This window comes from Pseudochaenichthys georgianus, chromosome 5 (genome assembly GCF_902827115.2).
Source record: "Pseudochaenichthys georgianus chromosome 5, fPseGeo1.2, whole genome shotgun sequence".
Taxonomy (NCBI): Eukaryota; Metazoa; Chordata; class Actinopteri; order Perciformes; family Channichthyidae; genus Pseudochaenichthys; species Pseudochaenichthys georgianus.
Genome location: NC_047507.1, coordinates 21,129,288 through 21,190,235, shown reverse-complemented (window position 1 = coordinate 21,190,235; position 60,948 = coordinate 21,129,288). Strand labels below are relative to the sequence as shown.

At 40.5% G+C, this 60,948-nt stretch overlaps 2 protein-coding genes across 4 annotated transcripts in view; both read right to left on the bottom strand.

Annotated features, from left to right (window-relative positions):
* Positions 1-218: 218 nt before the first annotated feature.
* Positions 219-42,467, bottom strand: LOC117447118 (sodium-coupled neutral amino acid transporter 3-like). 2 transcript variants are annotated; one of them, XM_034083741.2, is made up of 17 exons: positions 41,932-42,467; positions 19,183-19,416; positions 18,441-18,473; positions 18,178-18,271; positions 17,953-18,068; positions 13,657-13,730; positions 10,876-10,968; positions 10,667-10,748; positions 7,007-7,089; positions 5,655-5,713; positions 5,124-5,270; positions 4,227-4,306; positions 3,696-3,796; positions 2,986-3,110; positions 2,742-2,886; positions 1,664-1,767; positions 219-1,032 (listed from the first exon to the last, which is right to left on the bottom strand). In XM_034083741.2, exons 2-17 carry the CDS (start codon positions 19,311-19,313, stop codon positions 928-930), a joined length of 1,572 nt encoding a protein of 523 aa, XP_033939632.1. In that variant the 5' UTR covers positions 19,314-19,416; positions 41,932-42,467; the 3' UTR covers positions 219-927. The 2 variants fall into 2 exon arrangements, with proteins under 2 accessions (XP_033939632.1, XP_033939633.1); XM_034083742.2 differs by lacking the exon at positions 18,441-18,473 and having other exon boundaries at positions 41,932-42,466.
* Positions 42,468-59,709: 17,242 nt separating this feature from the next.
* The window catches only part of LOC117447424 (RNA-binding protein 5-like), a 9,143-nt gene continuing 7,904 nt past the window's right edge, over positions 59,710-60,948 (bottom strand). The window contains exons 22-24 of one of the 2 annotated variants that reach the window (XM_034084160.2): positions 60,903-60,948; positions 60,688-60,817; positions 59,710-60,515 (exon numbers count right to left, since the gene is read on the bottom strand). The exon at positions 60,903-60,948 is cut by the window's right edge and continues 67 nt beyond it. In XM_034084160.2, the coding sequence (XP_033940051.1) occupies positions 60,396-60,515; positions 60,688-60,817; positions 60,903-60,948 (296 nt within the window). In that variant the 3' untranslated portion in view covers positions 59,710-60,395. The remainder of the gene's footprint in view (positions 60,516-60,687; positions 60,818-60,902) is intronic. The other variant, XM_034084161.2, reaches the window with a different exon arrangement.

Here is a 60,948-nt window from a genome sequence, read left to right as displayed (position 1 = left end):
CATCAAGTGCTTTATAATAATAAGAAAATATACATCTTGATCATATTGTGTAGGAATGTTAGAATAAATGTGCTATATACCACATACTTTCAGTGGTTGTACACCCTGCTCTGTCAGAGGTGGTAATGATAACACCTCCAAACCTTAAAATAACCACCAGCAGCACAACTTAGTGAAGTAAGCTAAAGGCTGCACACTTAAAAGAAGCAGCTCAATACTTTCCAGTATTTATGCTAAGCTAAGCAGCTAGTGTTAAGAATTTTCTTTGCAAGAAAAGTATTCACCAATCTGTGAAATAAATGTTGACTTTTCTCTGCAGTTGCAGTGTGGCAAATATGTAGATGTTGAAATAACTTAATAATAATAATAATAGACATCATAGATAATTAAACATCATAAAATAATTGTCTATCAGTCAATAGATTTTTGTCAATCTACAGTTAAAATGAGGGGCCTCAGGTTGTGTATTATGTTTAATAGCCGTTTTCAGATCAGAGATCATGTTAGAGACAACACAGAGTTGGTAAAAGGCGGCATATGCTCACAACCAACATCACATGGGAAGGCATATAAAGACAGCAGCTTTGTAAAGTGTTGCTTTATATTCTCTTACATCCACCTATCAAGGCACAGCCTCCAAATGTCAACAACCTATTATCAACTTTCCAGGAAAGTCTACTGGAGTGGATCGGCAGTCACTGTTTGGCAGGATGTACAGTACAGTGTAATGTCATTAGGGTGAGAGCTTTTGTGGAGAAATTGAGAGCCTTCCTGAACTCTAGACTCCTTCTCTGTGGCCGAAATTCTCTAATGGAGGAGATAGGGCATCTTCAACGTTCAACATCATTCAAAGTAAAAACTGTAACATTACAACATAGATCTAAATCAACAATAAAGAACCTGAAAGAAAAACATGGAGAGTGGTGCCTAGTGACCACTGCTGGTATTGCTGGAGCCAGATGTCCAATCCATGATGATAAAGCTCAGGCTCATGATCATAAACAGGACGCCTATCGTAGCGAAACAGACGGCCTAGCAGAGAGGAAGAGGGATTGAGTTAAAGATAGGGACAACAGGATGGAGAGATCATTAAGTACACCGGATGCATCCTTTTCCTAATATAACAATATTTACAGTGACGTCCATAGTAAACCATCGAATACCTGTGTAGCTTCAAACATACATACTGTATGTGTAAGCATTTGAATACAATCTTACATTATTAAATAGATATACCGTGTTTAACATATCATTACAATATCATTACAACTGTAAGCATGTTGTACTATATACTGTCTTATAGGCTTAAATTATATAAATAAATGGCATTTTCTGTTATTTTAGATACTATACATTTTTTATATTTATGTATATCTGTAAATAGCAGTTATAGTTACATGTTTTTTTAATATATGTGTATTTCTGTGTATATGCATTGAGACTAATGCTAAACTGTTAAATTCCTTGTATGTTTACAAATACTTTGCCACTAAAGCTGATTCTGATCATTCAGCACATTACATGTCTGTTAAAGCTTTCTGTTCTCTATTTTGTTCCCATTCACTGCAGAGCATCTTAAACATAGCATCTACAGAATACTGAAGCTAACCCTAAAATAAATACAACTGAACTTAATTTCCTGGCATTTTAAAGATATGCTTACCATGACTTTGGGAAATGAGGTCATTGGCTCCTCTTCTTTGGGTACGATACGAAGGTAGAAGACAGCAGGGAATATGAAGATGAGACAAGGGGCAGATGTGGCACCTGGAAAATCGACAAAAAGCCCAAGATTATTCATGAAACTCATTCTCAATAAATTCTCTGTCCATTCAGTTCTCATTAATTGCTGCTGCAAGTCCAACAGCACTGTGTGATGATATGGAAATTAGTATGAAGGGGGAATGAAATGTGTTTATTTGCATGCAACTCTTGTGGAAGCATTCTGCTCTTTGAGTTGGAAATTATGAGCAAAACATTAAAAACAGACTGTTTCTGGAACATACAGAAAGAGGTTTGATATTTATGTGAAAATATAAAGGAGAATGTAAATCTGATCTATGTTGTCATTGTCAATAGGGTCTCTAAATCAAAACAACCGCTCCTATGAGCTTGACAATACAGTCAGCCTTCTTCCAATTAAGATTACTCTAGTGTTCATCATTCAGGATAGTTTTACTGGGAGTCTAATTTTCTGCATGGAATTGTTTCTTATCAAAAACATGAGAACCCACTTAGTGAAACTGGTCGAACCACTGAATAAATCACTTCTAAAATCAGTGTTTCTCCCAAGCTCTTTGGCTGCTTTTGCTCGCCCCTGTTTCTCTCATAACTAAAGATCCAGACATCCCATGACTATATAGTTAAAATCAACATAAATAAAAAATATACTATAAAAATGTGACTAAAAACTGGATAGAAAGTAGATGTATGACAGCTTCTGGCAGACAACCAGAATGCTAACGTAACGGCATTCGAGGCCACCAACTGAAATGAACAGTTATCTTGTTTAAAATGAGTAACTTCTCTAGGTTTGTAAGAAACATTTGTGATAATGAAAGTACCCAACTTCACAAAAATATATAGGATAGTTTAGTTATTTGTAGATATTTTAATGCAGATATGTTCCATAATATATCTTTAGAGATCACTGGGCACCCTCTACTAGTAACTTGGTCTCTCTAAATGTTTGTGTTTTAATGCATCAAAACCACCCATCTCCCAGGGTTCGTCTAACCTACCGATGATCCCAAAGATGCCCAAGATGTTGGGGGCAAAGATGACCAGCAGGTTGATGAAAGTGAGCAGAACAACTGCAATGGCAATGTGACGTGGCCAGTTGAAGGTTTTGTTGGGAAACGCCATTTGATTTATTGCTCTCCGTACCTTGTGAAAACAAAAAAAGGCAATTGTCATTGGATGAGGAAAAAATAACTGCTTTAAGGTTTTTCCAAAAGTGAGTGTGAACGCTGAAGCTGTACTTACAGGAAAGAGCACAATGGGCACAGTGAGTGTGACAGCGGTGAGCACAGCCACACGCACGCATAAAATCAAACTGTCATACGGATCGATACGACTGTAGGTGTGAAGCAGCTCTGCTTCCACTTCACCTGAAATAGATCAGAGAGGAGGAACATAGAATAGGTTCTTCTAAGACCAGCTGGTAAAACATCATTTGTACTGAATACATATTAATTCATAAAGATATATAAGTATGTAAGTATAATATGAATATTAACTGGTATGTTTAAATCTGTATAGCAATAAGAACAATGTAGAACTTGGACTTTAATCACATCAAAAATAAAGGTTAAAATAAACTACTATTCTTATATATCAAATAAAACCTACATTGTTTCATGATGCATTTTCTTATGCAATAGATTACATTAAGATCTACCACATGACCACTAGAGGGGGTAGAGGCATCATGATGCTTTTCAGTCCTCAGGACTAATGTTCTGCAAGGACTTACTGTATCTTATCCTGTATCTTATCATATATATTTATATATATATATATATATATATATATATATTATATATTATAATAATGTGCTAATATCCTTTTATCCTCTTTTGAAAGCAAATCACAAGAATAAATAAATAAAAATCAGAAGCAAATGAGGATGTGTATAAGACTGATAGAGACAGAGAGACAGGATATTCTGCATTTGGAGGAGGACAAGGCCTCACCATAGAAAGTTAGGTATCCAAAAAGAGCAGCGAGGAAGTACATGCAGTACATGACTGCAATGGAGATGTTGGCCACATGCTGCATCTTTTTCTTGGTGGGACTGCAATCAGAAGATATTGCAATGTGATGTCACACACGCAAACATAAACCAACACACACACACACAAACCCACAAACACGCATTCACAGAAAAAATACTGTATATGCCCTTATAGAAAGCATTTAGCCGAGTTACTAATAAAATACCATCTTCAGCTGCAGGCTACATTAGATGCAGGAAAATTACTCAATAACACATCCCCTTAGGAAAACAAGCAACAGCGGTTCAAAGCAGGATGATACATTTGAAATTACGTTTAAAAAACATGCTACATTGTACAAGCAGTGCCAACACATTTCAAAGTTAAAGTAGTGCATGTGACTAGAATATGATCAGCCAAGGACAAAACAGAAACAGTGGCTTTCATCTTTGTTATGCAACTGATTTCTTGTCCAAATTATATCAGGGGTTTCCCATCATGAGAACATACTTGCGCAGCTCTGTGTAGATGGGCAGGACCTCGGGGTGGCACACAAAGGCGAATGCCAGGATGGGGATGGTGTAGGCCGTCTGAAAATGAACCCCAAAAGGTCACCATAGATACAGCAGCACCATCCCAGACGTCTTACCACCAACCTCGCGCTTTACAGCCCATTACTCCCTCGGACACATCACAGAGAGCTAATTGTTTCCCTGTGATTAACTTGGGCCTGGCTGAGGACCAACTTTAGCCTTTTTAAGAATGCCTTACTCGTAAGCTGCTAGGCAGCTGGGATTGGTCGCACTAGCCCGGGTTAAGTAAGCCTCACACATCTTTAAGGGATGCTAATAAAGACTTGATAGGAGCTATACGTTTTTGCTTATGCTCTGAAAAGTACAATAGTTTCAATTTAAGTAATGTTATGATACAATGGAATAAATGGAAGGATCTATCTATGAGAGACCTTCTACAGTCCACTCCTGTTGTGAAGGTAAGTGCTAAGTGTTACAATTAAGGGTACTAAGAGAAATGTCAAGTCATTCGCATTTCATTCATTACCCATCTTTATGGTCAACAAAGGGCAAACTTGATGAGCTCACTGTTAGTACAGAATGCCAAAGCAAATTGTATTCCTCTGCAGGAACAGACAGCTCAGGGGTCACCGTAAGTCTTTGAACCTTGCATTATTCACAGACTAATGTCGACCATTAACAGCTTGATAAAAGCCCCAATCTCCTCCTGAGTTCAACTGAGTGCTTCAAACCAGGTGCGATTTCCATGCTTGCATTGTGAACTGTCGCTGGCAACATGCTGAAGATGACTAAAACACAAGTTGGTGGCTGTCAGTGGTCATGGCAGTGGAGGTGGATTTGCACTTTCAGACTGAGTGACATGCGTTAAACCTACTTGTGAGTTGAGGTTGGTCATTTTTGGAATACAGGAAGGATCCGGATCCCCACCAGGATCCATGGCACTGACATTTAGCATACTGACAGTGCTATTGAATGCAAAGTCCGAAAATGGACACGGGGTATTGAACTTCTTGTAGATGACCTGTGCAAGGCAGACGAGAGGCGTTAAGAAGAAACAAAGGCTCTAAGACACGGCTAGCATAAAGACAGGCAGAAAATATGGCACAGAAAAAAAGAGAGAGGGGTTGGGGGAGAGAGAGAGATTCATGGATTACAGCCCACACAGCCAAATCTAGGTCAGAGAACCGACACAGGCTGGAACTGCAGCATGCAAACACTAGTCCATGGCAATGAGAGGAGCGGGGAATACTAAAGAGATGATGGGATGGTGAAAGAATTCTTGTTACAGACAGATCCCATTGCATCTGAATATTCTGCCTTGATGTGTCTGCCAACAGAATTGAAACAAGAAGAAAGACATCATGTCTAGTGAACATGCAGGTATACCAAGAGGCAGAGGACGTACCGAAATGAGGAAGAAAACCATGCAGCTCAGGGAGAAACCACTGGTGTATCCCAGGTATCCTAAAACACAAACGCTTCATTAGCATGTCTCTTTTTTAGGATAACATGGTTATGCTTATTCTCACATATATTACATAGAAAGCTTATATGAAGAAAATGAAGATGAACTCCGTTAACTAATCACCAGTGAGTTAAATATTTCTGCTGAACTATACCTCCTGCTGTATGTTCTTCAAGCCTTAAGGTGAGCTACACTGATGTACTGTTCTTGGTGTCAGAGCTCATAACTGGACACTAACTGCACCGACTGGCTGTTGTTCTTGATGTCTCGGCAGGAGACAGACTTCTTAAAAGAGGTCAGCCAATACGCCTTCTTATTCTCACTTCCAAACTGTCTCTCTCTGCTTTTCTTCCACTTTCCGTCTGTTTTGTCTCGTGTACTTGCTCATCTGAAGCGCTGTCACACAGACCAGTCACATGACACTCAACCAACCTCGCAAAAACACATTTCAGTGTGTCACAAGTGCAACACAGGCTTATTATTTTTAAGGGAGGAAATCCATGGCGGTCTAGCAGCTTGCTGCCAATTATCCGGCATGGCTACTCAATGAATTCAGGTGTGACTTAAAGAAGCAGGGGCATAAGCCATGTGCCAAGGGACATCTCAGGAGGACAACATTGGAATTGGTCACGGAAAGAAGAAGAGAGGGAGGGAGGAGAAAGACTCTTCCAGGAAAAATACATTAAATAAGGCAAAGTTTAGCTCTAACATGTAAATGAGCAAGCCCTTAAATAAAAAACTAACACATCCATGCGTGGTTCTAAATTGTTACTGAGAAGATCACTGAATAAACCTTTTCTGCATCAAGCCCTGCAGGATATTGGGAAAATTAATATCAGATACTACTCATATTTGTCCTCAAAAGTTTTGCTGCTTGCCTTTGGTGGCTAACGGTAAATGGACTGCATTTATATACCTCTTTTCCAGTCTTTATAACCCCTCAAAGCGCTTAACATATACAAGTCACAGGTGGCACCTTGCGTTGGGCCACCATGCAAGGTGTCACCTGCTCAAGGTAATACAAAAGCACACACATCCCTGCACTATTGGGTGTCAATATGGGGTTATGTATCCTTCCCAATGATACACCACCACACTACCTTATAGGTGCTACCTAAATAAACGTGCCTTGCCTTGTGCTGCTGTCATAATAGCTGAGCATTTTAGCTAAATGTTATATAGTAGTGCAAAATGTAACACAACACCAGATTTACAAGGAATCCCTGAGTGAAACACTACTGAGCATACTGAGCATCCCACTAAAGGAAGGATGTGATATTATATATACTCACCTAGCTGTTTCATGAGAGCCAGTGGAAATATTACTGCAACAGATACAATCATCACAAGGTAGTTCCCGTTCAGGTACCATTCACTGCAGAGACAGAAAGACACAAATAATACAACCCATCGATTAGGAAGTACTCCGCTTAAACACCCCTCTCAATCTTAATCCTCTTGAGCATTTGCATTGCATCAGATATTGATTTGGAAGACACGGGGGTAAAGTGGGTGAACAGCTAGAAAATCAGGTACACACAAATAAGGCACACTGTGTAAAAACAGATTTAATTAATGAGGTTTTTTGTTCTTTCCATCACCACCAATATGCCAAATCGAAGAGTTAGAGTAGAAAATAAGCCTCTTTGCTCCCCGTACCACTGGACACCGAGAACCCAGGGTGGAACACAGAGGTCATGTCCTGTGTTGTTTATGAGAGTGTTTGTAGTACAGGTTAATATCACACACAAATTACACATAGTATTTAGTGTTTAGACTGATTCTGGGATTATCTGGATTTAATATATTTTCCATTGACTACAAAAATGATTCAAACACAATAAGGAGGCCAAACATACGTCCACCAGAATAATGATCCTGTGTTGTGTGGAGAAGGCTTTGAAACAGTGTTTAAAGGTTCACATTTGAGATGTAAAAGTAATTATCAACATATTTACAATATCTTTTTTAGGGCTAATCAAAAATGGATTAGAGGTGTGGTGTTGTGATGGGGGATACCGACCTATGACCACCTCAGTGTGTTAAAAGTCTTAGATACAGCCCTGTTGAGAACTTAATTACACCATCACACTATGATTGAGTGGTTTCATAATGGCGAGGCTGGCTGACTGCGAGTGTATTATTATTTACTTATTAATTGCACTAGCCATACACAGTTTAACAGCATGATTAATACAGTATATCATTATGTGTTGCAAAGCAATCAATTTACTGAAGAACATCAAGAGAGAACCCATTAAACTTTAAAGGGAAATATTAACCAGAAAGGAATTCCAGGTTTTGGCTAAACCAAAGTAAATATCATTTACTACTATTTATGCCCCTTGAGGCTATTTTTTTTGGTTTCCACTGACTGACACAGAGTCAAGTGGATACTCACATTCGAAGTATAAACATTGTTACTAAGTGTAGGACATGAGTAATAGATGTTTGGCAAAAAAACATGACAAACAGACTCCAATGACACAACCTACCACATGTTACTGTCTCATGCACAGACACGCCTAAGTAATATACCTCTGTGAGCTATTTATAGACTGACACAGTAGGGGGGATTGATTTCATGATTTCTATCAGGTGGGAGGCTTAGCAGAGATGCTGTTGAACACACACACACACGCACACACACACATGTGCACATACACACGTGCACACACACATGTGCACACACACACATGTGCACACACACACACACACACGCAGAAAGAACAAGAGCACATCTATCCTGTAGTCGTCCTGCCCTCCGGCCATCTGGACCAGGGTCGCAGTCTCACCAACACTGATACACACATGCTCACAAACATATTTCACAAAAGCACAATCACTAATCATCACAAACAGTGAGTTGATAAGAAAATATAAATGTAGCAAATACCCTGATAAACTAGTTAAAACAACACACACACAAAGAGACAGCCTCAGGTGTTCATTGACCAGTGTCAGCAACGCACATGGAGAGTCAAATCCCTACACTGTAAATGTAGATAAAACAAAGAATGGAAATGCTTGCATGTGAAAAGATGGAAAAAATATATTTATAATTATTTCTTCAAAATGAACATTTTCAACCTTTAAAATAAACATTGGATAACTTGGATATTTGCATCTTACAAAAATGTAAATATTTATATAGTATTATTATCCATAGATGCAGTCGACTAAAACTGAAAATGCTAAATTGCAATTCTTGTTATAAGCGTTATCATTACAGTGTTATTCCGTTCTATTATAAAAGTAGTATTAGTTATAAAGCTATATAACTATATTGCATTGGCTTGTGAGGTGTTATTTATGTCCCCTGTACAGTTTAACAATATAATCACCCATAAAATGTCACTGGGTCTATCTAGTCTGTCATTTCAAATAAACTGTGATCGTTGACCATGACCCACAGCACTGCTTCACAAAGCAAGAGAGAAAACATGGAGGACATGTTGTCACAGTATATCACTTCTACAGTATGGTGAATGGTGACTAAATGTAGCGGGACACATTCATCTCAACATTTATAAGCAAAGCGTGTTGCAGAGCATCCATTTTTCTCAATAAAGGTGGAAACCAGCACAGCAGTAATATATACTAATAGTATAATAATAGTATACCCCTATAATAATAATAATTCCTTACATGTATTATAGCGCTTTTCCAGATGCTCAAAACGCTTTACAAATACACATTACACATATATGCAATGGTCATGTACTGTGGACAATACCCACAGGAGCAAGTTCAGGTGAAGTGACACAACAGCTTTACAGACGCAGCAGCGGCGGGTTTCACCCCTTGATCTGATGATCATTGCACAGCGCACTGCGCCACACCGTCCATCTTCACGCCTCAAAGTCATCGAGGCGCTTTTACAAGTACACATTGGTATCATACATGTACTGTGGACAATACCCACAGGAGCAAATCCGGGTGTCTTGCCCAAGGACACAACGGCCTGACTCAGTGGCGGCAGGAGCGGGTTTCGACCTGGAGTTCCCCAGCACCCCCCTTGATCTGATGATCAGATGCACAGACCACTGCGCCACCCGTCCCTATAACAAACATTTCTCAAACCCAAAGAATATGTGAGGAGAGGATCTAACTGGGGTAAGGGTTAAGGTGTAAGGGGGGGAACATCCCACTCCCAATTATTTGTTTCTGAGGCCACCTGCACCGGCCAGTGATATCCCATGGTTTACATTTTCATCCATGGAGTCTAGCTGTGTTTTGATGTGAGTGTTTCAAGGCGGCCGTGTTGCTCTCCTCCTCCAGGGTCACTATCACAGCTGTTCTCAGGCCAGCTGCTCAGCACATCCAGAGCAGCAGCAAGCCGCCAACTGGCACAGCCTGACACCTCTGCTCTGGGAAGAGCACGGCTGCATGAGGTCCCTCAGAGAAGTGACGAGATATCATACTACTTTCTGACATGAACAGGCACATTTGTTTACCTTTAGGAGGCATGGCAGTTTGTACAAATGTGTACAAGGGGTATTTCAACCTTATTACAAGTGTGTAGAATCACTTTTATTTAAATCAAGGTTCATCATGATTGAAGTGACTCCTTAAATTAAGTGTGTTTTACTGCCACAGAAACACCAGGTGCTCTTATGCTGTACTGTATGTCCAACAAAGTAGCTCTAGGAGTGATTGCTGTAGTATGAACTACACTTGTAATTAACAAGTGACCATGGGAGTTGCTAATCGCCTAGAAATGAAAGCCTATAACAACTTTAATCATGTTCTTTTGAGTGAAGTTAAGTGAAAAATACGAGTATTTGTAAATAAATATATAATCACTAAATTATAACATCTAGATTAAGCTTAATTTAAGTCATGTACTCCTTCCTATAAAACACAGCGTGTGTTCCCTGGACCTGAGGTCACTTGTGTTATTGCATTGTGTGAATTACAACTTTTACGTCATGCATGCAATGGCCACTCACCCTGCAGGTTTATCCACCCTCAGAAAGGCCTGGATGACCAAAGGAAACTCATACTTGACTATGTACAGGTAACTGGACATGGCTGTGGAAAGGAGATAGGAACACATACAGTGTTAATCCAAAACCCCAGAGTTTTATCCCAGAAACCTCTGGGAACATGAAAATGTGAGTATATGTAAGTGTGAGGACAGATGGCAGTGTCACCTCACCTCCAATGTTCTGCAGCGTGATGGCAATACCTGCCGCCATCTTCCCGGGGGTCCCAAAAGCCCTGTAGCCCAGCTGCTCATACGCACGAATACCTGGGCCACAAAAACAAAGTAAGAATATTTTTGAATCTATACTAACTAACAAAGAGACATTAGATCTAAATAAACTCAACTTGTTGTGTCGTAGTTATAGAGTACAATCTTACCATATCTGACATTAGAGGGTATTATATTGGTTTGGTTTATTTGCCCTGATTCTTTCACACACAGTGACGTCATGAGCTACCCACAATGCAACGCGCCATATATATATATATATATATATATATATAAATACGCCATTTTCCTGGAGGTGCTAATATCCTGGAGGTGCTAATATAAACAGCTAGCTAACAGAGCAGAGCAGAGCGCACTAGGTTTTTTTTCTGAATTAACGACCAAAGAAATCGCTGCATGTCTTCGGATTATATCTCTGGATTTGAGGGGTGTGCTCTAGGTCGTTACCAGCGTAAACTAGAGCTGTGTGGGTTGTCCGATTGTCCTTACAGACTGCCTGCAGATGTATGGAAAAACGAACCTTGAAAGTGGCCTTCGTCGATTTTGGCTGCATCTACGTCTATCTTCTGGAAACACCAGGTGAATACCCCACTTGTCACAATAATATTATCATGCCAATGCATATATGTGGTATTTTAGAGTTGACTAGATATTGATTAAGGCAATAGACTATGATATTCTGCTTGCACCTCGCGTGAAATGGCGGATACCGGAAGTACGGTGTCGCACTCGGCCCAATACCCGTATGTGTGTGTGAAAGAATAAAGGATGACTATAGGCGCATGCAATTAGGCGCGTTCACACCGCAGTACTTTTCCCACTTTAGTTCCGATATAGTTCCGAAATGTTGCGTTCACACCAAAAAGAGCCGGAACTAAAATTAGTTCATGAGAACCTTTTCACCCCCTTTTCCGTCCCTGCTAGAGAGCAGGGACTTTCGTGGGAGAAAAAGGTTCCTATGTCTGATTGGCTGGGCGGATTGCAAACCACGCCCCGTAAAACTCCCAAAAAGTTTTGTGAAGCTGCCATTTTATTATCCTCGCATTAGCATTATTAGCATTAGCCCAGCGCAGAAACGCAGAGAGACTAATTTATGGCAACACAAAATAAAACATGGGAGCGGTGGAGATGAGGAGGTGTCCCAGCAGCTTCTACTGAAGCCAGTCCCCAACTCCGGGGACTTCCGGCCGGGGACTTTGGGCGGCAGTATACGCCGTGAAGTGGTTTGCGGCCTGCCAGTAAACCCAAAGCAGAAAAAGAAGAAGTGACGTCAGCGGCTTCATTTGACTAACCCTCCCCCAGGGATTTATTCCGGTGTGAACGCGATCTGTACTTAGTTCATGAGATGAGAACTAAAGAGTTCTCATGAACTAAATTCTCATGAACCTTTGTGGGAAAAGTACTGCGGTATAAAGAACAGTCCTACAGGAGAGAGGTGAGAGATTCCCCTGTGGTGCACTGTGAAAAACCTTTTTGCCAATGTGTGCAAAACCAAGTGGCGATTATTGATTTGACAAAGAATAGGACCTCCGACACTAATGGTGTTTCTGTCTAGCATTGGATGTTTTTTAATTACTCAAGCATAAAGATTTTCTCACACTTTTAAATTGGTATTAGAACGCATACTGCATACTAAAATGTGCACATCCACAGGATAACGCTAACGTTTCTTAGATGTTCTTCAATGTATATCAGTGCACTATTGAAATTGATTAACAGGAAGTTTAATAGTGTTTAGTAACCTAACTGATATCTGACCTGAAGCGACTATCAAGCAATCAGCCATAGGTATGAGAGCAGGAGCAGGAACAGAAGATATCCCATTATCAGAGATAACTCTCATACATCACTTGTTTTCACTGATACCATTCTTTCACACACAGTGACGTCACGAGCTACCCACAATGCAACACGCGCCATATATATAAATACGCCATTTTCATGGAGGTGCAAATATCCTGGAAGTGCAAATATAAACAGCTCGCTAACGTAGCAAGGCAGAGCGCACTAGGTTTGTTTTCTGAATTAACGACCGAAGAAATCGCTGCATGTCTTCAGATTACATCTCTGGACTTGAAGGGTGTGCTTTAGGTCGTTACCAGCTTACACTAGAGCTGTGTGGGTTGTCGGATTGCCTTTACAGACTGCGTCGATTTTGGCTGCATCTACGTCTAATTTCTGGAAACACCAGGTGAATACCCCACTTGTCACAATAATATTATCATGCCATTGCATATATGTGGTATTTTAGAGTTGACTAGATATTGATTAAGGCAATAGACTATGATATTCAGTACAGGAAGCTTAGCAACACCTAGACGGTGTACGGCTAAACCCTTGGCCTGCTTGCACCTCGCGTAAAACGGCGGATACCGGAAGTACGGTGTCGCCCTCGGCCCAATACCCGTATGTGTGTGTGATAGAATCAGGTAAGCAATATTGTGGCATTGAGTTACACACCACTCATTTTTGAGGCAATATGATTGTTTCATTTTCTGCAAAACAAAGGGGCAGGTAGCCACTGACTCAATTTGTTGTCCCTCTTATACCTTCAAATCTACCTATTTTTCGCAGATTTGTTTTCACTGCAGGCTGTGTATATTTTTAACCTTACATAAAAGGTGTTAATGTATCGAAATATATTGGTGACCTTTGAATGCATATGAAATGAAATTCCATATGGTTTTGAATCAGAAGATGCATATTGTCAGGATACAAACATACCTACGATACCAGATAACTTCAGTAGTATATGGATGGAATAAGATGAGAGGACTGCCACCACTGTTAGAAGTACCCTGAAACAGACAAGCAAATACAGACATGAATATTTTTACAATTTTTAGCAGTACAATATCAATAATAAAAGTTCTCATTTTAAACAAAGTTATATGTTACAGTTGAACACTTTACATTTGGCTGTAGGCTATTTATACAGCTGCAACACAGGCATACATTGTCTGGATGCGGTTACATAGATTATTGTGGAAGAACAGAGTCCCTGTGGCTCTGCTTTACCCTGGATTGTAAGGAGGCTGCACAGTCAGCCCCTCTGCCCTCTGACACAGTAAGTAAGTAAGCACGCACGCACGCACGCACACACACACACACACGCACACACACACCAGATGGACAGTTTTAATAGAAAGCGTTTTCTACTGCTGAGACTGACAAAATGAGGAAAATCCTTTATAAAGATTAATCTTCTGCTTTTTGCTCCTTAGCAGTGAAATAACCCACTTCAGTCCCAACAACAGGCATCCTTTCCATATTCAGTAATACAGATGTCTCTTTGAGAAGGAATCGACTTTCTCCCATTCAATCATTAGATTTCTCTGTTTTGTTGATGGATGATTTTCAATGCTTTCCGAATACTCTATTTGGCTTTCATTAAAATCATGCCAGATGAAAGTCAGAGTGACATCGGATAAGAAACCTGGGGACATAAATGCACAAACATTCTAGAAAGGATCTGAGAACTCATTACATGGCCCAACATTTTCCGTAGTTTTCCTGAATGCACACACCAAAAAAAAAGGTATTATTATGGTTTCTGATACTGTCAGTAATATGCCTGTGTGACTGTCTGTTGTGCAACGTTGATTTCATATTTGAACACTTTGGCTCTCTTAATTTTAAAGTGTTTTGCAGAAAAACATGTTTATATAACTCAATGTGAGATATAAAGATATAGTTTTTATTTGAAGGAGATTGAAATGGCATTGAAATGACAGCGCTTTTCAAGACACTGACTAAATATGAGAGAACTACCAATTTAAAAAAAAACTACTACACTCAATAATATGTTTAATTTGCCTGCGAGACAAGACTTGTATTTTTTACTAATATTTAATAAATAAAGGAGATTTTTAAGAAACATGTTGCCTCTAAAACATTTGTCAAAATGCAAAGCATGAGGACGCTTTGTGAATGGGTCGCTGATCTATTGACTGACCCAATCATCCTCGTTCCAACTATTCCCTTTTTCTTCTCCTTTTATTGTTGCTTGTGGCGACATTAACTTTCTCTCTCACACACACTCTCTCCATTACTCTCACTGTTTGGAAAAGCCAGCCATCACGTCTTTCAACTGGTCTTCAACTCTTGGCCAGTTAACAGGTTTTTTCGTCGTTGTTGTTTTTTTTCGGACTAGGTGAAAGTATGCTTGGCTGACTTGCGGTGGAGGATTTGGGAAGTCCAGTTTGGTGGGAGGACCGATCTGCTGACAGTCAGACAGACTGACACACTTGGGTCCCTGTAGCTCTGCTCACAGCTTTCCCCCCCCCCCCGCTGCATTCCTCCCCGGCCGGGCCACTGACCTGCTGAAGCCTCTGCACCAGCCAACAAAAGTCTGTGTGATACATCAGACCATTAGGCAAAGTGAAACAAGGGACATTCTGAAACGATTATCTAGTTTAAGAGCATGAGTCAAATTGTGTTTCTTACTGTAATCCTAAACTTACATAAGAGATGTCCTCACAACTGCCTGAACCCGGCAACCTGAAATAGGATCAGATACAGGATGTACTGATTGACATTTAACCATAAATTGTTCAGCTCACGCCATATATACGCATTGTCCTAAGTGTTTTTGTTTTTTAGCTGTCCTAAGTGTTTTTGTTTTTTAGCTTTTAAGGTTATTTGTACATTTAAATTTGGTGTAAATACTTGTCTTTCGCATTCTTTAATGCTAAATTGTTTCTTAAAACTTGTTTTTTATTATCCTCATTTTTTTGTTGTAATTGTTTATGTTCGCACCACCAGATACCAAAGCAAATGTCTTATTTGTGTAAACGTACCTGGCAATAAACTTGACTGATAATAACCCAACGACTTCACTGTTGATATTCATAGTTATGTAGTTATCAATCAAAAGTCATCTGCAAGTATGCTCAAATGTTGGCAGATGTTTACATACTGTATGTGGAGTGTACTAATGTATCTGGCCTAACCACAGTGTTCAGGTTAAAGTGAATAATGAATTATTATCCTTCAAGGTTCAATGTATAAAAGATGTCTCCAGCAAGGGACCCAGTCAGAGAAGAAACATTAAAATGACCTATTAAACCAAAATAGCAACAAGTAGCATTTATTTTGCATTTGTTAATGTCTCTATGTTTGAGCATACATGGTTTTCTCATTGTGAGGTCTTCTGTCCCCTTAAGGAGCAGAACCAAGGTCCCAATGACACTGTGCTAAGATAAATGATTACAAAAAATGCAGGCGATCACCAGCCTGGAGTCAAATGGAAAAAAAAGAATGCCTGCATTTCTGTGCCAAATATGTCCCTGACCCTGCCTTTATTTTTCAGTAGCTCTTCTATTGTTCGTACAACATTTCTGTCACATACACTTAATTCACATGCAAATAGATATTTTCATAATATATAATAATATAATGGGCTAGAGTTGATTTCAGCTCCTTTCTATAGGTCTCAAATACATTGGTGTTCCTTGACAAAGGGTTCAGCCAGGCAAGACCTCAGACAGCTTGAAAAACCACAGTCACACAACTCAGCTCAAAATAAGAAGCTTTCTTTAACACGAGGAAAAAAATCCTCAAGACATTACTGCCTCGAAAATAACGTTGAATAATATTTGAGCAAGGCTTCAAATGTCTCCCTTATTAATTTGAATCTTGAAAGCTAACATTATGCTATTACCTTTCTGTTGTAGATGTGAAAAATGCATCTTGCCTACCAAGGGGAGAGAGAATCTAGTTTGTACACCATTGCACATCCACTTAAAACAAGCCAAGAGTTAAACAGACATATCAAACATTGCTTCATCTCTCACTGGAGCTCAGCATTGTCATTTCCATCCTGGAATGCTTAGTTAAACAGCACTGCTTGACATTTAAGAAACGTAATGGTGAGGGGCTTACATCAGGGCATGTTCACAGAAAAATACTTAACTCAGCCTGTTTCAACACCAGACACATCTAGCGCCATCTGGAAGAAGTGTCAAAACAGCCCACGGGGGGACAAGATGGGGAAAGTGTTGATTTCTTTCAGCGCTATCTGGTGAGATCACATTCTGGAAACACCACACTGATTACTTTTGAGAAGCATGCAACCAAACTGTTCAACCTTACAGCTGAAAACATCATGAAGGAAGGGGATAACACACATGTAAGACCTTGACATGAGCATGTTAAGCTTCAATAGCCCATCAGTCCAATATCATACAACCACTATGTATAAATTAGATTCCACCCTAGAGCTTCATGTTTGCATGTAAATGCAGAATCCAGCCACCGTAAATCCAACCAGCTGAAATGTTGGGGAGATACTTGAGTAATAGCTAGCAGAATAGATCTACTTTCCCACAAGAAAACTGATGATGTAATCCCTTGCCACACTGTATGACAAGCATGTAATGAAGTGGTGAATCCAGTCAAATTAGCTGAAAGCAAGCTACAAGCTAGTTGACAAGCATTAATGGCTATAGATATTTTAAAAATATGTATTGTCAATAAATACTGTAAAATAACAAAACAACTGTGAGCACTCACTTACAGCTCATAGGTCAGAAGACGTCCAGTGAATTTAAAAAAGGTAGAAAAGCATCTGCGTGAAAACATTAATATTCAACCTGAAAGCTGCAGTCGCCTCTGACGTCAATATCCTGACACACAATTCTCCAGAGGCTTATATATGTTAAGCCACATGCAGTATACACCCACTGGTTCATGGCAGAGAATCAACCACGCAGAAACAATGTGGTAATCTTCTTCACCCCTAATTAAAGTCATTTATGGAACAAGTAAATGGTTGCCAAAACACTATTAATCGGGGCCTTTATTTATCAAACAAATGTGCCCTGTGTCATATGCTTCAGCGACTGCTGCTCGGTTCAGAGAAGAGAATAACAAGTCGGTGCTATTTATGTGTGACGCAGATCTCCACTGGAAAGTGGGAAGAAAATGAGTCGGACAACATCTGTTAACCGTACGTCATTCTTCCAATCTCTAATCATAGAGTTACAAATGTAGTGTATCAAAAGCAGTTGAATATCTTACAGAAACAGGACGACCCCGGTGTTGGCCATGGCGTACGCCAGTCCCAGGATTCCACTTCCCATGATCGCATTGCCCAGGTTGAAGACGGACATCCCAAACGAGGTTTTCCCCTCAAACTATAACCCATGCAAGACAGATGGTAAGATCAAACATGCTAGATAATCTGATAGTAAATATATATAATGATACCATTGAGAACTGTTGATTGGAAGTGTTTGAACTTACATCTGTAAAGTGAGTGGTCTTCTTGTCGTCCACGCCTGATAAAAACTCCTGGTCCTCTGGGACGTTGGCCTCTGCATTCTCAGTTCTGTGGGGACTAAAGGAAAGAAATACTGTCAAAGAAAACACTCAAGATTCATCAGAAATGATACATGTTCTTTTTGTACCATGCTCTGGTTACATTACGTAGTTGCTTCTCTGCAAATTTCTATCACTAAATTCAGATAGCACACTGAATTCTTTGTTTCTTATCATACCATACATACCTAGCATTCTGTGTACTATTGGGTACAGTTTCCCTACAAGCAGTGTAGAGAGAGGCCATCCATCACCCAACGAGAGCACAAAGTGGAAACACAACACCCTCAGTTACAACATAATCAGTCAAAAAATGCGGCAGAACGGACCATTCATGGATCATCATCTGAGGGGGACATTTTAATTAAACTATTTATACAAAATGAGAGGGTATTAAAAAAATATTGCAAGACAAACAGTCATATAATACTGAGGCATTTAGCTCACTCCATTTTCCAGCACAAATGACAGTCCAATGAAGGAGCAAGTAGGAGGTAAATTACACCAGCGAATGTGCAATTTTGTATCTCCCCCATAACGTAATGTGAGCATTGAGGCCTTTCATTTGAGTAATACGTGTTCTAATGCCTCTGGCCAATTCATACAAATATTGCATGTCATTTCTTTCTCTCCAGGCGAGGGCAGGTCCTTCTTGTGCTGAAGTCACCCTGATGATGAGTCAATGAACAGGCACAGACAAATTACACCCGACACTTAATTATCTTGATGTTCTGCTATGAGAGAAGACATTTGAGACCTTCAGTAAGTGGCATGTTAAGCTGACGATTAAAAGCATCCTGTGACTTCAATCGCCTGCCGTAAATAGTGTTGACAGTAGAAAATCCTAGTTATTTATCTGTCAGCTGTGTTCAACTAAAAAGGTATTCCCAATATAACAAAGACATCTGTGTTAAGGAGGATTGCACTCACTTCCCTCCGCCCTCTGCAGGTGGTGTTTTGGCTGAGATCTCCTCCCCTGGATCATGGCCTTTCCCATTAGGAATTGTGTTCACCTCAGCCGGAGCAGTTTCCGCAGTATCGGCTGGTTTATCTTCACTCATATTTGCTCTGGTGCTTTATTTAGTATGCAACAACACGTCTGTTCAAACTTGTGAATGTTTGAAAAGTGCTTTGAGACTGAAGTGTCTATTTTCTTCCTGGGATCTGTAGGGGGGAAAAGATAGGGGCAATTAGCAACACAACCTGAAGATTCAAAATCACTGGATAACAATAATATACACTATACACTTAAATGTTCTATGAAGTGGTGAAGGCATATTGAATATATATTTTAAATTGATAACTTGTTAACAGACCATATCAGAACATTACAGGCCCTGTCAACCCACACAGGTGTTTATACTTATCATAATCGAAATTACGGCTCTAACACTTATTTGGGAAATTATTAATTTTTTATAAACAGAAGGATAAAAAAGATCCTTTATACATTGTTGTAATTGGACAGCAACAATATGTAACTGTTGCTTGATATTTGAGATAATGTGTTCTTTTCATGAACTATAATAGGAAGTCCAACTCAATTGAGAGTTGACATGGAGTGTATTGGCACTATCAATGCTTTCATTCCTAGTTTCCAGCAATAAGAGACACGTGGGAAGATAAAGGAGGCCACCCTGAGGGCATGTGAGTGAGTCTTCATCTTCCATAAGGGCCAACAGTGACAGGAATGAACTCCAAATCACTATTAGAGGATGACAAAGGTGATGTCAAGATGGAGCAATATCACAACATTTCATTCAGTCTTATTTAAATAAGCAACAGAATTTAATATTGTAGTTGTAGCTTAATGGGACTGGTGACGAATGAAGACTCTGATCAAATGTTCCCATTAAGAACACGCCACAACACATTGGAGATTTAGATTAAGATTCTAAAACTTCTAAAGATTCTGAAAATTGAAATGGATAAAAAAAAACAAGCTCAGAATTATAGTAAGGCTTAGAAACATTTTCACTTGTAACTTAAAGCAAAAACACATCCCTTTAACAGTGAGTTGACAATAAAGTGATGTTTTGGCAAATCCTGTGAATAATTGACACATCAACTGACATGCTCAGAGGAAACGGAGCTTTCAGTTAACTGTGACACACTGGGCTTTGCATCAGGCCTCTTTTTCCTGGATATCCCGTCGTGGTGTCTTAGGTGACCAGCTGGCTTGTGGGGCCCAGAAAGGCCCTCGTGACATGTATCTCCTGGATGCAGTTGACTAAAGGCCCCTATCTGGCCGGCCCTGAAAGATCTCCTTTGCTCTGCTGCATAGTGGAGGCGTTAATGGAGAGCACGTCAGGGGCCATAGAAGAGGAATACAAACGGTTGAATCCCCAGTATTAGATAAAAGGAGAGGAACCAGCTCGGACCAGCTACGAACCAGTTCTAGCCGTCTTTGTGCCACCATTTTTCTGCTTGTCACTTTTCTCTTGGTTTCCTCTTTTATTGAGCAGCGTTCAGCATAACAACAATGCTCAGGGCTGTCTGTACTACCATTCCTGGCAACCACTCAGCTGTCCTTTTCCCCTCAGGCCTCTTCCGCTTCACAGCTTGGCCTTTTAAATGTAGCTTTGTACAATATTATTTTAACAGATCAAACGCAGTACGAGGTGAATAAACCCTTCGTCTAGAAGTCTTCTGAACCTGTCTTACCAACCACGTTGCTGTGAGCTGCCCTGCACAGCCAGGACTCTCGGTGTCTCTGGCTAAAGCCGGGCAACGTGGTTGGGCAGCAAAGCACAGTGCACAATGGTACATGTTGTGCGGTTTCCTGGGAACGGGTTGGAGAACAGTGGAACTATTGTGCCAGGCATCATTATACTGCTGGGGCCCCCTTGGCCGTAGTTCGCCAGACCACTCGAGGGGCTGAAAAGGTATTTCACTGCGTTCTGGTTGAAAAGACGCCACCTTGGATTCAGCAAATGCCAGTATCCTGTATGCATGCACAGTTGTAGAAGAGTTGCTGACGGTAGCGATGGCAGAGGCAGGGCCCCTCTAGTGGGACAAATCACTGCACAGAACCACACTGCCACTCAGAAATTCTACAAATCACAAGGAGGTTGGGGGGAGCCATTCAAGGCCAATACATGATGGGTTGTCCGGCTACAAGGGTGCCTCTTCAATGGCCTCAAGCAGTGAAGCTTAATACAGAAGACCTGATGGCAGAGTTGTGGCTCTCGACGATCAATATGTTCAATGACAAAAGCAGTACATGACATCCTTGGAAGAAGCTGAGTGAAATCACGCTAAATAAGGCAGAGCTTTTATTTTTAGGAAGTTGGTCTCCAGTCCTCTCCAAGTTTAAAGCAAAGGAGGGTGAAAAGGAGGTAGCTGAATTGCTGTGGGGAAAAAAGTGTCCTTTACACGTAGGACAAGGTTTCTGACAAAAGAAATACTAATTCTGATATCATGTATTATGTGCAAAATAAATATACATTTGTAGACAGAAATTACAGATGCAGTTTGGGATAAGATTGCAATTAGATAAATCCTTAAATGAAAAATATTTAATCTAGACTTACATGTTTTTGCATTGCATAGTCACACTTGAATATAAATAATACATACAAAGCTGTGGTGTATAACATAAGGATTTATTTTGTGACAAGCCACCACTAAATATTAAAAAAAAAAAATTGAGAGAAATTAGTACCAGCACAAAGACAATTGAGTTGAGCCCCACATGCTAGAACACCAGTTACCATAGCACCATTGTGGTATGAAACAGAGAAGGGTTGTATGTCCACGAGGAAATGCTCACTGTAAGGCTCTGTAGTCTGCAGACTCTATGTCATCCAAGAACACATGCAGTTTAACCCCAAGCATGTCTTATCCAAAAGAAAAACAGACGCACAAGACATCTTAAGAGCTCCACATAAATAATGCTGGTTTATTTGATGTGCCCATTTTCCTAATTGCACCATGACACATTGCAGAACATAGAGACGCTGACAGGGTGATAATCTATCTTCTTAATTATCAGTTTGATTGTCACCGAAGCGCCCTCAAATAAACCACACGTCTTTCCAAATGCAAATGTATAACATCTAAAACTAAATTAGTTGTATAGGAGAAATAAGAATACGAATCAACAACAGAAGGACCGGAAGGAATAAAGATTATCATTAGAAATTCAATGCTCCCTCAATGATCCAAACCTCCGAATCCTTTGCTAGAGTTAATGCCACATTGTAATGCTTTTGGTGGGAGTAAGTGAGTCTTTTCACAGCAACAGCAGAGGCTATGTTTATTCAAGCCCTCATCCAAAACATCACTTCAGTGTGCCAACACACAGCGAGTGGCTCCGACGTAAGCAGCTCTGCTCAGAGACGTCATCGCACAGGGAGGCAAACGGAGCCAGGCGCTTCCACTCATTGTTATTCCTTCACTGATACCTGGACCAAATGACACACTGCAGGCTGATTCATCCTCACTACTTGCTTTTCATTTGTGTAGTTGTAATTCTAGGACTGATTACATGTGTGCGTGTACATTTTATGCAACGAGTAATCTCACAGTGTAATACTGTCACTACTTGATTCCCATAGTCATCTGGCCAAAAAGCTTTCTTAATTGAGTGTCCAATGTGTTTCTCGGAGACTCTTAATCTGCTCAAGTGCATATGGACAATCATGGACTGCTTTTTCCAATTTGTTCTCACAGCCAGGTCTATACATATGCTAATAGCAGAGCTGAACTGTTTTAAATGACTTTTGAAATAAATCAAAACTCTCTCATTGCAGCAATGAAATTAAAATTAAAAATAAAACTCATTTTCAGCAGGATTCTTCATGGTTCTATCATCTAAAGATAATTCCTCACCCTCCATTTCTGTCCATGAACAGGAAGAGATTTACAGTAGATTAAAAGATTACACATGGGAACAATTTCACTGATGAGCAGCTAATAGATCTATCGGGGAACATGTTATGGGAAAACAGTGAGTTTAAACTTGGAACCTCTGACAGCAGGATATTAGAGTTGATCAGATTAGGGTCCCTCTCTCTCTCTCAAGCAGGAAATCAGGATCAAACTGATCAGGTTACTCTATATATACTCCTGCATCTGTATAAACATAGCTCTAAAGGAGTGAATACCCTCACTGTAGCCCCTATGTCATGTCACACTTAAAGCTGTGTTGAACTGCATGTTCCACTGAGCACTGCAGCTGCCTGAAATAAACAGGAAACACATCCAACAACCATCTGCCTGTATTCTGGTTCTTCACACGAGAGTGAACATAAATACAAATGAAGCCAAACACACTTACAAAGACATATGCAGTGTAATTACAGAACAAGGGTATGCTGTTGTTGGATGGATGAAACACATGAAACAGCTACAGAACAGTGTAGAGTCACACATCTCTGTATTGTTTACCATATCTGAGATATCCTGCTTACCTACGACACTAAGGACATGCAACCTTTTATTTTACATGGTGCTAAAATCGGTTCAATTAGTGATTTGGGTGAAATGTAGGTAAATTGACTGCAGTGCAATGTTTTGCTCGCACCCAAACCAAACAGCTGAGCATTTGTGTCTAAAGCTCTGAGTTGCATCTTGGACAATCCTCTTTTCCAACGCAATGCAGATTCAGGTTTATGGGAAGCTTAGTATTTGTGATACCAAAAAATTAAAAGTGAATGTAGATTTGACATTTTCAAAACTGATGCCCACAATATATATATATATACATTTGTATCTGGCTAAACTTTAAAGGAGTTATTTTGTGTTGAGGAACTTTTAAGATAGTATTTAAGGCTATGCAGAACCACACCAGTGTTTTCAATCATTCTTGCTAAGTAGGGCTCTGCTCATCTGGCCAGAGCTATGATGGTATTTAGGTGAGAAATGTAAATGTCATAACATTCATCTGCTACTTAGTAATATCTATCTATTATCTAATATATCATTCCAATAACTTGTATATAGACTCCTATTGCGCTATTCCACTTTTTTTTTCTCACTTTATTTTAGAACTATTTTTCTTTTTGTATTATTTTAATATAATATACTTTAAAGGTGGGGTAGGTAAGTTTCAGAAACCGGCTCGAGATACACTTTTTGTTATATTCCATGGAATGCTCTTAACATCCCGATAGCAATGAATATCTTAAGTGCTTTGACAAAAAATCCATAAAAAAATTACCTACCTGCCTGTCAGCCTTCCATCGGGCCACAAACTGATCTCGTGCCCTCATTGGTCATGTGCGCGTTCGTGTGTGTTGGAGGAGGGGCTCTGTAAGGAAGTGGCAGATTTTCTCCGGTTGTGTATCTTCAAATTCTAGCGATCTCGAGCCGGTTTCTCAAATTTACCTACCCCACCTTTAATATTGCTTTAATATTGTCTGCTTATCTGTATTATTGTGTTGCATTGTTGGAGAAGCCTGTGACCTAAGATTTTCAACGACATAATTACTCTGTAGCTATGTTAGTTTGACAATAAAGAACCTTGAACCTTGAAAATAATGATACAAGCGGGAGCTCCCTGCTAACCTATAGGGATTTTAGGCATGCTTTTGTTGCTCGTCCTTTTCCCTGAAAAATGCCTCTCACAAAATCTATAAAAAAAAAGTCTACAAAGAATGTCTGAGAGTTTTACTTGACCTCCAGTAAGTAAATGAAAAAAAAATCATTAGATTCACCACAAATTGAGAAGGATTATATTGAAACTGCATGTTCCGAGTCTTTCATTAAACAGAACAAAGGCAGTGCCTTATGGCGTGTGTTCCCTCTGTTGATCGGCCATCTCTCTCCCTGCTACAGACCACTGTGATAAACCAACAGGGAGAATAGGAGATTAACGTCTGACTAAGAGATTTGTCCGTTTCTGGGATGCTCCTCATCATCAGGACTCTGTATACAGTGAGAAACACACGCCAGAGACTGTGAAAGGATGCAGGAAGTGGTCTCTGCTTGGCAGTGCATTTAAATATTCACTATCATGTGGAAGGTATTATCCCACAGTAAGTCAAGTGTTTCAGACAGAGCCTAATCGGGATTATTCTAAATTTTCAAAGCAGAGAGAATCATTTCTTGGCAATCATTTCCCCCTCAAATCTCCTTTTATGATTTAGTAACCCAGAATGACTTCATAAGGGATGGATGCTGACGTGTGTAAGTACTGTAAAGACCGGCATGGCATACATCAAAAAGTATATATGCACATAAAAACAAGGCTGTCATATTAATTAAAAACATCCAACATTTGCACAATTAAGATCTTTGTTGCAAAGGTTGGATTATTTACCTTTTCGGGGGGCAGTTCTATGTTCTTTAAAGGTGGGGTAGGTAAGTTTCAGAAACCGGCTCGAGATACACTTTTTGTTATATTCCATGGAATGCTCTTAACATCCCGATAGCAATGAATATCTTAAGTGCTTTGACAAAAAATCCATAAAAAAAATTCATCTGTAGAAGCCGTAATACTGTAAAAAGCACAACCAATCCATTTAGCCGGCCCGGCTAAACGGATTGGTTGGCCTACCTGCCTGTCAGCCTTCCATCGGGGCACAAACTTATCTCGTGCCCTCATTGGTCATGTGCGCGTTCGTGTGTGTTGGAGGAGGGGCTCTGTAAGGAAGTGGCAGATTTTCTCCGGTTGTGTATTTTCAAATTCTAGCGATCTCGAACCGGTTTCTCAAACTTACCTACCCCACCTTTAAGTTTGTTGGTGATATTTGTTCCACAAATGGCTGCGCACTTTTTTTTACCAAACATTTATTGGATTTTCTGTACTCCACATCCAATTCCTTATTTAAATTTAATATAGCTTTTAGTGTGTATGCAGAAAAAACATGTAAATCAGTTTTAACATCACAATCCGAGTGCCACTTCTTAACTAGTGTACATTGTTTTCACTTCTGTCTATCACCCTACGATCATCTTAGCTGTAGATATATTTCCTATTTTGTCTCTCTCTGCTGTCATTCCAGCCACTTGACCCTCCATCACCCCACCAGTGTCAACCGATCTGATTGGCTGCTATTTACAGAGCTCTATCACTCACTATCCAATAGCAGCCTGTCCTCCTACAAAAAACGACCATATAGGTTGATTGTTCAGCAGCTAAATACGACCCAGAGTCACGTTTTAAAGTGTAGCAACTCTAGTGGTCGTGTAAGAAACAACACGATTGTCGTTTGCAATCCTGTCGATTGCAAACACTCCGGAGGGTCGTTTATTCACAAATAACCCTCTCTGGAAAATCCTAAATTGTGGAATAGTTTGGCCATTAAAATGCTTTTTTATTAGATTTCTAGCGAGAAGTGTATATTGTACTTTTATAATCTACGTCCAGTGGCTGTGTAGGATCTACAGTTTGATAGATATACGAAGATGATTTGAGGTCTCGCCAGGAGAACGTGTACTGTATATGGGGCAACTTCCATGTAAAGTTAGCGTGGGTGAAAACAGTATTTCCGGTCTCGAAGTTTTCATAATAAAACCGGAAGTATTCCCCACACTGTCAAATGATTACACAGTGATATCTCCATTACTCATCCACTAAAAAACATCAGTTTATCCTTGTTAATTACACAATATTGATTGGTTTAAATTGTGTACAATGCTTTTGTGTTTTTAACCTTCGATTCGGAGAAACAAATTGTTTTTTCGGAGTTTAGACACTACAGAGTTTCCGAAGACACTACACTACCCAGAATCCCCAGCTATCGTTTGGGACTACAACATCCGCCTTGCTTTACAAACCCCGTGATTAGCCCTCAAGCTCTGTGATTGGATATTGCAGTGGCAGTGCGACAAGGTTACGCTGTCAAACAGCTCTTTGAAATGGAATGGAACCACGCCAGACTATCCAAAACTGGACTTGGACGGGTCCAGCCCGGCCCTCCCCCCCAGAATTACACTTGCTGGCTATTGTGTGTTTCACAACATGTTCTATGTCACGTCTCTACTGGGAAATGTAGTTTTAAAAGACGTTTTCGTATTTCCCACAATTAGAAGTTGCCCGTATTAAACTGTATACATCCCTGGAGGTTTAGGGGATACGAAACACATTGGTGTTATCAAATTTAAAACATATAATTAATACATGGGTGAAAATTGCTTGTGTCCATAATGGGAAGCATTAATACCACATGACAGCTGGTCTTATGTCTGTGACCCCTCCTGTTGTTAATTGATAGCCATCGATCATCTTAAGATAAGATACTTTATTGATCCCAAGTTGGGAAATGTTTTTGTTACAGCAGCATGTACTACTTTGTTCTACTCCACTACAATTCAGAGGTTAACCTGGTATTTTTACTCTACTACATTTATTTTTGTTACTTTGCAGATTCTGATTAATTATGTGAAATATAAACAACCCTTAAGTCAGACTTTAGTTACACCTGAGTAAAATTCAGCCTTATCAGTTTGTCTGTTTTGCACATCCTCCTGTTAATATCTTTGGACGTCCTGCACTAAACTGTTTTATTGTAGAGATCACTACAGTATCTTCTTGATATTTTCCATTCTATATTTCTATCATTGACCCCTATTTTGTATGTAGGCTACTCTTAATATTTAAATGTTTTCATCAAATATAACTTATTCAACAACTAAATTCAATAACGTGCTTTAACCACTAGGAGGTGCGGTTTAGACCAGTGGTCTAGTTAATAAAACATAATAATATCGTACATAATATGACTATTCACTTTATTGTGAAATTAAAACAGAACGGTAAAGGGAAATACAGTTTCAGTCTCTCGATGTGAAGCTTATGCATTGTACCATAAACCTGTATAGACCTGTAACAGTCAACTGCATGAGGAGTTGGAAAGGTAGTTCAGAAAATCAGTAATATCTTTAAAAACTACAAAAAAGTCCCTTTCTATCAGCTGTGCACCGTTATGGTGTAAATACAGACTATCTACTAATTGGATCAAATATAAAAGTCAGCCGAATTAGTGTTGATACTGCAAGGAGACGTATTGTGTGAAAAGAAATGGAAGATGTTGTTTAATTGTTGATATATTTATGGTCCACGTCACGTATTCAGTTTTGGCAGCATCTCTTCCAGTTTGTCAAAAGGTCTTCAGATCAGGGCTCTATAAATACATATCTAGGGCAGATCTGTAATATTTAATGCAGCCGAACCGTGTATTGCAATGCCGTTATGTGATGACTTCCAAAGAGAAAAGCAAGAACACTCGGAATAAAGTATTATTATTATTTTTTTTAATGTTTTCCGATTTCATATCACATAAACACCATATCCCGACGTGCATTGCGGCGTGATTTTAGCCTATCAAAACCTCTGAAAAAAGAAATGTGTCTCTCAGAATCGAAAGAGAAAAACCTATGGGAAAAACACAAAAGCATTGTACACAATTTAAACCAATTAATGTCGTATAATTAACTAGGATAAACTGATGTTTTTTAGTGGATGTGTAGTGCAGATATCACTGTTAAATCATTTGATCATTGGTTTTATTATGAAAATGTCGAGACCGGAAATACTGTTTTCAACCCGTAACTTTACATGGAAGCTTGCCGCATATACACGTTCTCCTGACGAAACCTCAAATCATCTTCGTAATATCTATCAAACTATAGATCCTACATATCGACTGGACGTGGATTCTAAAAGTACAATATATACTTCTCGCTAGAAATCTAATCATAAAGCGTTTTAATGGCAAAACTATCCTACAATTTAGGATTTTACAGAGAGGGTTATTTGTGAATAAACAACCCTCTGTAACATTTGCATCAACGGGAGCACTCGAGGCCGACAATTTTAAAACGTAATTATAGGTCGTATTAAGCGCTTGAACAAACGACATATTTGGTCGTAATAAGGGCTTAAACAATCGACCCATTTGGTCGTATGAGTTGGAGGACTTGTTGTCCAATAGTCAGGGGGGTCAACACATTCTTAATTATTCCAGTTAGAGGTCTGTTAACTCAAATGGTGCAATTTGAGCAAGTGGAAATCTGGTGTCATGACCCTCAATTTCTCCACCTTCCAAATAAGGTGATAAATAACAGTGATAAAAAGAGAAAGCTTTTTTTTTTTAAAGTAATTTGACAGGGAACATAAACAGCTGGAGTTCAGCACAGCAACATATGGTTTGTGTTCTGTTCTCAGTTTTAAACCCTGAAAATACAATATTTTATCAATTTGCCAGACTAATGCAAGGCATAGCTACACCCTGTTGTTATCCTTGTCCGTTGTATGAACTTGCAACAAATGACACACAAGGACACAGAACATTCTCATGGCCAAGGAGAGAAAGAAGCAAATTCCCTTCCAAGAAATATAGTTTCTGTTTTGCTCACTCACTCACTCACTCACTCACTCAAAGAGGCCAACGGTGTACTGTATTGTCTGCAGGTCTGACTGGCAGGCTGTAGTTGGAAGATGACAGGTGTTTGCGATACTACGTGGGTCTGGACCCCGAACAAGATGAGGGATTAGATGGAAAGTGAGGCGTGAGGCAGTAAGGATCATCTTTAGAACTCAGTGTGAATCTAGACCGGGTGACGACAATACCTATTGACGCAGCAACCACTGTAAGTTATATTCTTGTTTAATTAGACTTCTCTGTTTCTCTGTATAATTGTTCTGTAGTTATTGTAGCTAAAACGGCGCTTTTGAGAGATTTTAAATCTCAAATCTGCTCAACTGAACCTGTTACACAGGTCTCAGTGGGCACTCAAGCCTGCATTACAATATAGGCAGGGCCACTCTGCTGATTTCTTGAAGTACAACAGCGTGAATTAGTCATCTTCCAGCTAAAAAGCATTCAAATACCGCATTTAAAATCTGAAGAACTCAGTGTGCATCTAGACCGGGTGACGACAATACCTATTGACGCAGCAACCACTGTAAGTTATATTCTTGTTTAATTAGACTTCTCTGTTTCATTTATTCTACTCTGTATAATTGTTCTGTAGTTATTGTAGCTAAAACGGCGCTTTTGAGATATTTTAAATCTCAGATCTGCTCAACTGAACCTGTTACACAGGTCTCAGTGGGCACTCAAGCCTGCATTACAATATAGGCAGGGCCACTCTGCTGTCGCCCATCAGCTGTAGAGAGTTAACTAATTAGAGGGGCGTGGCCCCACAGCTGTGAAAACTCGGCAACCAGGCGTCCATTTTAGGTAGCTCTTTTCCTGGAGCGTCAGCTTCAGCGTCAGATAGCCGAAGACTGACAAAGACTTGGAGTCCTGCGGGAGTAAGACTGACAAAGACATTGGAGTCCTGCGGGAGTCACGAGGGTGGCAAATCCTAATCTGATTGAGCTAATTACAGCAGGTGTCTTATTTTCTTTTCTTTAGTTTTCTAGCCCCTTATGCTATAATCATGTGTATTTTCTAGGGCTTTCAAGTTAACGCAAAAAAAATTAACGCCTCTAATTATTTTAACGCGATTAACGCATGTGTATTTTTTTTCCTCGGCCGCCCCGTAGTTTCAGAGCGCATCGAGTTTAAAATACCATCTACAAGCTGATGCTGACAGCCCCGCTCCTGCCGCCCGCTTGTGGCAGACCACACTTCCACGCTCACCGGCAGGCACCGACTAGCCATCGGGAGGACCGGGAGGGTGTGTGTATGTGTGGCCCGAGCGAGCGAGAGAGAGACCTTACCTGCATTGTTGTTGTTAGCATCTGGTGCTAGCTAGCTGCGCTAACGGATATAAGGAGCTGTTTAAATGAAAACAGAGGAGCGACATTTCGCCACAACTGCGCAGAGCACTTGACTTTATGCAGGAAGCCAGACAGTGGGACATTGTAGGAGAAGTCAGCACACGGATAGTGCAACATGATTGCAGCGTCCAGGCAGCTCCTGTTCGAGCATAATATGCCTTGAGTTGCACATAGTTCCAACGATCCATCACACACACACACACACACACACACACACACACACACACACACACACACACACACACACACACACACACACACACCATTTGTATTGTATTATTGTATGAGAGGTTCCAGGTTGAATTGAGGCGAATATTTGTCATGTTCAGAGGTTGTTGTGTTTAATATTCATGAGAATATTTGTCATTGTTCAAATGATAATAAACATTAGCATAAAGCATATTTGTCCACTCATATGTTGATAAGAGTATTAAAAACTTGGAAAATATTCCTCTAAGGTACATTTAGAACAGATCAAAAATGTGCGATTAATTTGCGATTAATCGCGATTAACTATGGACAATCATGCGATTAATCGCGATTAAATATTTTAATCGACTGACAGCCCTAGTATTTTCTCCATTCCTGTTCATGTGTCTTCTCGCAATTATCACTGGCCCCGTGTATCTCCTAATCGCTATAACCGGCCTGCTCTCATCTATCCCACATGCTCCACTGAGATCCAACAGATCTATCTAGTTTCAGGTGGCCTGTGGAACTGCCAGTCAGCTGTTCCTAAGGCTGACTTCATCTCTGGCTACGCCTCCCTGCAGACCCTGGATTTCCTTGCTCTCACTGAGACCTGGATTACTCCATTCAACACATCCACCCCAGCAGCTCTCTCCACAGCATATTCCTTCTCCCATACACCCAGACCCACTGGCAGAGGAGGTGGCACTGGTCTCCTGCTCTCTCCCAAATGGAGCTTTTCCCTCTTCAAGCTACCTAACTTCACTCCTTCCACCTTTGAATTCCATGCCGTCACAGTAACCCATCCTATACAATTAACCATTGTTGTTCTCTACCGTCCACCAGGCACCTTGGGGGACTTCTTGGAGGAATTAGATAATCTCCTCTCACACATCCCTGAAACTGGCCCTCCCGCTGTACTTCTCGGAGACTTCAACCTCCAGACAGGGCAGATAGACGAACTAACATCTCTGTTAACCGCCTTTGCTTTCTCACTGTCTCCTTCCCCACCAACTCATAAAGCTGGCAATGTCCTTGATCTCATATTCTCAAGCAACTGCGCTACTTCTAACCTCTCTGTAAACCCGCTCCACACATCCGATCACTTCTTCATTTCATTCTCTCTACCCCTTTCCAAACATAACAAACTAATCTCTACTCATCCTGCACCTGTCCGCCGTAACCTTCGTTCCCTCTCCCCCTCTACCTTTGCCTCATCGTTGCTCTCAGCCCTCCCTTCCTCTGACTCGTTCCAACTCCTGCCTCCAAACTCTGCTGCAGAAACTCTCCTCTCTACTCTCTCATCCTCTCTGGACTCTCTCTGTCCTCTCACATCTCGGCAGGCTCGTCAGTCCCCTCCTGCTCCCTGGCTAAATGACGCACTGCGTGCTAATAGAACCGTCCTTAGGGCAGCAGAGCGGAAACGGTGGAAATCCAAACACCATGACGACCTCCTAACCTATCAGGCTCTCCTCTCCTCTTTCTCTGCTTCGATCTCTCAGGCAAAAAGCACTTTCTTTCAAGATAAGATCCAATCTTCCTATTCCAATCCCAAAAAACTACTTTCTATCTTCTCCACCCTCTTGGACCCTCCCTAAGCCCCTCCTCACTTCTGTCAAGCGACTTTGTTAACCACTTTGAAAAAAAGGTTGATGATATTCGCTCTTCTTTTTCTGACTCACCTTTATTCACCTTTACTCACCCTCCTTTCACCCACACACTGACCTCCTTTTCCCCTCTCTCTCCAAGTGAGGTTCTTGCCCGCCCTACCACCTGTCCTCTGGACCCTATCCCTTCAAACCTCCTTCAGACTATTGCTCCTGATATTCTACCATTTCTCTCCCATTTCATCAACACATCTCTAACTTCTGGTCACTTTCCAAACAGTCTCAAGGAGGCAAGAGTAAACCCTCTCCTAAAGAAACCCACTCTCAACCCGTCTGATGTTATAAACTACAGGCCTGTCTCTCTCCTCCCGTTCCTGTCTAAAACACTTGAACGCGCTGTCTTTAAACAACTCTCCTGTTATCTCCATCAGAACAACCTTCTGGATCCGCACCAGTCTGGTTTCAAGGCAGGTCACTCCACAGAAACTGCTCTCATTGCTGTCACTGAGGAACTGCACACTGCCAAAGCAGCATCCCTCTCCTCTGTCATCATCCTGTTGGACCTGTCTGCTGCATTCGACACGGTGAACCATCAGATCCTCCTTCACACTCTCCAAGAACTTGGAGTTTCAGGCTCTGCACTTTCCCTCCTCACCTCATACCTCAAAGACCGCACCTACAGGGTTACTTGGAGAGGGTCCGAGTCCGACCCTTGTCAATTAACTACAGGGGTCCCTCAGGGCTCTGTTCTTGGTCCCCTCCTCTTCTCCCTATACACAAACTCCCTCGGATCTGTCATTAGCCCGCATGGTTTTTCATACCACTGCTACGCTGACGACACCCAATTAATTCTTTCCTTTCCCCGCTCAGAGACCCAAGTCGTCGCACGCATCTCTGCTTGTCTAGCTGACATCTCTCAGTGGATGTCTGCTCATCACCTCAAGCTCAACCTTGACAAGACTGAACTGCTTTTCCTTCCGGGAAAAGATTGTCCCACTCTTGACCTGACAATCAACATCGGCACCTCTGTTGTTTCCCCGACTCAGACTGCAAGGAATCTGGGTGTGATCCTAGATAACAACCTGTCCTTCACTGCAAACATCGCTGCTACAACCCGTTACTGCAGATACACGCTTTACAACATCAGGAAGATACGTCCCCAGCTGACCCAGAAAGCCACGCAGGTTCTCGTCCAGGCTCTCGTCATCTCACGACTTGACTACTGCAACTCCCTCCTGGCTGGTCTACCTGCATGTGCCATCCGATCTCTGCAGCTCATCCAGAATGCAGCGGCTCGTCTGGTCTTCAACCCTCCTAAATTTTCCCACACCACTCCGCTCCTCCGCTCCCTTCACTGGCTTCCGGCTAGAATCCACTTCAAGACACTGGTACTTGCTTACCATGCTGCGAATGGATCTGGCCCTTCCTACATCCAAGACATGGTTAAACTGTACACCCCAGCGCGTGCACTACGCTCTGCATCAGCCAAACGACTCGCTGCACCCACGCTGCAAGGGGGACCCAAGTTGCCATCAGCAAAAACACGTGGGTTTGCTATCCTGGCTCCAAAATGGTGGAATGAGCTCCCCATTGACATCAGGACAGCAGAAAGCCTGCACATCTTCCAGTGCAGACTGAAAACTCATCTCTTTCGACTCCACCTTGAGCGATAGAATTACTAACTAAGAACTGCTAACAGAGCACTTATATACTAATAAAGGACTGGCTTATCTATAGCCAGTTGAGTAGCACTTGAAATGTTTGGCTCTATGAAACCTGATGTATTTATATGATTCTGTTTTCTTAAAGGTTGTGTCTTCCTGGTCGAATGTACTTATTGTAAGTCGCTTTGGATAAAAGCGTCAGCTAAATGCAATGTAATGTAGTGTCTTGTGACAACCCTGCATAGGAGCACCAGCCTGGTGACTCACTAAAATTGTGATTTATTTATAGAATCCAACAACACTTTCCGTCACTTTGGCTCAACTCTGACTCTGGAAACCCCACCGACAGCAGGAAGGGACAGTAGAGGAGCAATGTAACCCCACATACAAGTCCTGAGACTTCTTTTAAAGAGTGCAGACAGGACAGATTATGATACAAACAGCCTGGGATGTGCTTGGGGACAAAAGTAATATCCTGTAAGACAAGACAAAGGGGGACAGGTAACACGTAAGAACAAGTAGACTGTATGGGCTGGACTTATGTTCATTAATTAGGAGCTGAGCCTTATCAATAAAACATTGCATTCAGAGCATTAGCCAAGTGAAAGTTGTCTTTTTGTTTTGTGCTATTAAATAGTCAAATACAGGGTTTATATATTTTTACTGCCGTTTATTTCTGCATGTATTTATACGTTTACGTAGTTTCTTATATATTTCAGTTTCCAGTGCAATCTTTTGGAGATATTTTTTTTTTAACTGCTTCTTGCAAATTGTGTGAAGGTTATACAATACAGCAAAATCTGCATTAGCTTGAGATGACAATCAATCTGCAGCTCCATCCTGCTGTGCATGTTTGAGGCATTGTATAACACATACACTGTTCCAGGTGCAGAAGGCAGCTATAATTATGCACTGAAAGCAGTCAAATGAAATCCCTGTAAACTTAAGTTGGGTATGGCATCTAAAAGAAAATCAAAAAGCAGTAAAGTGTGTCTAAACAGAATGAGAAAACCCCAATCAAGATTGAAAAGGCAAGAAAGGGGATATCTTTCAACATATCACAAAAAAACAGTTTACAGCGAGGGTGTTTATGCCATGTTGCTCTTGAGGTGATCAGCTGCTTCAAAATAAATGATAGGTTATGCAGATTCTGTATAGTCCCACATCTGTTTCAACAACATGTGAATGTAGAACAAATGATTCACTTGACTGGAAAGTGATCTCAGCCCTGCAGCTCTCTGGCTGACGAGCTGCCATCATCTCCTCTGTACAAACACTATGCTGTGCAAAACTGCAAATAAACAAGTTAACAAGCACCTTTTGTCACATACAGTGCACTAAAACGTTTTTTATTACAAGATGCCAGATAGTGTGGTGCTTACATTTTGGGCAGTACTCATTGCAAAATGACAAAGTGATGTTGTGTTCACATTGTTTGCAGAAGGAACTATTGGGAATTGGGGGGGAAATGATACCCAAGATGGTGCATATTCAATGTTAGGTATTGATACATTTATACAAATGTATAAAAAAAGTGATGACATTGATGCAGAAAGCTTACACACCTTCCGGCGCAGACTGAAAACTCATCTCTTTCGACTCCACCTCGAGCGATAGAATTATTAACAAAGAACTGCTAACAGAGCACTTATATACTAATAAAGGACTGGCTTATCTATAGCCAGTTGAGTAGCACTTGAAATGTTTGGCTCTATGAAACCTGATGTACTTATATGATTCTGTTTTCTTCAAGGTTGTGTCTTCCTGGTCGAATGTACTTATTGTAAGTCGCTTTGGATAAAAGTGTCAGCTAAATGCAATGTAATGTAATGTAATGTAATGTAGTCATGTGATTAAATTAAAGCTTATTGCCAAAGCAGTAAATGACTGGGATCAAATGCTTTTTTGTTTTCTAAGAAAAAGAGAACATGTTTCAACACATGCACCCCATTCATTGTATCTGGGTGGTACAGTAAGGCTGGTAAGAACTGGCCTGAATAGTAACACAATGCTGACAGGGTTATGGCAAATCAAATGTGCCCAGTTCTCATCAGACAGCTGCCAAATACAGCCCTGAAAGCAAAGGCAAGTAAACTCACTGCCAGATGAATAAGACTGCAAGTCAGGGTAAACAAAATAGTAAAGATGTACTTCTTTAAAACAAGATGTTTTTAGTTTAGCGATATGAATATACTGTATATGAATAAGTTATCACAATGTTGCTGCATACTGCAGGTGTGTGCAAGCATTTTAAAAGTGTTAAAAGCTCGCCAGCAGACTACTGTGTTTTGCCTGCCAACCAGTTGCTGGATGACAATACCAAATCAGTTTAATTTGGAAAATCTTAGCAGCTGAACGGATATACTAATGTAGCTAATGTAGCTAATGTTTACTAAATATTTTGGTAGGAGTTGAAAAACTCCTATTTAACAGATAAAACACTTCCCTTAGATCTACTGTTGAGGTATCTTTAAAGAACAGTGGACAATAGAATTTTCTATACGTAAATTATCATGTATTTATATATGGTTTTAAATATTATTTCCTTTCTTTTTTATACAAATGTGACAATACATATACACCAAAAATATATATATATTTTTCACTAGTCTCAACAAACTATGAAATGGGGACTGTTTCTGTACTTCTTCTAGCTTTAGAAAGAGCCAGTTTATAGAGCTTTAATCAACAGTTATTTTGTATCTGTATCAATGAATTTTTCTCAATTCATGGGTTCATTGATCGGTCCCTTGAACATCAGAAACTCACATTATTTTATGGCACAAGTGGTGAGGTGATGAAATGTCTTGGTTTGTCCAACTAACAGTAAAAACAACAAATATTAAATAAACCATAATGCAAGACCTATAAAAGTAGCATATGCTGATTTGAAAAAAATCAATGAATATTCAAGAAATGTCATTTTATTTTGATCAATAAATCGACTAATTATTGCAGATCCGCCTGTTTAACCAGGCAATGTTGAATTGATATACAAGCAAATTACTTTTTTCTTCCTCAGATGGTCAGCTGTGATTTTGTTCGCACTGTGGCTTCACAGGCAGATTGACTAAGGAGGACCAAACATAAAGCTCAGCAGTGGCACAGTCAAGGACATCACCTCATTGAGGAAAGCGTATGCCAGTTGTGTATTGGTTAGAAACAATACAGCAGGATGCACTCAGCTAACCAGCCTTTCATTCAGACGTCCTCTGTCAACACCACACTTTTCAAAGCCAGCTCTGTCTTCCCTCAATCATGCGCCCTCAAACAAAGTACCATCTCTCCTGGCATCTGCCACTCGGCTCACTCCTGTTTCCTCCTGATCACATGGGAGGAGAGCAAAAGAAAGAGAGTACATCATGGGGGCGAATGCATTCATTGAGCTGGTAGTACAACTCACGCAGTGTTTGACCACCCTGCTGGATGTTGCACTGCTGACTCTGTCACATGCCGCAGCACCACGGACGTCCAAATTCCAATCAGAGCGGGCAACGACTGTAAGCAGATCAATGTAAGGCTTAAGCATCAAATCCCTTATAGAACTAGGTGCTGAGTACAATAAGCCAACGATGGATAATGAGCAAAAATACAAGTATAGCTGAGACTCAGAAGATTGTTTTCAGCTTTTGGGCAGTTTAATTTGACCCAATGGTAAGACTTAACACTTTCTGTCCTACTGAAGTGTCTTTGGCAAATAAATCGAGACCAACAAGAACCAAGACAGACTCACACCAACCAACCCTTTACTCTGACTTCCTTATGAGGAGAAGAAATGATAAAGAAATGCCCTATAAAAGTGGTTCACTGTTGTTAAGTATTGTGGCTGATCAATCAATCAAGCTAAACAATTACTATTCATTTAAACTGCTCACATCTCATAGACATGGACACTGAGGATCCATTTCTAAATTGTTTTGGCCATTATGCAGTTTCAATTACATGAAACAGTTGTTTCTGTAAGACGTTGATGTAAGACTCTGCTGTCCAGTTATCAGCAGTAGATTGAGCAAAGTGTTGAGGGTAAAATCCTTTTCTACGTATATGCCTACGTATATGCCAATGGTCAGATGAGCTCTAAGTGGTGTGACCTAATCCGGACTACAATTCTTCTTCAAAATGTAGTAATACTGTGAAATGACTTGAGCCAAAAGGATAGATTTACCTTACTGTAGGCCTAGACTTTCTAATCCATCCGCTTTACTGTGCCAATACAACTACAACTACTGCTTTTTGTAGCCAGTGAGAGGAGAGGGTTAAGGAATTTCTTCAGTTTGCTTTTATTAAATCCCTTTTGAAACCTCAACTCCAGACAGAAAAATCATGACCTTTCATAGATTAATACAATCAACAAAGTCACAGCAGGGTGTTCCTTTCTTCTCACAGTGAACTCAATGATTCAAAAATGCTGCAGCTCGTGTACTAACCAGAGTTAGGCAAAGGGACCACATTACTCCTGTTCTGGCTGCCTTACACTGGCTCCCTATAGAACACAGGATAGAATTTAAAATTCTTCTTTTCGCCTACAAAGCCCTTAATGGGCAGGCGCCATCTTACCTTAAAGAACTCATTATACCCTACTGTCCTACTAGGGCATTGCGTTCCAAGAATGCAGGGTTGTTGGTTGTTCCTTGAGTCTCTAAAAGTACAATGGGAGCCAGAGCCTTTTCTTATCAAGCTCCACATTTGTGGAATCAGCTTCCAGTTTGTGTTCGGGCGGCAGACAACCTATCCGTTTTTAAGAGTGCGCTTAAGACCTTCCTTTTTGATAAAGCTTATGGTTAGGGCTGATTAGATTCAGCCCCTAGTTTTGCTGATATAGGCTTAGTTTGTCGGGGGACATCTTACTTCTTTCTTCTCTCTGTCTATACCTGTGTACTCTCATGTTCCGATTAACCCAGCTTCTCCAAATTTCTTTCTTTTTGGTGTCTATATACGCTGGGATCCGGAGTCATGGATGATCCTGCAGTCCTGTGTCCTGCATCGCGAGCCCTGGATCTTGAGTTGTGGCTGTGGTCCTGGATCATCGGTCCTGGATGGATATCCTTGTGGATTCATCTTCCTATTATACACACATGCATTTCCAAACATTTGGACTACCTATGTTGCAAATGTATTATCTTTTCAATTTACACACGGCATCTATTGCACGTCTGTCCGTCCTGGGAGAGGGATCCCTCCTCTGTTGCTCTCCCTGAGGTTTCTCCCATTTTCCCCTTTAAACTGTGGGTTTTCTTCGGAAGTTTTTCCTTGTACGATGTGAGGGTCTAAGGACAGAGGGTGTCGTATTGTCATACTGATATTCTGTACAAACTGTGAAGACCACTGAGACAAATGTAACATTTGTGATATTGGGCTATACAAATACACATTGATTGATTGATTGATTGATTGATTGATTGATTGATTGATTGATTGATTGATTGATTGATTGATTGATTGATTGATTGAACTACATTGAACTCCATGGCTGAACAATCCCTTCATGTTTTCTTTTCATTCCTACAGATGTAAATCAATACAGAATCAGAATCAGAATACCTTTATTAGTCCCACGGAGGGGACATTTGTAGTTACAGCAGGGAAAAGAGCCACTGACAGCTTAATGTTACATATGTTAAATATGTGAGATGCATTTAAAAAAAAAGTACTAAATTATGATATAATAACTAAATATAATAAAAAATAAAGAGTTACATAATTTAAAAAAAATACACATCCCATAACAGTTCTTAGGATTTAGCAGCCAGGTAAATATTACACAGTTATTAACGGCATATTGCACATCTAGCACATATTGCACAGGTGGTTGGTATTTAACAGCAGCAAGTTACACAATTTACAAAATACAAAATACACACCTTGTAACAGTTCTAAGGATTTAGCAGCCAGGTATATATTACACAGTTATTAACGGCATGTATATATTGCACATATTGCCCATAGTGTATTGGTATTTAGCAGCAAGGGGTGATGATACTGCTACAGGCTATCTAAAATAGAAATAGGGCTTTGATCAAATCAAATAGGAACTTACTGAGTATCTCTGTCTGTGTCACATCTAATGGTGGATAAAAGGGAGTCAGCAGAAGGAGTCATGAACATTTCTCATCCACTAACTGCAGATTTAAAGAGAAGAAACAACTAAGGAAGATATTTGCTTATTCTCTGCTGGCCATGAACCACTATAGTAAATGTGAATGATGGCTATGACCTTTGTTGCAAAGTACTCACTACTAATTTATTGTCAATCGATACATTTTGTTATCAACCTGCCATAAGATGACATTTGTGAAACAACACCTTTCATTCTCCACTCAAATAACAGCTGTGTAGGCATGTGCCTGATCAAAAACATGTATTTGTTTCCCTCTCATACACGTGTGCAAGGATACAGTCTGAAACACACAAATGCAGGCGTTAATCTCACAGCAGATCAAATACTCAGCACGCCTCAAAACTGAGGCTGGATAAGTCTGTTACACTGTGATTTCGTTCTGGGATGGAGTTGGGAGAGAGGCAGCACACAGGCCAGCGATGAACAGAGAGGTGTGTCACTCAATTATAACGAAAGAGGCCATGTGGGCTTGACACGAGCTCTCACCAGCTCCAAACCGTCAAGTCTGCCATTGTCTCACCTGCTGCTCACAAGCCCTTGAGGTGACTCATCGTGGAGGAGTTAATAACTGGACCTTGCTGACTGAAAGTGTCTCCAGAAAGCATGCCGCTGTTAGGAGTTTTATCCAGTCTATGGCATGTTGTGCACAAAGCAGATGTATTTAATTTGAGCGCCTCTTTTGCATAGTTGGACATATCCTACCAAAAGCCTGATTTTATCCTTCAGACTTGATAGCACCTGTAGCCTAGCTGTGACGTGGTGTGAGCCAGCTGTGAATGCTTCAGCCAGGCACATCCTTAAAAACGCGAGAGACAATCCAAAAGTGAAGTGCAATGCAATGCGGGCACACGACGCCTCATGCTGTCATTATAGTATTGAGTGCCTTACATATACACCTGTTCAAATTACAAAGCCTAGTGGTCATTTGAAACACACATTTGATCACTGCTACTACTGGGTCATGGCAGTGAGAGGGAATGACTGTTCAAATCAGAGGATGCACTCTGGGCAGAGTGAACATATTTAGTTGTGTATCATTATTCCAGCTGATTCTAGGATAAGCCCGAATGAAGAAATAACTTACAAAGGAGGTATTTGGAGTGCAAAGGGAATCTCAAAAGACAAATGAAGATCAAGTGCGGCGAGCTTAGTAATATTGCATCTCTCTATGGATGGTTATCTGACGACGAAGGACATTGCCTGAATGAAACAACCCCAAACAACGTTATCTTGACCTTACTTTTACTCCCGTGTAGGCTAAATGTCACAGTCGGACTAAGCAAGCAGGCTGATGCTGCACGAAGGAACGTTTTTTCCTAATGTTCTTTATTTTAAGGTCCCTGTCTATGTGAAAAACATGCTCATTGATAAGTTGCAGACATTGTGGGTGCTATACTCGTCAACGAGCAGCATTCAGTGCCTTACCAGTGAAGTGCCAGTGTCCTCCTCCAACTCCAAATATCTCCACACAGATCTATCCTCTGCTCGCTAATGGGTCTGCCTCCTCCCGTGGCGTTTCGTCCTGCCTCTGTCCCGCTACGTCCGTCCACCTTCCCTCCAAACTGCGTAAATGTAATGTGTTTCCCACTACAATTGTCCTCGTAATCTTCTTAAAAGTGGGATGTGAAGAGTGCCCAGGTTCCGCCTACCGCACGCACAACGACTCCCCAATCAAATGATTGTTGTGCGTGTGCTGTTGCGAAGCCAGCGCACAGGGTCACGAGAGCCCTACTATTTGGCATGCGCCCGTTTAAATCCTTTGAAAATGATGACCCAAGCTGCGTTGATATCGTCGGTCGTTGAAAGGCTCGTGCCCGCTACTCTTAACATGTTATTTTTCACACGGTGAAGGGGGTCGTGTGCATTTCTTGTAGACAGGTTTATCGTCGTGCTTGAGCGCGCATTATGAGACATTTAGTGATCGCGAGGAGACCACACACTAGCATTTATTTCATCTACTCGAGTGTCTCCCGAAAAAAAACGTACCCGGGCTCTCTTGAAAAATCGATGTAATTTATATTTTTGGCAAGCATCAACGTCAACAACGTTAACAGCTGCCTGAACCATGTGCCACAAAAGCTCACTGTTTGCTTACGCACAAAGGATACGCACGCTCCATTTCTAGGTCATGAGCGGGAGCGCGTTTTGATGTCACTGTATACGCTCGGGATCTCTTTGCTCTCTCTTCTAGCCCACAATCACGAGAGGATGACACACACCTGCAGTAAAATACGAACAGGTCCCCTAATCCTGTGAACTTGTATTCAATGTATTCATAGGTGGGCAGATAGAGCCAATCAAATTTTCCATAAGAAAATGACTCATTTATATGGCATGAATTACTCAATCTGCACACAAACACACAAATAATACATCTACTTTTTTAAAACGTGCCTTATCTTTTTACGTCAATGATTGCTGATACATCCTGCACTTTCTCCCACAAATACCATACTGTCATCTCACCCCAGAATGACCCAGCAACCACCATTTCCTTTGAAGCTGTGGCAGTAAACCTGACCTTGTGGAAAACTAAGGACATTTCACCTTGGGGACATATAAGCGCAGCATCTGCTCTGAGGTTAACCCAGTGGGGAATGGCTACCCATCGAGGAAAGGGCCAGAGATGCTGAGAAAGTGACTGGTGCGTCCTGGAGGTCAGCAGAGCAGCTCAACAGATGTATGCTATAGTTCAAAGAGAGGCTCTAAGTGTGCTTTAATCCGGGCTTCATTCCAAGAGTATATAGTCCTCTGGATGTTCCTATTCCCCATGAAAATGTGTTGGTATGCTAATTTAGGCACTGTCAACTAATGAGGAGAGGGTGAAGAGCAAATACATCTGTAACTGGTTCTGGAGACACACATTTTGTATTCTGTATACTCCCCCTGTTCTTTCTTCTTTAAACTGTGCATGTGTACCAGTCTCACCTTGCCTTACCTGTCAGCTTTAAGGTGATTGGTAGTGCTCCAGAGGACTTTCTGACTGCCAAGAGCGGTGCACAGCAAGGCGTAACCATAGAAACTGGGTGTAGCAGGTCTGCAATGCAAGTAGAGATGGCAGAGATGCTAAATAAATAATTAAATATAGCAATGAATGTATTTTAGCTTACACATAATAAAGTCAGAGAACTATGAACCTTTTAAGTACAAAAGGCTATCTACATTGAAATGGGGGAAACATGAAATACTTATGTATGCTAATAATATTCCAATTATATACACAAATACATAAATATGTATACAACAACAATATACAATCACAATACTGCCATGCTTGCGAACATTTATTAAATATTTCTAAACACAAAAGGAGGCTACATCTGAGGTTGAGGTATGTCGTAATTGTCTAAAAAACTAAATACCAGACAAACTGAAATTGTATCTCAATATGGCGCTTGAAGGCAACGGTATTACAATTCATCTCTTGGGAGTATAAAGTCTGTGCAATTTTTATTTCAATCCATCCAAAGGTTTATTAGTTATTTCAATTTGGATCAAAGCTGTGGACTGGCAGACCTACCGCCAATATTCCTATTAACATTCATTGAGGAAAAATCATTTATTTGTGGAGGTACTTGTAGCATCCTATCCTTCCTCCATAGCCCCACAGCCCACGTCATTTATATAATTAGGAGAAACGGGAAGAAAAGATCTTATCACAGACCACTAAACCCATTCATTTTTTTTTGCTGAGCCCTGCTGGATGATGTTGCAATCAAACTAAATTAAGGCCAATCTTCTGTGCATTCATCATTTGGGGAAGAGATGAAAGTCACTGTGTTATTATCCAAAGCAACATGGCCCACTCAATAGCTACAAATAGCCGTGCTGTGGAAATTATGTGGTTATGCAATTACCTGAACGATGGTTACAGTCACGTGATGCCTTTATGTACTGCTAGACCATAGGCAGTTTGGCAAAGGTTTATTAATGCCTTCTGAATCGAGTGTGGAGGGGACTCATAGCCATGCGTGAACATCAGCTAACACTAACAACACTTGACATGGTGCCTCTGGGACTTCAGGCATGATGAGTCAGTTTGAGGATGTGTTGGTTTGTGGGTGTTAAAGAAAAATGACATGTCTTCTCAATAGTTAGGGGTTTGTATTTATCAACCCATTTTTTGTTGACATTTTAGACATTTTATTACAACAACAGCTGTGCACGTACATAACAACTCAAACAAAATAAACAATGCAATACAGCTATAGATACAAATACAGAGATAATATAAAATTAAAATAAAAATGGAGTCGGAGTCACATTCTCATTTGACAGAACAGTTCAGTTCAGTTCAGTATTCCTTGTCGCTGGTTTGAATCTTAAACATTGACCATTTCTCCCATTTCTCTTCATATTGTGTTTCTTGCAGTCTCAGTCGATATGTCATTTTTTCCATTATATGAATCTCCTCCACGATCCGCATCCACTGTTCCATAGTAGGAGGCTCCACCCGTCACCATTTTTTTGTTATGGCTTTCTTGCCAGCTATCAACAGCATTTTTACAAGATATCTATCTATGTAGTGGACATTTTCCCCTGTACAATTGGCCCAGATAGCCCATGTGGTGTAGTCCATAGGAACCTCATAACTCAGTATCTATCGATTCCCAGAACTTAAATATTTTTTGGCATCTCCAAAATATATGTACATGGTTGGCCTCTGATTCTCCACATTCTCTCCAGCACAGAGGATTTGTATTTCTGAACCTTAGGTGTGATAAACAATCTGATCACATTTTTCCATGAGTATTCCCTCTATATCCATGAATTGGTGGATGATTGGTGTATTACATTACATGTCACTTGTTAGATGCTTTTATCCAAAGCGACTTAAATACATTCAATACTGTGGGCAATCCCCACAGGAGAAATTTGGGGTGAAGTGTCTTGCCCAGGGACACAACGACATGCTGACTGCAGTGGGGTTTGAACTTGCTATCCCCTGATTCAAAGTTCAGCGCACTATTCCACTGAGCCACAGCATCCCCAGTATGTATCTTCCACATGTTTTGCCAATCATCATCTGAAATGGTTGTGTTAAATTCCCATTTCTCTTTCATATATTTAGTTGAATGTTTATTTGTGGACAATACTTTGTATAGAGCAGTTATGATTCTGATTTTGGTTTCTTTGTATGAATTAGTTATGATTTGAATCACACCATTCACTTCAGCAGAGGGGTCTCTTTTAATTAGCTTTTTGTAGTAGTCCCTTATTTGTAAGTACCTGTTGAAGTCATGTTTATCCAGATCATATTTATCCTTCAAATTCTGGATACTCTCCAGCTCCCCATCCTTCTCTAAAGTACACCATGCTGTAATCCCCTTGGTTATTTATCAACACATTTGGTAAATAAGAAGGCTGAGAATAATCAGATCCATATAAAAAATGTCAATATTAATGAAATTGTTCAATTTTATTCAATGTTATCAACATTGGTTTCAATCTATGTTGGTTCGGCTATATGTTAGGGCTGGGCAATATCACTGCCCACCTTATCAGGTATAACGGTTCATCTGCTTGGTAACGCAAATTATGTGATATACCAATCAGATGACAACTGTGCATTTAGGCATGTAGACATGGTCAAGACGGCCTGGTGAAGTTCAAACAGAGCATCAGAATGGGGAAGAAAGGTGATTTAAGTGACTTTGAACGTGATATGGTTGTTAGTGCCAGACGGGCTTGTTTGAGTATTTCAGAAACTGCTGACCTACTTGGATTTTCCTGCACAACCGTCTCTAAGGGTTACAGAGAATGGTCAGAAAAAGGGAAATTTAGGCTGGTGGTGGTGTTGGATATTATATTGGCATACTTTGGGCCCCTTAGTACCAATTGAGCATTGCGTAAACGCCACAGCCTACCTGAGTATTGTTCCATGTCCATCCCTTAATAACCACAGTGTACCCATCTTCTCATGTCACAAAGCTCAAATCATCTGAAACTGGTTTCTTTAACATGACAATGAGTTAACTCAAATGGCCTTCATAGTCACCAGATCCAAATCCTATAGAGCACAGTTTGGATGTGGTGGAACGAGAGATTCGCATCACAGATAATGCAACTGCGTGATGCGATCATGTTAATATGGACCAAAATCTCGAAGGAATGTTTCCAGCACCTTGTTGAGTCTATGCCACCAAGAACCAAGGCAGTTCTGAGGGCAAAAGGGGGTCCAACCCGGTACTAGCAAGATGTACCTATTAAGAAAATTACATGACTTTACGTGTATGCAGCCTTTAAACAAAAGAAAAGACAACACTTATGCAATATTGATATATCCAAAATCTTAGACTATATCAAGTTTCATCATGATATCACTATGATAAAAATACACCCACAGGCCACTTTAACAACATGCTCATCATCAATGGTCAGTAAGGTTGGACATGGACCTTTTTTTATTTAAAGAAGCTCATAGCTGTTTTGTTTTTCCTGAAGGACCTTTTCTCTAGGATCCAATGTAATGCATCCGTTTGAGTTTACTGAGAGCATCACTATGGAAAACATTGTTTTATTTCATTTTGAAGAAGTTTTTATTTTCACGTCAACACCAGCAGGCAATGAGACAAATCAATAAAAAAGAAAGCAGCATATTGTCAGCAAGTTTAAATCTGACATAATGACGTGATAAACTAGAGTAATCTGGGAGTTTCTAAAGCATTTATCAAGAGGAGACATCTGTCAAACCAGGAGGATGATGTTTGTTATTCTCTTCAGACTTCAATCATCTGACAACGTTTTTACAGAAGAAGTTCACTCTCCTCCACACATAAACACATACTTGGGCCACCTGCCCATCCATTGCCTCTTTTACACACACACACACACACACACACACACACACACACACACACACACACACACACACACACACACACACACACACACACACACACACACACACACACACACACACACACACACACACACACACACACAAGTGGCAGATTTAGGATTATAGGAGATCCAGGGCTTAGCCCAGGAGTTGTTGGGGGGGGGGGGAGCAGGGGTACAGTGCTATTTTTTATAAGAGGGGGGTGGACCGAACATCCTTTAGGGGGGGTCGTCGCCTCCTCTTGGGAGGTCCGGGGGCATGCTCCCCCGTGAATTTTTTTTTTTAAATATTGAAGTTGAAAGCATCAATCTGGTGCACTTTGAGAGCAACATTAACCCTACCTTAATAATACCTTAAAGCGGACAAAAGGCACTGGAGAACACTTATTCATTAACACCCTTTAATGAAGCAAACTAATGCCTTAACTCACTCAAATAGTCATTTAATTATTAAGGTGAAATGAATGTGCGTAGAGTTTTAAAGGATGCGGATAGTCTCACCTTGATTCTGGCGCATTGCTTATCGTTTTATAGATCTATTCTCATCCACCATCTTTGTTTGTGACGTAAAGAGTGTAAGAGTCACGTTTCTGAATCGGACACTCTGAGTGGATGCAGTCACAGCCAATCGGAGTCTGATTCAGAGGGTTGTCTGTCAGTTCCGTTGTTATGTGTACTGAAACGAGAGCCGGCATAACAACAATAACAAAATTCGTGAAAACAAAATAAAAATTGGAATACGTTATTTTAATGTCTTAAAAGTAGACTGAGGTATGAAGGGTTAACGTTACATCTTAGGATAATTTTTAGTCATGTTCTGTATACATACTAACATATAAGGGTATACTTAGTGTAGTTACTCCATGTTTACTAGCTATAACATTAACGTTACATCACTCTTTTTCACTTCTTACTCAGTCAGCCAGAGTGCAGATATCACCATTAGATTAACAAACCTGAAACATCATCCATTTCTTGACTGCTGGTGATGACATTGTTGTCAGCTGCTGATACTGCTGCTGCTGCAGCTTGCGGCGCCTGCTTCAATGACAATAACTTTCTAATATCCATAACTGTAGCCTATAGCAGGGGTGCCCAACCAGTCGATCGCAGCGAGATTCCCAGTCGATCGCGAGATGTGTCTAAAAATAGAACAACAATATTCTGTTTTATCGTTAATGTCCTATAACATAATCTTCCCGTGCCAGAATAATGCACTTGAACGCACCAAAGCTTTGTGATTGGCCGGCGTGACCCCATATGTGGGGGCGTAGCTGGTGGGAAGTGGGCACTATTTCGCTGACGTTCTCCGGCTGAAGTCGAATAGTCCATTTAGCTTAGGAACCTTCCTAAAGGAGTGAAATGACCCGGAAGTCCCTCAGTGGCAGCCATGATAAGTGCCGTTCGAATTCTCTAGAATGATAGGAAAGGAGGTTTCAAACTTCCTTTATAACCTCCTTTAGCTTAGGAACCACTGGACCTCCCTAACCGACAGGAGAAGCGAAAATGCTGCCCCACAATGCCTTGCAGCCGCAGCATTTGCCGTCACTCAACAGTCGGTCGTTCACGGAAACAACCGATTATGACCGAGAAATGATATCATGAAAGTTACGGTGCTTATTACGCATTTTAAAACATAGGTGGTAAGTTGCCAAAGTGCTTTGTTTTGAACGTTCATCAGTATTATAATCAAAAAGAGAAATATGAACGTTAGTTTTCACTGAAATTATCAAATAAAGTCAACATTTCAGTCTTTACTGAGCTGTGTGGAGTTTGTTCAACTTTTAAAAGATGTTTGAATGGTGATATACACAGTGATAGATGTTAAGGACTAACGTTTATAATAAATACATCTGTATTGATTTTAAGATCTTTAGTTCATACAATCATACGTATTGGGATCATTTGTATTAATGCGGACCGGAGGGAGAGGGTGACGAGCATAAGTTTCACTTTCCTTTTTTATTTCAATTCCAACTTTGGTCATGAAGAATATGTTTCTCTGTTGTCCACGTTCATAAAGCAAAGCAGCAGCATCAGAGCACGGTGCAGAGTCTCTAGATGAGTTTACAGTAGTCCCTCGTTCTTATTAAACATCCATGTTGTAGTCCGCTGTATAGAAAACTGTGGTTTCCATAGTTTCCCCACAGCAGCAGACGCACACAATGACGTCCGCTGGCGCATCATAAACACGTCGGATAGTGAAAGTGCATTCGGATTCTCTAAAGTACCGCAGTCTCTTCTCCTAAATCCTTTTGAATTCTCCTATCCACTATCCCTTAACCCCGTGACGTTTCACTCAGAGGTCAAGGAATAGACGATAGGGTTAGAACTTAATTTTTAAACTATCCGACTGCAGCCTGTCAACAGGACGGCCGACTGTTGAGTGATGGCAAATGCTGCGGCTGCAAGGCATTGCGGGGCAGCATTTTCGCTTCTCCTGTCGGTTAGGGCAACACACTCTCACTCCCTAAGCGTCCAATAGCGACGTTTGGTCAGTGTCCGTGGCGTCCAATTTTGACGCTCCTAGTCTCCTTCAGCGTCATAAAGGGACGCAAATAGCTTTCAACTGATTGCAATGTATTCCCATCTGCGTCGGGATTTGACGCTCATGGAAGCACGGCATTCGTTTATGCCGGCTGCCCTTAAAGGCAATGTGAGCATCCATTCCCATTGGATAACGGAGAATTTTACACCCGGAAGTAAGTACTCCTCTTACTGTCGATTGATTTTACAGTGATATCTGCACTACTCATCGACTAAAAAACACCAGATTATCCTTGTTAATTACACAACATTGATTGGTTTAAATTGTGTGCAATGCTTTTGTATTTTTCCCCTTCGATTCGGAGAAACAAATATGTTTTCTGAGTAAAGGATGGCAGAAGACACTACACTACCCAGAATCCCCAGCTATCGTTTGGCCTACACCATGTGCTCTGTTTGACAAACCCCGTTTTTTTCACCATTCATTCCGATGGCTGGCGTCTATGTCACGTGATCTTCAAATTTCTCCCTGCAGAAAAAGAAAACATGGCCGAAATTCGTTTTATTCTGGGTGTAAAATGCCTATTTTAAAGTCAGTTTGGCCATTAAAATTCGTTTTGATGTCATTTGATGCAAGAAATATGAGTTGTTATTTCAGATTATGTGTGCAGTGGATGTACATGATCTTTAGTTTGCTAGTTATTACGAAGATTACTTCAGGAAATCGCGACGTTTTCATTGTTACCAAGGTGGTTGCTAGGGACGCTGCTATCGATATTATTTCTGTTATATTGTGTAACTGTTTCATGGTGTTATCTTTATTGCTACCCCCTTCCCCGTCAATGTATAGTGTTGGTCCACAGCCTAAACATATTAGTTTAACAAAATCCGCATCTAAAGATAGCCTACGTTATTTCCCCCCTGTGCAATTCCAGTCTCACATCTCAGAGCACATCGTCATTAACAAATACCGGAAACAGACCAAAATAATAATAATAATACCTTATTCCGAGTGTGCTTGCTTTTCTCTTTGAAAGTCATCACATAACGGCATTGTAATACACGGTTCGGCTGCATTACATATTACATATCTGCCGTAGTTCTGTATTTATAGAGCCCTGATGAGAAGACAAACATGAGGAACTGAAAACGTGACGTGGATCATAAATATATCAGCCATTAAACAACATCTTACATTTCTTTTCACACAATACGTCTCCTTGCAGTATCAACACTAATTCGGCTCACTTTTATATTTGATCCAATTGGTAGATAGGCTGTATTTACACCATAAAGGTGCACAGCTGATATCAAGGGACACCTGGTGGTTAAAGCATGTTATTGAATTTCAATATTTTTATTATTAGATATTAATACGATCCCTATAAAGTATATTCATTACTCGTTATTCTCTACTAATTGTTAATTAAAGACTGTATGTAATGACTATTTTGCACATCCCGTTCAAGATTTCAAGATTTTCTAAGGTTTATTGACATATTGGTCTGCACAACTGTGGTGTAGTTCTGCACTGAATGAAAAACTTGGGTTGCAGGTTCCTCAATAGTGTATTACAAGACATCTATCAATATTTGTGCATACCTCCAGCAATGTTAACTATGTTGAAGCACTTATTTTAACTGATATTATACATAATGTATTACTCTTATAAGATGTATGTAGATATTTCATCTCCGGCCTTGTCAGGTATTGAACAATCAATAAATAAAGAACACAGAATTGTTGAATATAAAACACAGAATGTATGTGATTATACTAAATGATTTTCAAATAAACACAACTGCATATTTAACTGTTACACATGCTGATGTAACGCAAATGTTCCAACTTGGGATCAATAAAGTATATCTTATCTTAAGCTGATCGATGGCTACTGCCATATTTGCAAAATGTGCCTCTGAACCTTGACAAGTGCATGTTTCAGGCTTATCAATTAATGTAATGTAATGTTATCACAGGGGTCACACACATAAGACCAGCTGTTAAATAAAGCTCTTCTGACCTTAGCTGGCGTGTGGGTATATATATTAATACTGCCAATATTGGGCACAAGCAATTTTCACCCATTTATTAATTATATGTTTTAAATGTGAGTGTTTCCTGTCCCCTAAACCTCCAGGGATGTACACAGTTTAATACTGGCAACTTCTTATTATGGGAAATACGAAAACGTATTTTAAAACTACAACTCCCAGTAGAGACGTGCCATAGAGAACATGTTGCGAAACAGAATAGCCAGCATGTGTAGTTCTGGGGACGGGGTGGGGGAGGGGGGACGCGGTGGACCCGTTCAAATCCAGTTTTGGACAGTCTGCCGTGGTTCCATCCCATTTCAAGTGCTGTTCGAGAATCTGCTTAACCCTCGGAGCACACTCTCCAATCACAGAGCTTGAGGACTATCACGGGGTTTGTCAAGAGCACATGGTGTAGTCCAAACGATAGCTGGGGATTCTGGGTAGTGTAGTGTCTTCTGCCATCCTTTACTCCTGGGAATGGACGCTCACATTACCTTTAAGGGCAGCCGACATAAACGAATGCCGTGCTTCCATGAGCGTCAAATCCCGACGCAGATGGGAATACATTGCAATCAGTTGAAAGCTATTTGCGTCCCTTTATGACGCTGAAGGAGCCTAGGAGCATCACAATTGGATGCCACGGACACTGACCAAACGTCGCTATTGGACGCTTAGGGAGTGAGAGTGTGTTGGTTAGGGAGGTCCAGTGGTTCCTAAGCTAAAGGAGGTTATAAAGGAAGTTTGAAACCTCCTTTCCTATCATTCTCATCATTCTAGAGAATTCGAACGGCACTTATCATGGCTGCCACTGAGGGACTTCCGGGTCATTTCACTCCTTTAAGAAGGTTCCTAAGCTAAATGGACTATTCGATTTCAGCCAAGGCTTGTTTGAGACACATTGCGGCTCACCTCGAAAGTAGACGAGAGTAGCCGATCGCAGCCGGGGGAGGTGTCAAAATGCTCGTCTTAAGTCGGACAGCTCGGACTCGGAGTCGGCTTGACTGGCTGGGTTTGCAATGGCGGAAATTGCGTTGGCGTTTTTCGTTGCAGATGAAGTGGATGCAATAGAAATCCCACATGTATTGTATGGAGAATGACATGATCTAAAGGGACTGTGATTGAGAGAAAATTAAATATTTGTTTACAATAAACATGAATATGTCATTTGTTTGATTTGCATTAAAAGACAATACCATTTTTGATTTAAATGATAGATTACCTTGTGCATTTGTTGCAGCCCTTGCTTGCTGCATAAGTGCAGCTGCTAAACTGTTATCTGAAAAATAATTTACATAATTTAAAATCATATCCAGATTGTTGGAATGCAATTTAGTTGTTTACTCACCATTTTGTAGTCTTTGGGAAATGTCTTGTGAGACTCTTACAGTGATGTCTCCCTGTCCATCACGCAGTGTAAGCACCACAAATTCCATTTTACCCACTGTAGACAAAGGTGATCACTATTGCTTTATATAGGTTTGTTAATTCAGTCATGATGAGGAACCACACCAGTGACTGGGTTCCATAATTAGAAATGCTCCTCCCTCTTAATGTTTGCAAAACTGATAGGTGGACAGGCTACAAACGATCAGTCCCTTCAGATCCGCACACATGAAGCTTCATGAGCATGAATTGAACAGACCTGCTGCTGTGTTAATTCTTTAGCTGCCACTTTAAGCTTTATGATGTGTACAACATGGATGTAATTTGATTTAATCTTGCCATTTTAAATGATGTATTCAATAAATAAGGTTAAACCAAATAATTACATTACAACAGATTTTATTTTAATGATTTGGTTTAACTTAAAGATAAACTTTATTGTTATTGCACATATTACAGGTACTGAGACAACGAAATGCAGTTTAGCTTCTAACCAGGTGCAACAAGCAGCGAAGTGGAAAGTAATGTACACAATCTACAGAATAACATATAGAATGAATTGAATGATGAATAAACAGTGGGGTATGAATACACTAGATATACACTAGCAGCCTGTGAGCAGTATGAACAGTGTGTATGAATATGCTAAGATATATAAAGTATGAAAACGGTAAGCAGTATAGTATAAAATATATAGATATTAATTTCATGATGATAAACATTGTGGAACAATGATGAAAAATGGGAATGGATGTGGCGACGTAAAACTGACACAAAACAACAACAAACTTTTGCCAGCCAATTGGAGAGTTTCATCAGCAGCACGTGGTAAAAACCACCAATGAGCGCTCAGTTCGAGATACCAGCGAGCCGTTTCCCATCAAGCATTTCGCTTCCGCAGCTCGTGGAGAGCAACTGTGCCAACTCGCCTCGTCTCGCTCTCAAGGCTGCGGGCGTCTTTGTCCCGCGATATTTCAAAGTCTCATGTGAGCGGGCCTCCAGAGCAAGTCGGACAAAATGACTAACCATCATGCAACGCACTAGCAAGACGTTGATCGCAACTGCCCAGGTCTGCGCAGGTCTTGCTTGTCTCAAACAAGCCTACAGTCTGCACACACACAAGACCGCAATTATGGCAGAAGTAAAAAAGCCCAAAATATATCATTTTCACTCCGAGTGGGAGGATGATAATTTTTGTATCTATTCCAAATCAAAGTCCATCTGTCTCATCTGCAATGCGAGCGTGGCTTTATCGAAGAAGGGTAATTTAGGAGTGGCATTTCAAAACAGTGCTCAAACGCTACGAGACGGAATTCCATCCTAACGGAGCGTCCACACTACAGCTCCAAAAATAGCTTGGAGCTGGGCGTGTCTGGAGCTTGGGGATTTTATTCAAGCAACACGGCCAACAACCAATCACATGAATCTCCCGCCCCCGACATACAAAGCAAAAACCCCCGGGGATTTTATGCGAGCAATATATATATATAAACTCCCCAAACAAGCGAAAACCTACCAGTTTCCCCCACTGTCTCTGCCACGCCTGAGACGCCTCGCTCTGCTACCCACAATTCAGTTCGGTGAAAAAGCGCGGCTACGTGACGTCACCCCATTGAAAGTGAATGGGCAGATTGGAGCAGCTTGGAGCTTTCGACGCTGTCGACGCTGTAGTGTAGACGGGCCGTAATTCTGCCCTACGCTCCAAAAGGGGAGGGGCCTGAAAGGACAGCTAAATGCACAGCAGTCCATTTCCACCAGGCCCAACAACAAGAGCAAGGCTGTGACCATAGCATCTTATCGTGTCAGTCACGTTCTTGCGAAACACATGAAGTCTTTCAAAGACGGCGAAGTTGTGAAAGAAGCTTTCCTGGAGGCTGCCGACGCGCTTTATGGGGACAGTTCAAATAACAGTAGCATTTTAACAGGTTTTTGATATAATAAAAACTCAAGTTAGATACCGTTATTAATCAGCTGTAAGTTTTAATTTGTTTGAACTTATTCATTATAATTGTTGTACACAATGGTATAAGAATGCAAACTTAAATTGATTATAGTCTATTATCAATTCAGGTTAAGAAACTAGTGTTGCTTGCATCCTATTTTAAAAGGCATTTCTTTTTATACTCGACTAAAATGCAACAAAAAAAGGGTTTGATTCTATTAATTTTGTCTTTTTTATTGCACTTTGGCAGCAGATTCCTGTGTAGCTTCAGATCTGAGTTGTCTTATTACTAGTAAGCCTCATTTATACTTTTGTAGCAACACTATTTTTATATAATGACAAAGAAAGGGTTCAGTCTTTTCTTTTTTTCCTGTGTCATATGTGGCAGCACTGTTCAATGTTTCTAGAAAACATTACCCACTGTAGTATGTGACGTGTGAATAAACTCCAACTCTGTATCAACAACACTGTTGTGTAACTTCAGTTAAATACTTGTATGTGTGTAGATTAGAAAGAGGTAAAATAAAGGATCTGCAGTATTTTATGGAGTATTAAAGGTCAGTTTTATACAAGTAGTGTGTATTTACCTGGCAGTCAGTAATGGCTACGCCTCTCTATTTGGACTGGTAGATCTCGGCAGACTGGCAACTTTAAAAGTAGCTCTCGGTTCAAAAAAGGTTGGGCACCCCTGGCCTACCTTCAGGGCAGGATACGCAGTACACAGGCTAATGTCCCGCAGCGGCTGCCTCTCTGGTGGACTCCGGTACTGCACATTACTTCCAAGACGTTTTTTTAAGTGAAACATCCGGGGCTTTTCAGAAAACATCCGGGGCTTGAGCCCAAGTAGCCACCCCCTAGCGCCGCCACTGACACACACACACACACACACACACACACACACACACACACACACACACACACACACACACACACACACACACACACACACACACACACACACACACACACACACACACACACACACACACACACACACACACACACACACACACACACACACACACACACACACACACACACGAGATAAGTCCTGAGCATTATTTCTCTCTGCGGGAGGATTTCCCTGAAGGAGCAGCCTAGCCATTCCAGGAGGGAGGAGAAACATTGAGGCCCAAAGGAGCAATGCACGTTCTGGATAAAGGTTTGGTTCAATGGCTTGAATCTGCCATTTGTTGCAGCTCATCATCACTATCACAATATATAATGTTAGCCATGCAAGTGACATGGCTCATAAATGGTAATAATGTCTGTCGGTCAATTCTCCACATTGGTCCAAAATGAAATATGACAACAAATATGGATTTGAGCTAGACTATAGTCCCCAAAGGGTGAATCCCAATGCCTTTTGCAACCCTGTAAGTGTTCCTCTATGGCCATCAACAGGTTCAATATATTAGGTATCCAGTAGAATATCTCAACATCTAGTGAATCGATTGGCACCTAATTCTTATGCAGACATTCATGATCCCCAGGCAATGTGTCCTACTGACAGCTGAGTTTAGATTATGAACATGCTACATTATACATGCTAAACAGCAACATGTTACCATTGTTACTGTGATCATGCTAGCATTTAGGTGTTCACATTTAGCTCAAAACACAACTGTACCATACAGCCTTCCAGAGCCCATGGCATTGCTCTAAACTCCTATTGTTTGAAGCCATGTAAACCTCTTAAATGATTAGGTTTATTTTACAAGTTACACCAACAAGGTAACTTTAAGTGAAATCAGATAAGATTAATCTTGTTATATCAATTCACATCAGCTGTTAATTCCACACAGAACAGATCCCACATTGGATTAAACTCAATTAACAGCTGAACACTGAAGCCACTACCAAGGGAATTTCCACATCTGGCAGCTTTGCTTTAAACTCATCAAATGTTTAACTATTGTTCAAATGTCATCCCTTTTCCAGCTGCTGGGTATAGCCTCGTCAAATCACTGTAACTATGGCACCTGAAGGATTCGTGACAGGCTCATGCGACAATGTATGTGGAAGAATAACAGTCCCGTGATCCTTCAGAAATGAACCCCGAATGCACTTTGTGTGGCCATCCCATTTTTGGAATCCCATATCTCCTCATATGCATAAACAATTTAATTGAAATATACAACATACATACTAGTACTAATACATACCTACAAATTAACAGTAGAACACATAATAAGTACAAAAAAGTTTCCAAGATTGACTGGGGATAGCATTAAGGTTTCCTGCATATTAAATAACCAAATACCCTACTGGTAGATTCTACAGTATTATTATTTTAAAAAGAAAAAAGAAACACCCTATGTTGACAACATTCAGACTCACACTTAAGATCCTCAGATTGATGGTATCAGGAAGTTGTCTTAAGGGCCCCGTGGGAGACATATCCCAAAGGTTTTTGGAATAATACCTGAATAATAAAGTAGAAATACCTCATCTTATGAATGCTAAGATCGAATAAGACATCTAAACTCTTTCTAAATGAACCCGGCTCCTAAGTTCCTCAGTTATTGCATTTTCCTGTTTGGACAGCTGGCCAGAGTCTAAAGCGAGTTGCCTGCATGAGACACGTGTACGACCAGTGTGAGTCCTTCTGTTTGTCATGCATTTGTTGGGAGTGTAGTCTTAGATGTATTTCCTTTTACATCCCAGAGGAAAGAAAAACAAACATTTCAGATGTAGACAAACACCATGCACGCTGTACAGCATGTCCTTTTGATCAGTGCAGCTTCACCATCAACCTGACAGCAGAGATTCCCTATACACAACAAATTATGTTAACAACTTTATCAGATAGAGTACAATGATCTTGAAATATGATAATGGATGAAATTCCTCATGCTCAACTTCCTTTGTCATTATAAGCTTGTCATCGTCATACTTGTATAGTCACATGCAGGTTATGATGTAGTTCTTGTTTTTCAGCTTCAGTTTTCATGTCACTTCTTATGTACCAGAATGTATCATCCTTTTTATTACTGTATGTCATGCCTACATCACAGGCAAGTCAAGAGATTGTTAACGCTCTAGTGTCCTGTGCTTCTTTTTGTATGTGTATAGTGGTTTCAGATCTTTCTTCATGTTTAAATCTAGACTACAAGATGAACTATCATCAAGATCAATTATATGTGTTTGTCTGTTGGAGATAATGCTACTTAGTAAGGCAAAATATATTATTAAAATTATCCGACCTGCTCCACTGAGCCACAGTACTAGATAAGGAAAAGAAAGGAATATCATTTTGTACTCAAAGAACTAGGCTCGTCTACGACTAAACAGAGAGTGCATTAGCTGAAATCATATTCATATCACATTCTCTATACATGTGATACTTGCTGTACTTGTGCCAACCTCATCCTCTCACATTGTATTCAGTGTGGCCACCGGGTTATGCAAAACGGCTTAGTCAACTGACACAGATTCTGGTAAGCTGAGGCAGTGCCATGCTGAAAACTGAGTAGGCATTCACAAGTGTCCCAGTGTGACAGTGAGCACAGTTCGTTTCGTGCTGCAGTTTTAATCAACACAAGATCACAGCTGTCATTCTGCTACGACAGGGTTAGTTAGGCTACTCTGGCTGGCTGTCTCAAAGACACGCGCGTGCTCCTTTCCTGACTAAGCAGGCTACCTGTTATGATACATAAAAACCTCATCGTAGTCAGTTGCTTGAGGAAAATAGTTTTAAGAAACCTCCTACATTGTAACTGTTGTATGATGAACCAGTGACGTCAATCCCCCTCCTATGCCCAACTCTGTGCCCCAGCAGCCGTGAGGACATCACCACGTCACTGTGAGGCACGGGAGGGGGGGACATGCTGGTGGTACAGATGTAAAAACTGCAGCAAGATGGAGAAAATATCTGATCTGACCAGCAATAAATATAACATGTTCCCATTTCTATTGCATACAAAAAGTGAATTGTGGATTTAATATTTGCTAAATACATTTAATAAACTGGGTTGTTCTTGTAAGGTTTTAGTCATTTTTATATTTAACAGTGACGGTCTGAAGAAATACCTTCAAAAACTGACACTGCCCCCTAGTGATGGGAATGAAAGTGAACTCCTGTAACAAGGCATGTGCATAACATACAAAAGCAGATATTAGCACTATATCAACATCTTTCAAATGCTTTACTGAAACATGACAATGGAAATTGACGGACACTTGAATGCTGGTCCGAGTTGTCAAAAATTACTTTAAAATCAACTATATGAGAAATGACAACAGGAAAGTATTGAAGTTCTTCCCAGGAATTAAGAACCGGTCACTTTATCATGACAGAGCTGAAGAGTTAAAGTCATCTATAAAGGTGGCTGGAGCTACAGTACTGTCTCTCTGTGGCCTCACACATCTAAGCTAGCTCTCAGTTCTCCCGGGAAAAAGCAGCGTTGAATCGAGCCAAAACAAACAGCAAGGATTCTGTGGGACAGTTTCAAAATCCCTGGCATCCCACTGAAGCGAGAGCTAGTGACACACTTCAGCCATTAAGCCTCAGGAAAGAGGATATGAAGGCAGCCAATAGAGGGTCTGACAGACATAATGGGCAACATATCTGTTGTGGCTGAGAGATAGAAATTCAGCATGAACAGAGAATCAATACCAGCATTTGTATAATGAGCCCAAACTATATGTTTATATCAATTTAAATGAGCACATAAGTACACGTGATCAGCCTGTACATTAACCCAAACACTGTGGATGTACTGGATGAAGCTAGAGCGCCTGCATGTTCTTCAATTGAGGGATATTTTCTAAGCGTTTTGTGTGTGTAGGTAATATGCATTAGAGATGTTTTATGTTAGTGTTTGAATAACATCATGACATACACAAGGATAAAATACTCTTTTTTTTGGAAAGTAAGAACAATCTTTCAGATAGGAGTTGTTGAGCACAAAGATTGGGTTTAATTGTCAACTGGATGTTTTGGTATTCACACAAACAAAACCTCAGATCCAAATTGTATGTACAAACAATGTACAGCATTTACATGTTCCTTTAACTGAAAACATATACTGGATGACAAAATATATATAGAATGAAATTAAATGTTATATACATCGAGAAGAAAGAAATCATAGTTTAAGTTTGTGCAGGAAAAAAAACAAAAAACGTTTCACAGTTTGATTATTTGGCCCCAAAATGAATAGTTCCCGGTTCAGTATGATTACTTTTCTCTCACTGGTTCACTCCATCTGAGTGAAGCGTGAGACCTTACGAACAGCATCCTTGTAGGTGTCAGATGCAGAGAGTTCATATGAGCTTCCTTTAATACCCAGGCCTGTGCCCTTGGTCCTTAGTGAAGCCTGTGGGGAAAAGAAGGTTATTAGAGGAGACAGATTGGAGGCAGTTAGCCCTCAGGTAACAGTGCTAATTGCTTTGCGAGTGAAAATAAAAAAAGTAGACATGCATATTCCATCTGTTAGGAACTAAGTATGCAAGACAAGGGAAAAAAGTAAATCCTTTTGCACTCCTCACCGAGATGGGAGCGGTGATGCCCTGTTGGTGGCGGCCAAGGCCTTTTCCTTCCTGCCAGCCCATAGCTTGCAACATTTTGTTTCCAATGTTATCACTTGTAAGGCCGTCTTTGGTGGGCTGTTCATAGTCTCTGTTGCAGGGGAAAACCAGGAGATGTTAGAAATTCAATCACTGACATTTTACAGATGACGGCACTGAGATTTAATTACACTTACACTGTAGAGTACTGGGCCGGCGGTTTAAAGAATGTATTCTTCTTCT

Excerpts from the sequence above, each read along its gene's own strand:
- LOC117447118 (XM_034083741.2), bottom strand. The coding sequence starts at position 19,313 with ATGAGTGAAGATAAACCAGCCGATACTGCGGAAACTGCTCCGGCTGAG. Across the intron at positions 4,307-5,123 it reads TGACCAACCTCAACTCACAA|ACGGCCTACACCATCCCCAT; the intron begins GTAGGTTTAACG and ends GTTCATTTTCAG. Across the intron at positions 3,797-4,226 it reads ATCTACACAGAGCTGCGCAA|TCCCACCAAGAAAAAGATGC; the intron begins GTATGTTCTCAT and ends TTCTGATTGCAG.